The sequence below is a fragment of the Aquarana catesbeiana genome, linkage group LG11 (genome assembly GCF_042186555.1).
Source record: "Aquarana catesbeiana isolate 2022-GZ linkage group LG11, ASM4218655v1, whole genome shotgun sequence".
Taxonomy (NCBI): Eukaryota; Metazoa; Chordata; class Amphibia; order Anura; family Ranidae; genus Aquarana; species Aquarana catesbeiana.
In genome coordinates this window covers 15,802,145-15,874,233 of record NC_133334.1, presented here as the reverse complement: position 1 = coordinate 15,874,233, position 72,089 = coordinate 15,802,145, and the positions used below count along the sequence as shown (strand labels likewise).

Sequence of the window (72,089 nt, the reverse complement as noted above, 5' to 3'; positions counted from 1 at the left end):
TGTTATCCTGTTTTTGCGGACTGACGTACAGGTACATCATTTTGCATAGGAGAGCCATTCTGCCGACGTATATCGGCGCGAGCCGGTCAACTAGTGGTTAATAGCCGGGTGCCGGCAATTGTAACCGCGAGTCATTTTAAATGGAATTTGACTCAGTTTTTTTCCTATATTTAAAATATTTTTTTTTATTGCTGCACTTTAAGCATAATTAAAATCACTGCTCCTGAAAAAATGATTGCTTTTAAAAAAATAACAAACATTGATACATGTCCCCCAGGGCAGTAAACAGACCCCCATACCCCTTTTATGGCCAATTACTTGCATATAAGCCTTCAAAATGGGCACTTTTGAATTATCCTGTTCGGCTCCCATAGACTTGAATGGGGTTCGCCGTTCAGGTTAGAACATTTCCCCTGTTGGGTAGTACTGCTGCAAACTGAACAGGGGGGTGTTTGGCCCATCCCTACTCCCCAGTCAATAAACTTAGTAAAACTGATCTGTGAAGTCTGACTGGGTTGAACTCTGTTGTAGTATAATAGCAATAATATGCATGGCCTAATTGCCCTAAAACTAACCTGAACCAAAAAGTGAGAAAAAGTCAGCTTGAATCTGAAGCTTCCCACAGAGGTATGTGTGATGGATTTAATTTTGTATCATGACTGTAAACCTGAGAATAGGGAAGAGCTTCAGGTCGGGTTAGATAAGAGTTGTAACCCAACTTAGCTTGTTTGCTGAGATATTTGAGTTATTGAAAGATTCACCTTATTATCTATATGGTAGAAAACTTGTGAATCAAAAAACTGGAAAACTCTTTTGGGCTTAAAGTGACTGTGAACGGTCCCTGCAATAGAAGAGCAATTGATTGCTGAAATATATGTAATTTCTGCAACAGGGCAGAGATAGGAGACATGGGTCTTCAGAAAGATCAATAGATTTCTTATTCTACAGCAGAGTACTTTCATTTGTTTTTGTTTGTTTTTTTTTGCCTCTTCTAACCTGATAGGGTCACTTTTAGAGATTGTTTTATAGACAAATGTATAGACTTTTCTACCAACTTAGAGAGAATTTTCTTGCATCAGTAAAAGCAACACAGTCACTTGTTTTGAATAAAGGGAGCAAATGATATGGAAAATGCAGCAATACATAATCCGTCATCCAGTAATCTGGCATCATAAATTGTGTTTGTTAGACGTGATTGCAATTGTTCAGTTCATCATTATTTCATTACCTTACAGATATGTGTATCAAAATGCTTTTTTTGTTCAAGTTACATACTTTATACAGAACATTTTAGTAAGATTCGGCTTCTCAGGGATCTTGTATCCGGCCATAACACAGTTGACGGTGAAGACTCCTCCGATGATGATGTCTCCATCCTGAACATATTCATAATCCTCGTACGCTGGTACAATCTGCAGCTGACAAGCTGGTGATGGACTGTGGATATTGATCAGACATAATGTTAAACACATAAATAAAACAAGCCACATTGTTTTACAAAATTAAATGTTTCCTTAATTATGAACAAATGCAGAGGAAAAAATCTGTACACTGGATGGTGTGAGCTGCCGTGTCTGTCGGTGCAGCAGGTCGGAGCCCTCTGTGCTCGGTTTATAAAGACGTGTAGTGGAGAGATTTAGAACCTCGAGTTTATTTAGTTGTGTAAAAGAGGAAAATAGGTCTTTGTATTTTAGTTAAAGCTTTGGTCTGCTTAAAATGTTCATGAAAAAAAATTCTAAAAGCAATAGTTAAATAGAAAATAGAAAATAAAGCATTTCTAATAAAATATGTAATGTGATTAAAAGCATTTTTCTTTTCATGATTCCGTGTCTGTTCTGTTTTCTTGCCCACCTGATGCTCTTAAACGTTCCATACATGATGATAACATAAAGAAATGACTATAAACAGTTCCAAAACTATTGACAAGTCATTCTTAAGGCCAACTATGCCCAATGTATAGCAGATTGTTAAGACCAGAGTCTCACCCAAGTGACTGGGATATGTTGAAATTGCAACCACCTTTCCGGCAGGATCATCTAAGCCTCAGAATCCCGGAAGGGCTTTCCAGAAAATTCAGATATAGAGGGGTTTGGTAACTCAGGCCCTATCCATGGCTCATTATTACTCAGTATTATTACTCAATCCAACATCAGAAAGGGAACTTCTTGACTCCAGAGGCCTCTTGATTCCCAGTAGCTCCAGGCACTGCCGACACTCCACCAGGCCAATGGGATCCTGCAGCCTTAAGCAGCCAGTCTGCTTCAAGTAATGGTAAACCCAAGAGAACTACTCCATCACAGTGCCATCCCTTGTACAGGCCAACGATTCCTTCCCCACAGAGCCCATTAGCAGTCCCACTCACTCTTCACCCCAGCACATTACAGACACAGAACATTCAGCTGGTTTAGGGAGCATTTTAACAACTTTAATGCAACACAACTGTCATCAAACAAACTTGTTCTCATAAAGATGCCTTTACCTGGACACCTTGCAGGCTTCCTAATCAACGTCTACCTGTGACTCTCTCCCTCAATGGGTACATATCTGCCTTCTGACAGCTCGCAGAACACTAATGCGAGCTTGGATCCACCCTTCCCTGTCTCAAATTGCTCTTGTGAAAGAAGCACTCCAAACCCTATTTCACATTGAGAAATTGGACACGATCACCCAGCATTCTAAATCGCTAAAATGCTTTATTGCCAGTTGTCATTGCTTCATGGAACATTCTTTCTCTCCAGAAGAGATCTCTTTTCAAACTCCCTTCCACTATATGGACTGGTACCTGCATGCAGACCTTGCCAATACACTGGGCAAACTTAGGATCCAGGACACCTCCAGCTTTTTCACCCACCCATATTCCCTCCCCTAGGCATTCCACCTACTATATGATCAAGTAGTACCTTAATGTTCTTTATTTCTTCATAACTTGATTAATCTTTCTAACCGTTTCCGGTCGGAATTTTCACTGGCTTCCACTGGTCACCTCTGATAGAATTATTGGTTAGTTACTCTTGTTAGACCAGGTACTATGTTACTAGCAGGGATGAGCCGAACACCCCCCTGTTCGGTTCGCACCAGAACATGCGAACAGGAAAAAAGTTCGCTCGAACACGCGAACACCGTTAAAGTCTATGGGACACGAACATGAATAATCAAAAGTGCTAATTTTAAAGGCTTATATGCAAGTTATTGTCATAAAAAGTGTTTGGGGACCTGGGTCCTGCCCCAGGGGACATGGATCAATGCAAAAAAAAGTTTTAAAAACGGACGTTTTTTCAGGAGCAGTGATTTTAATAATGCTTAAAGTCAAACAATAAAAGTGTAATATCCCTTTAAATTTCGTACCTGGGGGGTGTCTATAGTATGCCTGTAAAGGGGGGCATGTTTCCTGTGTTTAGAACAGTCTGACAGCAAAATGACATTTGGAAGGAAAAAACACATTTAAAACTACCCGCGGCTATTGCATTGCCGACAATACACATAGAAGTTCATTAATAAAAACGGCATGGGAATTCCCCCCAGGGAAACCCGAACCAAAATTAAAAAAAAAAAAAAATGACGTGGGGGGGTCCCCCTAAATTCCATACCAGGCCCTTCAGGTCTGGTATGGATATTAAGGGGAACCCCGGCCAAAATTTAAAAAAAAAATGACGTGGGGTTCCCCCTAAATTCCATACCAGACCCTTCAGGTCTGGTATGGATTTTAAGGGGAACCCCGCGCCAAAAAAAAAAAAAAACGGCGTGGGGTTCCCCCAAAAATCCATACCAGACCCTTATCCGAGCACGCAACCTGGCAGGCCGCAGGAAAAGAGGGGGGGACGAGAGTGCGCCCCCCCCCTCCTGAACCGTACCAGGCCACATGCCCTCAACATTGGGAGGGTGCTTTGGGGTTGCCCCCCAAAACACCTTGTCCCCATGTTGATGAGGACAAGGGCCTCATCCCCACAACCGTGGCCGGTGGTTGTGGGGGTCTGCGGGCGGGGGGCTTATCGGAATCTGGAAGCCCCCTTTAACAAGGGGACCCCCAGATCCCGGCCCCCCCCCCTGTGTGAAATGGTAAGGGGGTACTTACCCCTACCATTTCACTAAAAAACTGTCAAAATAGTTAAAAATGACAAGAGACAGTTTTTGACAATTCCTTTATTTAAATGCTTCTTCTTTCTTCTATCTTCCTTCATCTTCTTCTTCTTCTGGTTCTTCTGACTCTTCTGGTTCTTCCTCCGGCGTTCTCGTCCAGCATCTTCTCCGCGGCGTCTTCTATCTTCTTCTCCTCGGGCCGCTCCGCACCCATGGCATGAGGGGAGGCTCCCGCTCTTCTCTTCATCTTCTTCTTCATCCTCTTCTCTTCTTCACCTTCTTCATCTTCTTCATCTTCATCTTCTCTTCTTTTCTTCTCCGGGCCGCTCCGCATCCATGCATGAAGGGAGGCTCCCGCTGTGTGACGGCGTCTCCTCGTCTGACGGTTCTTAAATAACGGGGGGCGGGGCCACCCGGTGACCCCGCCCCCTCTGACGCACGGTGACTTGACGGGACTTCCCTGTGACGTCACGGGGAATGCCACAGGGAAGTCCCGTCATGTCCCGTGCGTCAGAGGGGGGCGGGGTCACCGGGTGGCCCCGCCCCCCGTTATTTAAGAACCGTCAGACGAGGAGACGCCGTCACACAGCGGGAGCCTCCCTCCATGCATGGATGCGGAGCAGCCCGCAGAAGAAAAGAAGAGAAGATGAAGATGAAGAAGATGAAGAAGAGAAGAGGATGAAGAAGAAGATGAAGAGAAGAGCGGGAGCCTCCCCTCATGCCATGGGTGCGGAGCGGCCCGAGGAGAAGAAGATAAAAGACGCCGCGGAGAAGATGCTGGACGAGAACGCCGGAGGAAGAACCAGAAGAGCCAGAAGAACCAGAAGAAGAAGAAGATGAAGGAAGATAGAAGAAGCATTTAAATAAAGGAATTGTCAAAAACTGTCTCTTGTCATTTTTAACTATTTTGACAGTTTTTTAGTGAAATGGTAGGGGTAAGTACCCCCTTACCATTTCACACGGGGGGGGGGCCGGGATCTGGGGGTCCCCTTGTTAAAGGGGGCTTCCAGATTCCGATAAGCCCCCCGCCCGCAGACCCCCACAACCACCGGCCACGGTTGTGGGGATGAGGCCCTTGTCCTCATCAACATGGGGACAAGGTGTTTTGGGGGGCTACCCCAAAGCACCCTCCCAATGTTGAGGGCATGTGGCCTGGTACGGTTCAGGAGGGGGGGGGCCGCACTCTCGTCCCCCCCTCTTTTCCTGCGGCCTGCCAGGTTGCGTGCTCGGATAAGGGTCTGGTATGGATTTTTGGGGGAACCCCACGCCGTTTTTTTTTTTTTTTTTGGCGCGGGGTTCCCCTTAAAATCCATACCAGACCTGAAGGGTCTGGTATAGAATTTAGGGGGAACCCCACGTCATTTTTTTTTTTTAATTTTGGCCGGGGTTCCCCTTAATATCCATACCAGACCTGAAGGGCCTGGTATGGAATTTAGGGGGACCCCCCACGTCATTTTTTTTTTTTTTAATTTTGGTTCGGGGTTTCCCTGGGGGGAATTCCCATGCCGTTTTTATCAATGAACTTCTATGTGTATTGTCGGCAATGCAATAGCCGCGGGTAGTTTTAAATGTGTTTTTTCCTTCCAAATGTCATTTTGCTGTCAGACTGTTCTAAACACAGGAAACATGCGCCCCTTTACAGGCATACTATAGACACCCCCCAGGTACGAAATTTAAAGGGATATTACACTTTTATTGTTTGACTTTAAGCATTATTAAAATCACTGCTCCTGAAAAAACGTCCGTTTTTAAAACTTTTTTTTGCATTGATACATGTCCCCTGGGGCAGGACCCGGGTCCCCAAACACTTTTTATGACAATAACTTGCATATAAGCCTTTAAAATTAGCACTTTTGATTTCTCCCATAGACTTTTAAAGGGTGTTCCGCGGCATTCGAATTTGCCGCGAACACCCCAAATTGTTCGGTGTTCGGCGAACTTGCGAACAGCTAATGTTCGAGTCGAACATGAGTTCGACTCGAACTCGAAGCTCATCCCTAGTTACTAGTTATCATATGAATGTTTGTAGGCTTCAAGCCACGCGGTTCTATCTTGCTTACTATGTCGTACTATGTCTTTTACTTTTTTGCCCTTGCTGGCATACTACTCCTGATTCAAAAATTGTATACTTTTGTGTGAAAATGTAATATATATATATATATATATATATATATATATATATATATATATATATATATATATATATATATATATATATAAAAGATGCCTTTCCAACATGGTGGCTTTAGGCGAGTCTAAATCGAATAAATATCTTCATAACTTTTACTGCTCGGATGTTCATAGTGCTCCAGTAAAGTAGTGAAAGGTAACCTTTGTAACCTCTGTCCTGTATGTCCCCAAAAAACTCTCCATCACTAAAGGCAAGGCCCTTCTCATCATGCATAGTCCATGCAGGGGTCAGTATTTTTAGTACTCAGAGCACTAATACAGTCATGTGACTCCTCTGTGTACCTTGCACAGTCTTGTCCAGCATTATTCGTTCTGTCATGAGCGTTTCATTACAAATTAAAGTTTTGGACAGTCAATGCCAAATAGTGATGGGCTGAACACCGTCCAGGTCGATCCGCACCAGAAATCCTGAACGGAGAAAAAGTTCAGACCCGAGCCACAAACTCTAGTAAAGTCTATGGGACATGAACCTGAACAATCAAATGTCCCCATTTTGAAGGCTTATATGCAAGTTTTTGACCATAGAAAGGACATGGGAGCCTGGGTACTGCCATGGGGGACATGTATCAACGCAAACATTTTTTTTTTTTTTTAAAGATTGTTTTTAAAGGAACCGTGATTTTAATGATGCTTAAAGTGAAACAATAAAAATGGAAAATTCTTTTAACCACTTCAATACCAGCCACTTTCGCCCCTTCCTGCCCAGGACAATTTTCAGCTTTCAGCGCTGTTGCACTTTGAATGACAATTGCGCGGTCATACAACACTGTACCCAAACTAAATTTATAGCATTTTCTTCCCTCAAATACAGCTTTCTTTTGGTGGTATTTGATCATCACTGGGGCTTTTATTTTTTGCTAGACAAACTAAAAAAAAACTAAATTTTTGAGAAGAAAAAGTTTTTTCTTCGTTTCGGTTATAAAATTTTGTTTTCTCCTTCACTGATGGGCACTGATGAGGTGGCACTGATGGGCACTGATGAGTTGGCCCTGATAAGATGGCACTGATGGGCACTAATGAGGAGGCACTGATATGTAGAATTGATGGGCATTGATAGGCCCCACTGATATGCAGCACTGATGGGCACTGATAGGCGGCACTGATGAGCACTGATAGATGGCACTGATGGGCACTGATAGGTGGCACTGATGGGCACTGACACGCGGCACTGATGGGCATTGATAAGCAGCTGTGATGAACACTGGCAGGCAGCTGTGATGGGCACTGACAGGAGGCACTGATTAGCACTGATAGGTGGTACTGATTGGCACTGACAGGTGGCACTGACAGATGGCACTGATGGGCAGCACTGGTGATGAGGTACTGATGAGGTTCTGACAGGTGTTACTGTAGGACACTGATTGGCAATGTGATGGGCACTGACTGGCATTGTAGTGGGCACTAATTGGCACTGATTGACACTTTATTGGGCACTGACAGGGGGTCCTGAGGGGGCACTGACTGGCAGCTGATGGGCACCTTTTTGACAGCTGTGGTGGCATATCTGATGGGGCTGTGCTGATAATAAATCTGCTGATTATCAGCACAGACCCCCCCCCCCCGACAGGGAGAGCCGCCGATCGGCGCGAACCGAGGAATGCCGTTTACCGGCACTTCCTGGTTCACGCGATGATGAGCTGTGATTGGTCACAGCTTATCACGTGGTAAGAAGCCTCTGTCAGAGGCTTCTTACCATGATGGGAGATGCGGCGTGTCAGACTGACATGCTGCACTCGTGATCACTGCACAATCCGTGGGCGTGCACCGGCATGTTATCCTGCTGGATGTCATATGACACCCAGTCAGGACAACAGAACCACTTCCCGGCCGTCAATCTGCTATAGGCCGGGCGGAAAGTGGTTAAATATAGTACATTGTGGGTCTCCTTAGTCTGACTGTAAAGTGACGCATCTGTAACATGTATAGAACCTGCTGCAGCAAAACTGACAAACAATATCTCACAAAAGTGAGTACACCCCTCACATTTTTGTAAATATTTTATTATATCTTTTCATGTGACAACTTTGAAAAGATACTCCGTGCTGCAGCTCAATTTCAGGGTCTTGGCAATCTTCTTATAGCCTAGGCCATCTTTATGTAGAGCAACAATTCTTTTTTTCAGATCCTCAGAGAGTTCTTTGCCATGAGGTGCCATGTTGAACTTCCAGTGACCAGTATGAAAGAGTAAGAGCGATAACACCAAATTTAACACACCTGCTCCCCATTCACACCTGAGACCTTGTAATACCAAAGAGTCACATGACATCGGGGAGGAAAAATGGCTAATTGGGCCCAATTTGGACATTTTCACTTAGGGGTGTACACACTTTTTTGCCAGCAGTTTAGACATTGATGGCTGTGTGTTGAGTTATTTTGAGGGTACAGAAAATTGACACTGTTATACAAGCTGTACACTCACTACTTTACATTGTAGCAAAGTGTCATTTCTTCAGTGACATTTACAAAAATGTGAGGGGTGTACTCACTTGTGATATACTGTATATAACGAAAAAAATAGACATTTAAATAGATTTTACCAGTTGCAATAAAAAACCCCCCATTGCTGACAATAGAAGAATGTAAAAAAAAACGGTGTGGGGTCTCCCCCAAAATCCATACGGCCCTTAGGTCTGGTATGAATTTTGAAGGGGACCCCCACACCTTTTTTTTTAAAAAGATGGTTTAGGGTCTCCCCCAAAATCCATACCAGGCCCTTATCCGAGCATGCAGCCCTGGCCTCCTGAACCATACCAGACCACATACCCTCAACATGGGGGGAGGGCACCTTGTCCCCATGTTGATGAGGACAAGGGCTTCTTCCCGACAACCCTGGGTGGTGGTTGTGGGGGTCTGTGGGCTTATCAGAATCTGGAACAAGGGGGCACCCAGATCACAGCCCCCTCCCATGTGAATGAGTATGGGGTACATTGTACCCCTACTCATTTATCAAAAAAAGCATTAAAAATAAATAAAGATAAAGACAGGAGGCAGTTTTTGATAATTCCTTTATTTAAAAAAAAAAAATGCCTCCCGATGTAGATCCATCAACAATCATGACACCCGCTGCACCTCAGGACCCAGAGAAAAAAAAGCTCCGCCCGTGACAAAGGCTAACTGCCGAATGCCTGCACCGCCCTGTGACAGTGCTTAAATAGATAAGGGATGGGGGCCACCTGGTGACATCGCCCCACTAGTGATGTCACCGACTGGTGCATGCTGGGCCAGTGACTGCTATACCATCTTGGAGACACACACTGTTATCATCATGGTTCCAGCTTTGTAGGTCAGTATGGTACATGTTGTATGTGTGATTGAATATAAAACAAGTAGATTAGCATCTCCCTATATTATCTATATTGTATGCTTTATGCACTGACGGGATATCTACCACCGGTTCACTTGTCTATATATATATATATAAATATATATATATATATATATATATATATATATATATATATATATATATATATATATATATATATATATATATATATATATATATATATATACAGTACATGCAGTGCCTTGAAAAAGTATTCATACCCCTTGCCATTTTCCACATTCTGTCATGTTGCAACCAAAAACGTAAATGTATTTTATTGGGATTTTATGTGATAGACCAACACAAAGTGCACACATTTGTCAAGTGGAAGGAAAATGATAAATGGTTTTCAACATTTTTTATAAATAAATATCTGAAAAGTGTGCCATGTATTTTTATTCAGCCCCATTTAACTCTGATACCCCTAACTAAAATCTAGTGGTACCAATTGCCTTCAGAAGTTACCTAATTTGTAAACAGAGTCCTCCTGTGTGTAATTTAATCTCAGTATAAATACAGCTGTTCTGTGAAGCCCTACAAAGTTTGTTAGAGAACCTTAGTGAAAAAACAGCATCATGAAGGCCAAGGAACACACCAGACAGGTCAGGGATAAAGTTGTGGAGAAGTTTAAAGCAGGGTTAGGTTAGAAAAAAATATTCCAAACTTTGAATCCATCATCCTAAAATGGAAAGAGTATGGCACAACTGCAAACCTACCAAGACATGGCCGTCCACCTAAACTGACCAGTCAGGCAAGGAGAGCATTCATCAGAGAAGAGCCAAGAGGCCCATGGTAACTCTGGAGGAGCTGCAGAGATCCACGGTTCAGGTGGGAGAATCTGTCCACAGGACAACTATTAATCGTGCACTCCACAAATATGCCCTTTATGGAAGAGTGACAAGAAGAAAGCCATTGTTGAAAGAAAGCCATAAGAAGTCCAGTTTGCAGTTTAGGAGAAGCCATGTGGGGGACACAGCAAACATGTGGAAGAAGTTGCTCTGGGCAGATGAGACAAAATTTCAACTTTTTGGCCTAAAAGCAAAACGCTATCTGTAGAAGAAAACTAACATTGCACATCACCCTGAACACACCATCCCCACTGTGAAACATGGTGGTGGCTGCATCATGTTGTGGGGATGCTTTTCTTCAGCAGGGACAGGGAAGCTGGTCAGAGTTGATGGGAAGATGGATGGAGCCAAATACAGGGCAATCTTAGAAGAAAACCTGTTAGAGTCTGCAAAAGACTTGAGACTGGGCCGGAGGTTCACCTTCCAGCAGGACAACGACCCTAAACGTACAGCCGGAGCTACAATGGAATGGTTTGGAATGGTTTAGATCAAAGCATATTCATGTGTTAGAATGAATATAATAAAATGTGGTAGAACAATTATTGGTATCCCAACAGTATAGACGCAAGGTCCTGGACATGGCCCATAACAATGTTTTAGGGGGACACCTGGGAGTTGAAAAGATGGAGGCACGGATCACCGACCAGTTTTACTGGCCAGGTCTGAAATCAGAGGTAAGGAGATACTGTACCTCTTGTCCCACCTGTCATTTGACTGCTCCGGTGACCCACTTCCGGAGCCCTTTGGTCCCTCTAACGATAATTGAAGTCCCATTCCAGAAGATAGCCATGGATATAGTGGGTCCCTTGGTAAAGTCGGCTCAAGGTCATTCCTACATACTGGTAATTCTCGACTATGCCACCCAATATCCTGTGGCGCAACCCCTGTGGAATACCTCCTCTAAGGATATTGCCCAGGAATTATTTCCGAGGGAAACTGACACAGTATTGTTTATAGAAGCAGACCCCACCTGCAGTAGACCCTTGGTGTTTCTCGGCTTATTAGGACAGCTGGCGAAAAAAGTGGCCGTGGTTGCCACAGAGACCCTGAGATCTTCTTCTAGCCCTTTCCCCAGCGGATAAATGGGTAGCACCAATTTGCATGGGCTCATCCTCCAGGAGAGGTTTAGAGGGCTCAGAAAGGATTGATGAAGAAGAAGAAGTAGGCGGCGTACTGGGGGGCAAAGAAACAAACCTTTTTGTATGCCTTTCTCGTAAACGCCTTTCTATATGGATGGCTACTTGCATGGCTTCATTCAATGACTTTAGTTCAGGGTAGCGTACTAAGGAATCTTTGATGGAGTTAAGATTAACCTCAACTAGTTTCTTAGAGCTGGGTCATTCCACCCTGAGTCTGGTGCCAAGCGGTGGAAATCAAAACAGTATTGTTCAGCGATGCATTTTTTCTGACATAATGAACTAATGTTAGTTTCAGCTGAGTGGGCACGATCAGGATCAACATACAGTAAGCCTAAGGCCTTGAAAAAAGCTTCATCTGACCCTCTGGCTGGGTCATCTGTGGGGAAACTAAAAGCCCAAGACTGGGGATCCCCCTGCAACCATGTAATAATCAGGGTAATCTGCTGTGCTTCAGAACCAGAAGAATGTGGCTTAAGCTTAAAGTGTAGCATACAACTATTTTCTAAACTTGGAAAACACATGGAGGTCACCAGAAAAACGATCAGACAGATAAACTTTGGTTTCTGGCCCCTGCGTTACTGCTAGAGGTGCATTTACACGCACAGATAGTTCATGGACTTGGCGTGTCAGTTTGCAAATTTCCTCAACAAATAAGCGAGCCTGAGTAGTGTCCATCTTCACAGAATTTTTTATTTTTTTGTTAAAGGCTTGTGATAATGTCACGTCTACCCTAATGCAGGTGGTCAGACACTATAGCTGGCTACTGTGTGCTTCACCTATAGCAGCCCCCCTTTCCCATAAGGCAAGCAGACCTACCAGTGCACGGTTGCCCCAGGACTTATACACAATGTTATAGTGCCTGGCTACCATGCCAGGGCAGGCACGAACTGAGCAAAGCAAATAGGTACTTGCAGTTGGCCGATAGGCAGAGTGGTTCTATGACAGTCCAGGTAAAAAGGCAGGCTGAGTTCAGGGAATAGTCCAATATTCCAGTCCAAGGTCATACACAAGGAAATACAATCTAGCAGAGCAGGGCAGACAGACGGGCGGCTTGATCAGCAATAACACACGTATCACTAGGGTTGCCACCTGTCCAGGATTCACCCAGGCAGTTCGGGTTTGGAATCATGCGTCCAGCTTTCAGGCTGTCTGAAACCTGGACACATGATTCAGACTGGACTATGGCTTCCCAGCAGGGTTGCTGGCTGGCCGAGAGTGTCTGTTACACGCTCTTTCATGCTGCCTAAAGCCAGCACTAACAACCCCCCCTAAAACACACACAGATAGGAGAGGAGAGAGGGCTTGATCTGCACCTCTTCCTCCCGCCCCTTCCCCTCTGTGTCTTCCCACACTCCACTCCCCGGCGCTGTGCCTCAGAAAAGGAAAGTCAGGGCTGGAAATTCCAGCAGCCTCAGATACATCTGGATGAAAGGTGCTGACTGCCAAGGGGTGAGTGAGCTCACCATACATCCATGTCTGTGACTGAAGTCTCCCCCCTTCTCTTTCCTGCCTCTGAGTGAGTACACTAAGGTAAATCAGAGTTCTCAGAGCACCCCTTACATCAGAGTTCCCTTTTACACCAGAGGCCACAGTGTTCCCCCTTACATCAGAGTCTAACCCGGGATGCTGGAATGAGGAGCAGGAGCACTAGATGCTCCTGACACTATCATTAACCACTTGTCGACCACTGCACACCGAGATACGTCGGCACAGTGGCAGCGCTGGGCAAATGGGTGTACCTGTAATTAATTGGCGAGGCTAGCGGGCGCGCGCGTAGAGCGTGACCCCACCCGCGGGACCCACGGACTCGATGCCTGCTGGTGTCCCGTCGATCGTGTCACGGAGCCTCAGAATGGAGAAGTGCCTATGTAAACAAGGAATTTCCCCATTCTGCCTAGTGACATGACAGAGATCACTGCTCCCTGTCATCTGGAGCAGTGATTGCTGTCATGTGAGTGGTAGCCCAACCCCCCACAGTTAGAATCACAATCACTCCCTAGGACACACTTAACCCCTTGATCGCCCCTTAGTGTTTAACCCCTTCCCTGCCAGTGTCATTTACACAGTAATCAGTGCATTTTTATAGCACTGATCGCTGTATAAATGACAATGGTCCCAAAATAGTGTCAAAAAAGTGTCCGATGCGTCCGCAGTAATGTCGCAGTCACGATAAAAATCGCAGATCGCCGCCATTACTTATAAAAAAAATTAATAATAAAAATGCCATAAAACTATCCCCTATTTTGTAGACGCTATAACTTTTGCGCAAACCAATCAATATTCGCTTATTGTGATTTTTTTTTACCAAAAATTTGTAGAAGAATAAGTATCGGCCTAAACTGAGGAAAAAATTATTTTTTTTAATATATTTTTAGGGGATATTTACTATAGTAAAAAGTAAAAAATATTGCTTTTTTTTCAAAATTGTTGCTCTTTTTTTGTTTATAGCACAAAAAATACCACCAAAAGAAAGCTCTATTTGTGGGAAAAAAAGGACGTCAATTTTGTTTTGGTGTACCATCGCACGACCGCACAATTGTCAGTTAAAGCGACGCAAAAAGTGCTCTCGTTAGGAAGGGGGTAAAATCTTCAGTGGCTAATGAAGGTCCAACATTTAGCAACTCACATGGTTGATGATTAAAAGAGGCATATCTAAGTATGCAGGCATCCGGGGTAAAGATGTCCACATAGACCATCCTCCTCACCGCCGTGAGTCTGCAATCCGACCAGGAAGACTACCCTGCAGTAGAGCGATTGAACGGCTCATGGACCGCAGTGTGGAAGGGACGGCATTGATGGCGGTGAGGAGAATGGTCTATGTGGACAGCTTTACTCCGGATGCCTGAATACTTAGATGTTCCTGTTTTAATCATCAACCATGTGAGTTGCTAAATGTTGTACCTTCATTAAATGTAACCATATTGCTACACTTAGAGGCGCCTCTCTTCTCTTTTATATTCAGTTGTGACATGACGCTACTTGTATTTCAAGTCAAAATGTATTTAAAAATTTAGCTTGTCTTGCAAAACGCTCTCAAACCAAATTACTCTCAAACCAAGGTTTTACTGTATGTGCAAACCTTACAATATATATATTGCTGTGCTCAACAAAACAAAAATGCAAAAAACATGTAGCTCCACCCCCAAAGCATTTCACCACACCCGTCATGGCTTACTCACGGGGAAATGGGATGTCTATGCCTGTATTTATTACCACCACATGTTGACCAGGTAACCACCATGTTGACCATCTTTAGCATGGACCCTTGGCTCCTCCCACCATCTTGGAATTGGGAATGAAGGCCTAATAATCACTACTTTTCTGTTTAATAACTCTGCTATCGTGCATAGTAGTAGAATAAGAGTATCTCCCGCCTAGGCTGCTATAAGGATGGGGTTGCCTCCCTTCAGACACTCTGCCTATAATTGAAACCTAGGGCTTAGCATTACAGAGGGAAAGAGGAGTGAGGAGGATTGTACTGTGTACATACATATCACTTCTATCAGCATGCTTCGTATAATTCAATACAACCGATTGGCTACTTGTATTGCTTCCCCCTCTCCCGGTTGGACATCTGCAGTCAAGGGACCAAAAGAGGTCAAAACTACATCACATTCAGATACTTGCACTTCTAGTATTTGAAAAATACATTTAATGATGTATTAATGATTACAGAGATGCAATCGGTTGTCTGGAGTTCACACTTTAGGTCATATGGTACAAGTACAAATGTCTGGTTTTATGGCTCTGTGTTTGTTTCTTTGTTTTTGTGGTTTTTAAGGATTTGGAAGCATGCATATCTTGATGATTGGATTCTTTATTAAGTATTTAAATTTAGTTGACATACTGTATATTTGATTTTTTGCTTTTGAAAGATGTTCTCTTACACTATAAGTAGGATTTTAAAATGTTATATTACTTTTTTCAACTTTGCCAAATCAAAAAGTGATGTATCATTTGCATAACTTTCCACATTTTGTGATGTCTTAAAATAAAAGAGTTTTTATATATTTCTTTGACTGTGCAGATAGACTTTTGTATTCAGTTCCGGCCTACAGAGAATTATAAAGCATTTTGTAAGAAATATACAATATAAGAGACCATTATTTGAAATCAGTATGGCGAATATCTCCACAGCCACCGTGTATTTCCCTTTGGTGCTCAGATAGGCCGGGATCATGGCAATCCAGACACTGCAGAACACCAGCATGCTGAAGGTGATGTATTTGGCTTCATTAAAACTGTCCGGTAAAGTCCTGACAAAAAAAGCTATAATAAAACTGACAGCAGCCAGGATCCCCATATAACCCAGGACAGAGTAGAACCCGATAACTGACCCTTCATTACACTGAATGATGATCTTCTCCTGGTAGGAGTGTGTGTCCAATTCCTGGAAGGGAGGAGAGATGGAAAACCAACTAATACAGATTATAACCTGAATAGAAGAACAAGCTAAGACTATACAGGTGGGCAGTTTTACTCCAATCCATTTCCTCCACACGCTGTTGGGTTTGGTTGCTTTGAAGGCAATGCAAACCATGATAGTCTTGGCCAATACAGAAGATACGGCTATTGTAAAGAGAATTCCAAAAGAAATTTGGCGTAACAAGCAGGTTACATCCACAGGACAACCCAGGAAGAGGAACACACAGAGGAAACCCAACATGATGGAGACCAGGAGGACAAAGCTGAGGCTCTTGTTATTGGCTTTCACAACTGGTGTGTCCTGGTGTAAAATAAAAATGACGAGTACTAGAAGAGTCTTCCCAAAACACAACAGTGAGAAGGTTATAAAAACTAGTGAGAGCGTGTCATCAGTGAAGGAAAGAAATTCTACTTCCTTGGGAATACAGTGAGTTCTGTTCTCATTTGGCCATTCATGATCGGGACATTTCATGCAGTTTTCACTATCTGGAAAACAAAATAAAATCAATGAATACTGTGATCACTTACAGGATATCTTGTCTGGTTTATATATATTAATATAATCAAATATTAATATGCGTCAACATATCAAATCAACTATGTCGTTTATTTCTAGGTTACAATTCGGCCTTTTTAATGTTCTTTAGAGACAATACATACAAAAGAGCATAACCACAGTAATATTTCATAGGCATTACCTGTAATATTTGATATTTCTCCATATGAACACAGGACACAACTATGACAACAAGGGTGTATGGAAGAGCTGGGAACTTCCCGGTATCCTGGGAGACAACTTATTGAGCACTGAGATTTTGGAACCTAACAGAAAGCAACATGTTGTATGTTATACAGTATATATTTTATATTGGTTTTAGAAAACCAAGTTTTCAAATGTATAATTGACATTTTACAAGTGATGTAATCTCATCTCTATCCTAATTTCTCAGATAAAATCTCTTCTCCTATGGAGAGCAATTATTGTGCTGAGATTCTTCAACTTGTAAACCATCTGCTGACCGTGGACTTCAACAACGCTTTTTATTTTAATTTTAATTACACAAACTCTAAAACATTTTTTTCTGATTAGTAATGAAATGAATGTGTGTGATTTTTTTTTTTTTAAATATCATGTAATGCTTACACCTAACTAGATTTTAAAAGCCAACTTATTATCTTACATACTTGACTTCAGCTAATCATTTTTTGATATGTTACATATGTCATGCATGAATGAACTTGATTCATGAAATTATTCATTCAATAAAGAGATGACAACATAATATTATTTGTGTTTTTATAAGGTGAGACTGTCTTAAGTTTTATTTCTTAAGGCAGAACTTCTGGACGTCCATCAGAAAGTACTTGCGATGTTATTAATGGAACCCAAACACAAGCTGTGGCAAGGTGCAGTGCAAATGTACTTAATGCCACCACACATCTCTTCTGGCATAGCTTTGTGCACCATAAACAACTACACATTGGCATTATCCATCAGACCCCATATAACTTACGTCTCCTTACATGACAAATTAGATCTAAAATCAATTCTGGCTTCCTTACAAACCGGATGATCTCAGAGTAAACGGCTCCCTAGAAAGTGGGAATGAAATTGCCTTTCAGTCAGTCAGGATGGAAGGAGGCTTTAGACATGACCGTCATCTTTTTTTTTTTTGTAATTTTTTTATTTTTCAAAAAGAGATGTTACAGTTCAGTGGACAAAAAAGCACAACACAGCGTAAATGGATATAATAAAAACAAGAATAGAAATAAGTCATTTACAGAGTTAGGTGCCATAACAATAGTGTAATGCAACATTTCCCTTGGTTATACGATCTGCATAACATACATGTGAAAGAAATGGGTCATGTGAAAGGGCTGTCTGTATGCCCAACAGGAGAAGTTTCCTGAGAATGACCCTATTTACTCATTTAGACCGTATAACTATCACGACCAGACAGTGAATGAAACATTCTCAGCTGGTTAGGGGACCAGCGGAGTCCAGCTGTGGGATACAACCAAGGTGTGACACAAACCATGATATTCATCATATCTGACTAAACCTTCCCAGAACTGGAGAATTATAGAAGACAGAGACAAAGAAAGGGATGAGGGAAAAAAGAGGGGAAGGAGATCCAGCTAAAGGAAAGAATTGAAAAAAGAAGGGGGGGTGAGTAGAAGGGTAGAGACCAGTAAGTTAAAAAAGAAGGATGTATGAGAAGGGTAAAAAGGAGGAAGAAACGGTGGCGAAGCCCCCCGACCAGGCGGCGACCCCAATCCGGGAGTCATTCAGTCTGTGCCACCTCACGGAGGTATGTCTCGGAATAGATGAAGTGCTGCCAAGGACGCCATGTTTCCCGAAAGGCCTCCTCCCTACCGTACAGAGTGGCAGTGAGATCTTCCATGTCACGCAACTCATTGACCTTGACATACCACTGGGATTTCGTTGGTGGGGTCTCCGATCTCCAAGACAAGGGTATGCATGCCTTGGCTGCATTCAGTAGCTGGATAGTCATCTAGAGAGGTGCAGCAAGCATGCCCCAGGATACCCCTCAAAACTAACATTGGTCAGATGCCTGATCATGCGTGCCACCTCCTGCCAGTAGGGTTTAATTTTGGGGCAGTCCCAGAAAATGTGGAACATTGTTCCCTCTCCCACCCCACACCGCCAGCAGAGACTCGGGACCTGTGGAAAAAAACGGTGCAGAGTGGATGGAACTCTGTACCACCGAGTCACAATTTTATAACAGGTCTCTTGAACCCTGGTGGCCAAGGAAGATTTCTGGGCGAAATGTAAAATCTTTTCCCTCTGTGATTCATTGAAGCGAACTCCCAAGTCTTCCTCCCATTTAGAGAGGAAAGGGGGAATAAACCCCTCATCCGGGGAGATCAAGGAGGAATAGATTAAGGACAGGGAGTGGCGGGTAGGTTCTCTGCGGTGACATATTTGTTCCAACTCTGTAAGCGGACGCGAACTGCCCAGAGTCCGTGTACATCGGCGTAGGTAGTTACGCAGTTGGAGTCCACTCAAGAAATCCAGTGGTGGGCTGGAGTCTTCCAACCCAGCAGCTGCAGTGAGTTGGCCATTCAGTCCAAGAAAGTCGTGAAGGTGAGGCCACCTCCCCCCCGCCGACAGGGACTTATATATTGGACCCTGACAGCCGGGCAGGAAGTCTGGATTACCCAAAATTGGCACCGTGGGGGAGGGCAGCGGGGATAGCGAGGATTGTCGGAAGGTATCTCTAGGGACCTGAATTGTGCTTCCCAGGGTAGGGTGGTCAACAAGGGCTTTTGGTAGTGGAGTGGTGATCCAAGGCCAGCTCTTGGCTGTGCCGTCGGAGTCCTCCAACTCCATTGTTACCCACTGTTTTGCCTCCGCATGACAATGCCAATCGATCACCCTATTAAGGTGTGCTGCTCTGTAGTAGCCTTTCATTTCAGGGAGGCCAACCCTCCCCCCCCGTGCTTTGCCATATGGAGTATTTGCAGTTTAATGCGAGGCTTCCGGTGCGACCAGACAAATTGTCGAAATATTGAGTCATTTCGCTTGAAGAAAGAGTGTGGAAGGCGAATGGGGAGGGCTTGTAACAGATAGAGCACCCTCGGCAGTGCGGTCATCTTGATGGCGTTACATCGTCTGTACCAGGTTAAAGTAAGGGAGTGCCAATGATGTAAGTCCATTTTGAGACGATGAAGTAATGGAGCAAAATTCGCTTGACAGAGATTTGCAGGGTCAGGGGTAATTTCTACTCCTAAATAGGGGATAGTGTTAGTTGCCCAGTGAAATTGGTATTCTGAGCGCAGTTGACGTATTGTGTCCGAGCCCACCGTAATATTACGTAGGGAGGATTTGGTCATATTTATTTGAAAGAGGGATAGAGCCCCATATTCCTGAAGGGAGTGAAGTAACATAGGGAGCGAGGCAAGTGGGTCTGCCAAGAAGAAAATGAGGTCATTCGCAAAGGCAGCAACTTTATGAGCCCCAGAGGACTTGCGGTAACCAATAACACCCGGGTTTACCCTTATCCTACATAGAAAGGGTTCTAGGGTGAGTATAAAGATCAGCGGGGACAGAGGACAGCCCTGTCGGGTACCATTTCAAATGTTAAAGTAGCTCGACCTTGTCTCATTAATCTTCACCGCGGCTGTGGGATGGGAATAGAGAGACAGTATCCAGCTGAGCATCGAAGCGCGGAGACCAATATGCTCTAAGGTGGCCCATATAAATGACCAATCTACCCGGTCGAAAGCCTTTTCCGAGTCTGTTGACAGCAGGAGAAGGGGTCGCCGTGAGGTCCTAGCAGCATGTATAAGGTTAACCACCCTAATGGTGTTGTCACGGGGTTCTCGCTGAGGTACAAAGCCCGCTTGGTCTTTATGGATTAGGCTCGGTATATGTGGAAGCAACCTGTTCCCCAATATCTTGGCAAATAATTTCAGGTCAACGTTTAGGAGAGCTATCAGCCGATAGCTCCCACAACGCAGTAGATCCTTCCCCTGCTTTGGAATAAGGGATATGTAGGCTCTAAGGGTGTCTATGGGAAAGGAGTTGCCTTTTGTGATCGAGTTAAGTGCAGATACCAATGGTTTGGAGAGCATCTCAAAAAAGGTCTTATAATATGCTGGTGTAAGACCATCAGGCTTCAGTGCCACACGAACCAATGGGCATGGCCTGCACGGAACCCCCCGCGTCCCATTCCCCAGTGCATCAAGACCGGGACACCATCTTTCCTGTAAAGAAGATACTCTCCATAAACGGGTGGAAGAGCAAAGGCAAAAAAATCTGCAAGTATACATAACCTAGAAATAACACAAAAAGAAAAAATGAAACCCACAAAAACACATAACACAAAGCAGCCTGTATTTGTATCCCTGCCGGTTAGGCCCTGTTGTATCAAAACCTATGCAGATCAGCACACGACTCCCACCGGCGCATGAGGGGACAATCGACGGAGGTAAGGTCCGGCATCACATCCCAGAAGGGCCTCGAAGACGGGACCAAACGGAGTGCAATTAGGCATGATCCCAATATTGACAATCAAGGGATGTTAAATATGCCCCAAGGTAAGGAGCATAGGGTAGTGCACCGGACCCCTCCCAAGCAATCATCCGCCCCACCACCCATCACGGAGAAAAGCCAGGCCAGGGGAGCAGTGCGCAGACACACACAAGTCAAATCCTGTTGCGGTCTGCCAACACAGTGTGTACAATACACCCCCACCCCTCCCAGCGAAACCCAAAAAGAAAAACAAAAAAGAAAAAAAAAATCACTCAGAGTGGAGACGTCTTCTTCTGTGGGAGACATATTTGGCCAGTCAGTAGTGGAAAAAGTGAGAGAGAGCCCACAAAAACATGTCTCCTAGGTATAGTCAAGTTCTTGGCAGTCGACGGAAATGTTCCTGGGTGGGTCGCCAAACAGAGGGGAGGTGATAGAAGCTGTAGACAGATAATGCTGCAAAGTCTTACCAGTTCCTGTAGATTGGAGATCGATTAGTCCTCAGAGGATGTCGGATGCAGTCTGACGGCTTCTCGGTTTGGCGGGCGAGAACGTGAGCGTCTGATCCGTTGTTGCCTGGGTGTAGCTGGACCTGGTGTCTCCTGGGAAAGCAAAAAATCAAACCAGTTGGGCACATTGATCGTGGGTCTGGCAATGAAGTGGAACAGGTTGGCGAGCTGATCAGGTGTGCGGAGGTGAAATTCAGATCCTTGCTTTTTAACATTCAGGTGAAAGGGATGGCCCCAGCGGTAGGTGGCATCAGCTTTCCATATCACTTCCAACAGGGGCCGCATCAGCCCTCGCATAACACGTGTTTGCCTGGATACATCAGGAAAGATGCGTATGGAAGCCCCGTCAAAGTCAATCGAGCCCCTCTCCCAGGCTAGGCGCAAGATGTCCTCTTTAATTTAAAAAAGTGCACCCTGCACAGTACATCCCAGGGGAGATCAAGGTCAGCCGATATCCGCTGGGCGGGAGGAGGGGCCCTGGGACCCGGTATGCGGTGCACCCTATCCAGTTCCAAATCTGCGGTAGGTGGTTTGCCCAGAACCTGGTTTAAAATAGCAACAACAGTGGAACGGAGATCTGGGCCCATGGTGGCCTCTGGAATACCTCTGAGGCGTAGGTTGTTCCGCCTGCTCCTGTTTTCGCCGTCATCGAGCCGTAAGTGGACATCCACAAGATGGCGACGGAAAGCCTTATGCTCTGTCTCTAGGGATGTAATGCGGGCTTCAGTGGCTGTATTGGAGGATTCAATAACAGTTACCCTCTCCTCCACTGTATCTACTTGCTGCTTCAAGTCATGTAATTCTCTAGTGAGAGCATTAACAATTGAAGTTGCCATGGCGTTTAAGTCCTGCTTGGTGGGTAGGCCCAAAACTATGTCCCTTAGGGATCCCTCCACAAGGCTAATCATACCCCCTGTGCCCTCTGATGGCAATGGAGTGTCCGCAAATGGGTTAGCAGGGGACTATATGGGGGAGTGTGCCCTGTGTGGGAGAGGAGGAAAATCCTCCTCCGCTGCGGAGACAGCTGCCTGCGTGCCCTTCTTACTTGATGCGGCGGTACTCGCCTGAGGAACTCGTGGTGGTGCCATCTTGCTCCGGCCGGCCGGTGAGGAGATTTGCTGCTGTCTCAAGAAATAGTGAGAGATTTCGGGTCCCCTCCATTCCTCGGTGGCCGGCGGGTGTTTGCGGTCCCCTGGCATGTGAAGCTGGGTTGGTTGTTCAGTTCTACGGGTGGTTCTCTGCCCGTTCCAGTGCAGAGCTCCTGGCGGTGCGTCCTCACACTTCAATAGCTAAGCCACGCCCCCCACATGACCATCATCTGTTATAGTTCACCCTCAAAATTTCCTCCTATTGCCTTCTCCAGCAATTCAATTTTCTCCAACTACCCCTCTTCCCAGAGTTCCTCCAAAATATCCAAAGCCAACATTTCATTATAGCCTATTTCACTTCCTGACAGTGTTTTTGCTTCCCTAGCGTTATTTTCACCCATCATGGCATAATACATTTTCACAGTAAGATTTCTAATGATTTTTTTTTTTCAGATCCACAAACACCTCATATAGATGTAATGGGGGGAGGGGTTCAAGATGGAGCATAGGTACAATATTACGTAAGAAAAATTGTTTCCCCTCCTGTAAACCCAACTAGATACACTAAAGATCTTAATAGTTGAGTGACTGATTGCTAGATTTTTCCTTTTTTGGGTTCTCTCTCCTCCTTATCTGGTCCCACTCCTTCTTTTTCTTTTCACCCCCCACACTTGGGGATTTCCCCATTACAAAAGGTGATTGAGGTTGACTGATACATATGTCTGGCCCCCAAATCATTTGTAAAGCCTCGTATACTGTACATGGTTAGAGCATCTGATTCTTGTCAAAAGCGTGTGTGCAGGATTTTGTCTAGCATACAAACTATCCGCGAATTGATGACGTACTACGAGAGTATAAAGAGAAAGTTTGTTTCTCGAGCGCCACCCTTTGGGCCCCTTCTGCTAATTTCGTGTTAGTAGAAGTTTGGTGAGCGTTGGTTCGCAATTTTCAGATCTTACAAAACAAATGCCTTTTAAAATATGTTTGGCATAACTGCATCAGTATCACCAGCAAAGCAGCTTCATTATTATACTATTAAAGAAGATAAATATGTGCGCTGCATTTTCGACATTTCATCAATTGCCACTTCACGAATGTTAATTCTAGATTATGAATTTTAGTTTACAATAGTGGTCATCAACCCTGTCCTCAGGGCCCACTAGCAGACCAGGTTTGCAAGATAACTGAAGTACATCACAGGTGTTATCATTTGCTGCTCAGTGATTGCAGTATTCTATTCTGCATCTCCCCAAGGTAATACATAAAACCTGGCCTGTTAGTGGGCCCTGAGGACAGGGTTGATGACCACTGGTTTACAAGACCGAACTCTTCTGGGTCGTTCCTAGATTCCGATCATGCGTGTTTGTACTTTCGACTTTTGTGTGACGATTTCTGTACTGACCATCCAAAAATCGGACGTTGAGCTGTCCTTCATCAAAAATTTACTAGTCTGCTCATCCAGCTTTTGTCTGACGAAAAAGTGAAATCGGCTGTCTAAAGCACCGTACTAACGATCTGAAAATCCACAGACAGCTCGTCGTACAAATTTTCCCATCTGAGTTTTGTATAGTGTGTACGGGCCTTAAATGTGGTAGCTTCTTGTTCCCTGGTAGCGACCCTATGGGATTCACATAGATTTTTCTCCTCTCCAAGTGGAAGTTGCCATTGTCATTCCTAGGGGTTGGTCCATGTAGCTCACCATGGAGAGGCCTACCTAGTGGATGTACCCAAAGGGCATGTGACGTTAGTAACCATTGCCTCTATCCCCTCTGGTACCTCATTCTTGCCACTTGCAACCTTTTCATGCTGCATCTTGTATCCACACGCTTATTTTTATTTATATGTTTACTTTTATGTTTATTTGAAAACTTACCCTTGCCTTCAGTGCTTATCAATGATTCCTTGAATATATTACCATCAACCCACAAAGAATCAAAGTCAAAGTTTGGGAGGGATATATTTCTATTGCAACATAATTTGATTTAATGAGTTTGGTGTTGATCCTAATATTATTTATCAGTTGATCGTATGGTTTCCAGAAAGTCCACAGGAAACAGAAAGGGACTTAAGTCTCGTACACACGGTTCGATTGTTGGCAGGGGATTGTCTGTTGACAGACTGTTGTCCTAAAATCTCACCGTTAGTACGCTCCTTTTGACAATTGTTGTTCCATTTACCGGCCAACAAATGTTGGATGATAGGCTAGTAAATTTTTGTCGGACAACAGCTTGATGTCTTATTTTCGTATGGTCAGTACACAAATCACACAAAAGTCAAAAAGTACAAACACGCATGCTCGGAATCAATGCTCACCAAACACGATACTAGCAGAAGGGGCCCAAAGGGTGGCGCTCAAGAGCTGAAATTCCTCGTAGTACGTCACTATGTTTGTGTTTGTGGCACGACAATTGTGTAACGTTAGTATGCAAGACAAGATTCTGGCACATGCCCTTTTGATAAAAATCAGACGCTCGGTTGGCCAACAATCGCATCATGTGTACGAGGCTTAAGATCCTATACACACTATTAGATTTTCTGCAGATTTTCATCTTCAAATTTACCAAAACCATGTAGCACAAGGGTCTGTCTAATTGCATACAAATTGAAACTCTTATGCCCTGTACACACGATAGGATTTTCCGATAACAAAACTGTGGATTTTTTTTCAAAGGATGTTGGCTCAAACTTGTCTTGCATACACACGGTCACACAAATGTCAGAAATTATGAACGTCAAGAACGCGGTGACGTACAACATGTACAATGAGCCGAGAAAAATGAAGTTCAATAGCCCAGGGCCGATCCTAGGGTCACAGGCGCCTGGGTGCAGAAATATTTCTGGCGCCCCCACATGGGCGTGGTCATTTTAGTAACTCCTCCGCTTTACAAATATTTCTATGGCAACGACTCAACCACAGAGATGCTCCACCACGAAGTCTTCATTACCCTGGGATCCTTACAGGTACAATAAACAAAATACAGGAAGAGAAGCAAGAGTACTTTATTGGGACCTGGAGGGGGGCCTCTCTGATGGAGACAGAGAGCGCTTCTGTTAGAGAGTCTGTTAGAAAGAGCCCCCAGAAATACTACAGACATGATACAGGAGATGTTTAGAGACTGCGGACATAGTACAGGAGATGGTCAGAGACTGCAGACATACTACAGGAGATGATCAGAGACTGCAGACATAGTACACTAGATGATCAGAGACTGCAGACATACTACAGGAGATGGTCAGAGACTGCAGACATAGTACAGGAGATGGTCAGAGACTGCAGACATAGTACACTAGATGATCAGAGACCGCATACATAGTACAGGAGATGGTCAGAGACTACAGACATGGTACAGGAGATGGTCAGAGTCTGCAGACATGGTACAGGAGATGGTCAGAGACTGCAGACATAGTACAGGAGATGGTCAGAGACTGCAGACATAGTACACTAGATGATCAGAGACTGCAGACATAGTACACTAGATGAACAGAGACTGCATACATAGTACAGGAGATGATCAGAGACCGCATACATAGTACAGGAGATGGTCAGAGATTGCATACATAGTACAGGAGATGATCAGAGACCGCATACATAGTACAGGAGATGGTCAGAGACTCCAGACATAGTACAGGAGATGGCCAGAGACTGCAGACATAGTACAGGAGAGGGTCAGAGACTGCAGACATAGTACAGGAGAGGGTCAGAGACTGCAGACATAGTATAGGAGATGGTCAGAGACTGCAGACATGATATAGGAGATGGCCAGAGACTGCAGACATAGTACAGGAGAGGGTCAGAGACTGCAGACATAGTACAGGAGAGGGTCAGAGACTGCAGACATAGTATAGGAGATGGTCAGAGACTGCAGACATGATACAGGAGATGGTCCGAGACTACAGACATAATACAGGAGATGGACAGAGACTGCAGACATAGTACAGGAGATGATCCGAGACTGCAGACATAGTACACTAGATGATCAGAGACTGCAGACATAGTACAGGAGATGGTCAGAGACTGCAGACATAGTACAGGAGATGACCAGAGACTGCAGACATAGTACAGGAGAGGGTCAGAGACTGCAACCATAGTACAGGAGATGGTCAGAGACTGCAGACATGATATAGGAGACGGTTAGAGACTGCAGACCATGTACAGGAGCTGGTCAGAGACTACAGACATAGTACAGGAGACGGTCAGAGACTGCAGACATGGTACAGGAGATGGTCAGAGACTGCAGACATAGTAGAGGAGATGGTCAGAGACTGCAGACATAGTACAGGAGATGGTCAGAGACTGCAGACACAGTACAGGAGATAGTCAGAGACTGCAGACATGGTACAGGGGCTGATCAGAGACTACAGACATAGTACAGGAGATGGTCAGAGACTGCAGACATAATACAGGAGATGGTCAGAGACTGCAGACATAGTACAGGAGAGGGTCAGAGACTGCAGACATAATACAGGAGACGGTTAGAGACTGCAGACATAATACAGGAGATGGTCAGAGACTGCAGACATACTACAGGAGATGATCAGAGACTGCAGACATAGTACAGGAGATGGTCAGAGACTGCAGACATAATACAGGAGACGGTTAGAGACTGCAGACATAATACAGGAGATGGTCAGAGTCTGCAGACATACTAGAGGAGATGATCCGAGACTGCAGACTAAGGATGAGCTCTGGCGTGTTCGCAAGCTGCACGTGCAGAGCCCGCCTGGAAGACGGCAGTGCGCTGCGCTAATCACAAGCAGTGAGACATTTCCAGATCTCTGCAGCCGCAGACTGGGAAATGTCTCACTGCTTGTGATTAGCGCTGTGCAGTGCCAAGTTCCTGGCGGGCTCGGCACGTGCAGCTTGCGAACACGCCGGAGCTCATCCTTACTGCAGACATAGTACAGGAGATGGTCTATTAGACCCCTTTCACACTGGAGATATTTTTCAGATGCTTTCGTGTTAAAAATAGCACCTGGAAAAAGCCTTATCTGCAAATCCCAGTGTGAGAGCCTGAATGCTTTCACACTGGAGCAGAGCACGTCCAAAAAATTCCTGCAAGTAGCTTCTTTGAGGCGCTTTAGGAGCAGTGTATACACCGCTCCTAAAGCACCCTTGTCCATTGAAATCAATGGGCAGTGCCTGCAAAGCGCCTCCGCAGTTGCGCCTTTGAACCCTTTAGTGGGGGTTAAATGTACCTCTAGAGCGACGTTAAAGGGCCACTAAAAGTAGCAGCGCATTACCGCCGATGCCCCTGCACTGTCAGTGTGAAAGGCCTCTTAGTACATCTCATTAAACAACACATCTGTAAATGAACTACTGAGGTGCAGGAAGGGACAGGGGCTGTGTATCCTATTGTAATTTATCATACCATAAAACATCTCTTAGCAGGGGCAGCCCAGAGCACATGTAAAGGTGTGCAAGGGATGCCATTCCTACACACAGCACACTGACTCACCTCGGTTCTCTCTCCGTGCAGCCCGAGATAGAGATGGGAGGGGGGGGCATTCTAACTGGCGTTGGTAGAGACAGTGCGGGATCCCAGTGTGAGGAATTCATTCCCGCACATCAGCAGCCACTGACTATAACACTGGTGTCAGGAAGAGGAGCCCCCCTCCCCCGAGCACTGCCAGGCTGGACGGGCTGCCCTATGCTCACACTGGAGTTCTGGACGGACACTCACAAGGAGAGAAGGAGGGAGGGGAGAAGTCTGGCTCTTCGGCGCCCCCACCTCTGCAGGCGCCTGGGTGCAAAGCACCCTTCGCACCCTGGGTAGGATCGGCCCTGCAATAGCCAGTGCGGCTCTTCTTGTTGATTCCAAGCATGAATGGACTTTTGTGCATCGGACTTATGTGCACATGCTCGGAATTTCCGACAACAAGTTTTGTTGTCGGAAAATTTGAGAACCTGCTCTCAAACATTTGTTGACGGAAATTCCGACAACAAATGTTCTATGGAGCTTTCACACGGTCGGACTTTCCGACAACAAGCTCACATCCAACATTTGTTGTCGGAAAATCCTATCGTGTGTGCGGGGCATTATGGTTTGACCTCATATTATATGGTTTTGGTAAATCTGACAAAAATTTGCAGAAAATTTAATCGTGTGCATGGGGTCTTAGAGAGAAATGCTGGAGAAAAGACATACATACATAGACTTACATAATTCTTGCTATACCTTGGGAAAAGAAGAGTCCTTGCTGGGAGGTAATAGTTCTGATAGTTGATAGTTATGATATGAATGACCCACATTTTTAAGATTTTTTTCTGTAGGACCTTAGAGAATCTCATATACCGGCTTATATTCGGGTCGGCTTATACTCGAGTATATAAGGTAGCTTTACCTGATTTTTCTTACTTTTCCATTTAATTAAAGTAGAATTAATTACAAGTTTCCAATAATCAAACCCATCACTAAGGAAATTCCCGACAGATCTTGTAAACAAACTCCCATTAACAAAAACATGGTTCTGAATGGTGAACTGTATAGAAAGGTCTTTATTTCCTTTATTACCGACATTATCATTTGATATCATTTTTGAGCACAAGTTCAACTGCAGAGTAAAAACATTCCATAATATATTATATATCACGGTTACTGAATTACTACATTTAAGTAGCTGCAAACCCAATTACTAAAATATGTTTACTATTCATTTCATTTTCAAAACTCATTTTCAATATATATATATATATATATATCTATATATATATATATATATCTATATATATATATATATATAGATATATATATATATATATATATCTATATATATATATGTAGGAAGGCCAGTATGGTGGCCTGAATTTATGGGAGGAGCCCGGGGGGTATTTAAGCAGCCCGCTCACCTGTGGTGCTTGTCGGTTTCCTGTGCGCGATATACGTCACTAGGCCGACTATTCGAATACCAGCGTCCGCAAGTTCTTGCCTCGCAAGTTCCCGTATTCGTTGTTTCCGTGCTCAAGACTTTCGAAGTCCGTGTTACCGTTTTTGTAGCTTCGTACCACGCGTCTGGCTTGGCTGTCGCAGGTAGGGTCCCGTCGGACTTTTGTTTTTTACGTTTCGATATCATGTCACTAAACCGTGATTTCAACTTACGAATCACTCGCATTTCACAACGTAACCGCAATGTATATCACTCGTACTATCGTTATGTTACCGTTCGCGTTACCCGAGAAACCACCGCGACGCAGACGTCGCTTCATTTCTAGCATGTCGGAATTATGAAATATGCGTCTGTAGACAGCCATAGCGAGTCGCAATTCGCAAATCTATCGAATCAAGTCAGTTCGATACCAATCATTTCTCATTTCTGAAACATTTCTAAAAAACTCATTTCTAACATTTCAAATCATTTCAATCATTTCTCATTTCAGTCACCTATCGCGCTCCGATTCGAATCCAGTCGCACCTAAAAGATGCACCGATTCGCTCCGGTGTGCCCCAGTAGACACGGCCTCATTTCAGTACATGCTCCAGAGTCACGTTATTATCAGTCATTCGTACCTCCGTCATGGTTATCATTTCATTACCACGTATCACGTTCCGACATGAATTCAGTCGCATGGAAATGCACCGATTCACCTCGGCGTGCCCCAGGATTGGCCACATTTCAGTACATGCTCCGGAGTCCGATTCGTAGTCAGTCGCTACAACAGCACGACCGATTCGCGCCTCCGTCATGGCAAACGATATGTTACACCTGCACTTACCGCGCTCCGCTTCGAATCCAGTCGCATCCTCCATGCACCGATTCGTTACGGCGTGCCCCAGGGCTCGGCCTCATTTCTGAAACATGCTCCAGAGTCCGGATCATAGCTAGTCGCAGATATCGGGCGACTGATCCGCATCTCTGTCATGCCATTACTACCATTTCACTCCCACAGCGCATCACCGTTTCGAAACCAGTCGCATCTGAGATGCACCGATTCGTCACGGAATGCCTCACTTGTTTCGGCCGTATCCATACCTATACCAGAGCTCGGTTCGTTGCCAGTCGCAAAATACGGCACAACCAATTCGAGCCTCGGTCAAGGTAAACATTTCTCTCATTTCATTTCATACTGCGCTCCGATTCGAATCCAGATGCATCGAACAGGCACCGATTCGTCCCGGTGTGCACCAATGTTTTTCAGTTGCCTCATTTCAGTACATGCTCCAGAGCCCGGTTCACGGTCGGATCAGTCACGACACGACCGGGCCGGGCCTCTGTCATGGAGTTCACTCATTTCATAATCAAGGCAAACATTTCAAATCATTTCATTGTCTCAAAGATTGCAAGCACCATGCAAATCGTTGCTTCAAGTTAGTTAAGCAATCCCTTCACGAATTATCACCTTTCATTTTCCTCTAGGTCAGTCAAAGTTCAGTAGGTCCACCCTGCACCAGGTTGGACGATATCCCCCCAGGTAAAAAAAAAAAAAAAAAAATGGGAGAATAAGTCGGGTAAGTATGACTCAGGGGATCAAAGAAAAACTTGAAATTCATGTCACCCCCAATAGGTTACAGTCAACTGGAAAATAAGAGCTCAAGACAGGAGATTCTCACCAGATCAACTATGTCTCAGGCCGGCAGCGAAGACTTCACGGCCCCCCTGTCACCTTCCCCAGTCTCAGAGAGCGGCAGCGTGCAGTCCCTCAGGGGATGGACTATCCCCAAACTGACGGCAGAGCTCAGATGCAGAGGTGTCCCCTTCCCCGCCACAGCGAGGAAAGGTGAGCTCTTCAAACTCCTCTTCCCCCCACCAGCAGCAGGGCCCAGTACCCAACAGGCATCCCTCCAGTCAATATCATCAGCTATCTCACAATTACACACGATGGTGTCATCCTTGTCTACCTCGGTTACAGACGTCCAAACCAGGGTGGCACTCCTGGAGGCTCGACCGGCCACGGCTGTCCCCGACCTAATCGCAACTCAAACCTTGACACCCCTTCCTGCAGGTACCTCAGGCTGGAGCCCCATTGTCTACCCCTCCCATTTGGTCCCAACCAGTATCAGAAAGGACATTTTGGACGGCAGGGACATCAACCTGGCCTCTCTCCTTATTTCTGTGCACGATCTGGCAGAAAATAAGGCCTACTCCTGGGGTGACATATCGGTGGTCCTTAAAGCCAAAGACCCCAGATTGAACCGCAAGTTATCGGTCCCAGAATTTACCCTGGCCTTTGGCATGCTCAGAGACGTCCTATGCTCAGCCACCCCCAGCAGATGGGAAGAGCTGGACTTATATCTCCATACGGTAGTAGACTTGGGCTACAAGTATGGAGGATTTGCATTTTATGACTACCACCGTTCTTTTTCCGCTAAGGCCGCCGCCAGACTCACACAGTTCCAGACTACGACAAATTGGAGTCTCATGGACACAGAGCTCTTCTGTCGCCACTTTGCCGGCTTACGCTCACCTCTGTGTGCGATTTGTCAGTCCTCCACCCACACTGCCACCTGGTGCGCCAATGCGGCGATCAGACGGCCCTTCGAGTTTCCCTCTACCTCAGGTACAATTCAGGGTCAGTCGCCCCCTGAACAAACGCCTCAGGTGGACAAATTCGGACGCCCAGTCCGAACCATGGGAGGGGCAGCCATCTGTAATAACTACAACTACGGGTCCTGCAACTTCAGCCAGTGCCGCCTACTCCACATCTGCACCTTATGCCAAAGAGCACACCCAAAAAACTTGTGCGAAGTCAAACAACACAAGAGGGCATGACTAAGCCGGATCAACTTCTTATGGTTAGGACTGTACCTCACCTCACATCCCATCCCTTCCCTGGCCACCTACCTTATCCAGGGCTTCACAGCAGGCTTTCACACCGGCCTCATTTCACTTCCCCACAGTACTCACGAATGTGCCAATCTCCGTTCAGCAGCCATTGACGAACAAGCCATAGATCAGCTCTTACAAACAGAGGTAGATCGAGAGTTCGTTATAGGCCCTTTCACTCGCCCCCCTTTCAGCACATGGAGAGTCAGCCCTATTGGGCTTGTCAAGGGCAAGTTCACAAATAAATTGCGTTTGGTGTACGACCTGTCTGCGCCTCATTCTTCCCACATCCCCAGTCTCAATTCCCTGATACCCTCCGAAGAATTTTCCCTAAAATATTCCTCTGTCGACATGGCAATACAAGCAATCGTCAAAGCAGGTACAGGTGCCTGGCTCTCCAAAGCCGACATCTCGGATGCCTTCAAGCTCCTGCCCATCCACCCATCCCTTTGGTGCTGGCATGGCATCAAGTGGAAGGAGGCATATTATTTTGCCACTAAATTAACCTTCGGTTCGAAGAGTAGTCCTTGGCTCTTCGACACGTTCGCTCAGTCCCTTGTTTGGATACTCTTACACAAGGGTCAATGCCAAGCAGTCATCCATTACCTGGATGACTTTCTACTAATAGAACCTCCCAGCAAGCCCCCAGGAGACCTCGACAAACTCAGAGTGATATTTGGAAACCTCAATGTTCCCATCGCCGAGCACAAAGTCGACGGCCCAGCACACATCATCACCTTTCTCGGGGTCAGCTTGGATACCTGCGCTATGCAAGCCAGTCTCCCCCTCGACAAACTAACCCGCATTAGGGCGGTCCTTCACGAGTTTACACACACCAAGGGCTGTACCAAAAAGCAGTTGCAGTCTCTCCTGGGAATGCTTAATTTCGCCATGCGAATTATTCCACAAGGCCGCACCTTTGTATCACGCCTGCTTAGATTCCTGCCAGAAACTCAGGACCCCGATCAGATCTTAAATCTAGATTCCGCGGCTATAGCGGACCTATCTATGTGGGAGGAATTCTTGTCCGCCTGGAATGGCATATCCCTATTTATACCCATGGTTTCGCCCCGGTCACCCCAGGTGGTGACGGACGCTGCAGCCTCCACAGGTTTTGCGGCAATTTTTGGCCACCATTGGTTTTCAGGACCCTGGCCTCAACAGATTCTGTTGATACCCGGCTTTACTCAAACATCTTCCCTTTTTGAACTTTATCCCATAGTGGCAGCTGCACAGCTCTGGGGCCACCACTGGACAGGACAAACCGTAGCCTTCACCACCGACAACCAGGCCACAGCAGACATCATCAACAAAGGCAGGTCCAAGTCCCTAACAGTCATGTCCTTCCTGCACAGATTGGTACAACTGTCTTTACAGCATCAGTTTAACATACACTGTGCATTTATTCCCGGCAGATACAATTTAGCTGCTGACGCACTGTCACGTTTTAATTATACCTCCTTTTTTGAACAGGTTCCCGAAGCCGAACCAATGTCGGCCCCTATCCCTGTCTGGTCACAACTGACCCTGGACTAGTTCAACATTTACACGGAGCAACGCAACTCATCAATCATTCACTCTCGCACAACACACTCAAAGCCTACCAGACAGCTTGGAAGGCGTTCAATAAGTTCCTCACATCCTGCCGTAAAGGACCAACAGATGTCAAACAGGTACTGGCCTTCACTGCGCACTGTCACACGCAGCTGGCCTTATCCTACAATACCATTCGGCTATATCTAGCCGGCATCCAACATTTCTTGACGCTTGAAGACCCCACGAAATCTTCACTGTTCTCATCACACGCTATACGAGCCATCCTAAGGGGCATTTAGAAACAACAACCAGTCATCAGCACCAAGCGCTTACCCATTACGGGGCCCATCTTTAGGGACATGTCAACTATTCTGGCTACTTCGCCATTCGGTCTGCTCCCCAGCACGGTCTTACAAGCAGCCATATATTTAGCTTACTATGGGTTCTTGCGACCTGGTGAATTCCCCTCTAACAAACCCACAGACCAAGTACTATGCAGACGGCACTTGCTTCCATACCAAGACCATTTCATCCTGCACCTCGAGGTCTCTAAAACCCAGCAAATGGGCTCAGGAGTGAACATTCACCTCTACAAAACCAACAACAGCTGGTGTCCAGTCGCGGTACTCAACCGACTCCGGTCACTCCTGCCTGAGCAACCAGACACCAGTCCCCTTCTACCATTCCCAGTTAAACCCTTAAGCGCCTCTCAGTTTGTGAAACACATAAGGATACTTCTCCGTAATCTTCACCTTGACCCTAGTCAGTATTCCGGACACTCCTTTCGCATCGGAGCAGCCTCCGCAGCATCCCGCCACGGGGTTCCAGACCACATCATCAAAAGACTAGGCAGATGGAAATCAGCCTGCTTCGCCCGGTATATCCCCAATCCGCAAATAGAGATGGCACAGGCATTCTCCAAATTGGCTCAATAAGTAACTGAAAACCAATAAATATTATAACCCTACCTGAATGTTTTTGCCCCCTTATTTTGGCATACCGGCCATTAGACCAAGGCACACTTTCAGGTCCATTTCATATGGTAAGTCCACACTTTTAGGTCTATTTCCAATGGTAAGTCTCATCTTTACTATAAGTGTTATCTATGTCCATATCGGACATAGGGCTCCAACCATAAGTAGGAAGGCCAGTATGGTGGCCTGAATTTATGGGAGGAGCCCGGGGGGTATTTAAGCAGCCCGCTCACCTGTGGTGCTTGTCGGTTTCCTGTGCGCGATACCCACCCTCCCCAGCATTTCTCAACTATTCATTTCATTCATTTCTCTTTACAGAAAAATCATTTCTTAAACCAGGGTATGCCCCCTTATTTTGGCATACCGGCCATTAGACCAAGGCACACTTTCAGGTCCATTTCATATGGTAAGTCCACACTTTTAGGTCTATTTCCAATGGTCCATTTCATATGGTAAGTCCACACTTTTAGGTCTATTTCCAATGGTAAGTCTCATCTTTACTATAAGTGTTATCTATGTCCATATCGGACATAGGGCTCCAACCATAAATATATATATATATATATATATATATATATATATATATATATATATATATTTTTTTTTTTTTTTTTTTTTTTTTTTTTATTTGTAGCTTCCATGTAAATAATTCCTGGTGATCCTGCCATGAAAGTCTCTGCTCAGGCCCTTCCTGTTGTATGGTGGACTCCTGTCACCCAATTGCGCTGCTATGTTACCACCTTGTCACATGAGATTCCACCATTGACTACAAGTGACCAATTCAATACATTATAAGCAAGCATGGTCCATTGTTGTCACCATCAGGAAACCCACCCTAGAAAATGCCATACATCCATCATGGAGTGAATGCAGAGAGGAAGTGGTTGCAAATAGGTTGCAGCAGGTTTCAGCACTAGGGGGTTGATTTACTAAAGGCAAAAAGACTGTGCACTTTGGAAAGTGCAGTTGCACATGGCAAGAGCAGTTGCTCTGCTGACTTTCATCAACCAATCATGTGCAAACAAAAATGCTGTTTTTTTTTATTTTCCTTGCATGTGATTGGGTATTCTTTGCAAAGTGAAGCTTTACCTCATTTACTAAGCTCTGGAGCAACTGCACTTGCAGAGTGCGATTGCACTTTTCAAGGTGCACAGTCTATTGGCCTTTAGTAAATCAACCCCAAGAATTTGAAAACAAGTGAAATACTGTCATACCCTCAAGTCAGGTAGACACAGTACCAGACACTATTCACCTCCTTTCTTTTTTCTTAAACAGATAGAATTTTCTTATGGTGGCATTTAACACCTTGCTTTCCGGGCACTTTCACCCCCTTCCTGCCCAGGCCAATTTTCAGCTCTCTGCGTTGTCGCACTTTGAATGACAATTGAATGACAATTGTAAGTCCCTGAGTCTTGCTGTTCAGATTAGTTAAAATATTGTTGCTCTCCTTATTCATAGGTGGTCACTACGGTTTTGATGAGTGGCTATAAAGTCCGGAAACGTGTAGAGCTTTCAACTACCGTTATGTGTACTCAATCATTAACCATGTATAGTCGTTCCATCTTGATTTATCTTTTTGTTTTTGTTATTTTTTCCAAGTGACACTTTTATTTTGGCCCTGCCTCTTATACCGGCTGCTCAGTTCACCTTTTTCAGCGCTTGGGGGGCCCGGTGTGACGCTCTATGGCTGGCCTGGAGGAGTTGTGACACCTCCTGACTCCCTTGAGTTGTTGGTGCATGACGTTGGGGGCAGTTCTGTGGTGGTGCTCACCGCATGAGCCTCTCCTTATGCAGGGTCTCTCACCCTGGTCACATTTTATCACATTTTTTCATTGCATCCACATGTTTTTTTGTCTCCCATGCCCTCCTTTACCTTACAGCAGGTATTTATTCCTTCTCACCCCCCTCTACACTCACTTCCTCCCCACTGTTCTCCCTTCCCTTTCTCTGCTATTTCTTTCACTGCTACGGCCTCTCTCTTAGGTTCTTTTCTTTCATTCCATTCTTCTTTCAATACTTCCTTTTTCTTTCCCCTCTTTTTCTCCCTTCTCTACTATTTTCTACCTTACCTTCTGCCTATTTCTTCTTCGTTCTCCCACACCCTCCATACACTTCATCTTTTCTCACTCACTCAGAAATGTATTGTTCATTTTTTGTTTTTTAGTGCTCCTCCAAAATGAGGCCACTTTCCTGTCATCACCTACTAGTGTGCTTTCTTTCCTACACCCTGACCCACCCGGGGTTTGCCTGTGTTGGGTGTTCGTCACCCGGATGTGCTGCCTCAGCTCCAGGATGTGGCACTTCTGGCTGGCTGGACTTCCATGGCTGTACCAACATTGTGCAGATATTTTTGTAAGTCCGTGGGTCAAATGTACTTATGTGGGGCTTCATGTTTTGCATTTGCCCACTTGCTGTTCATATTAGTTAAAATATTGTTGCTCTCCTTATTCATAGGTGGTCACTACAGTTTTGCTCCTGATGAGTGGCTATAAGGTCCCGAAACATGTAGAGCTTTCAACTACCGTTATGTGTACTCAATCATTAACCATGCATGGACGTTCCATCTTGATTTATCTTTGTGTTTTTGTTATTTTTTCCAAGTGACACTTCAATATGTCACACAATTATATAATTATCATTTATATTTTTTATATGTCAAATTCTTCATATGTTTGCCTAAAAAGTCCTTGTTGGAATGTATTTTTAAATGGAATACAAAATACTAATTTTATAGCTATGTGCAATAATATGTAAATATATGAATGAATTCATTAAAAACTGCTATTTTGTCCAATTTATATCCCTGCTCCCGTGTTGCCTCATTCAAAGTCCCGCCTCTTGCTCTCTTTTTCTTTATATCATTTTTTGCCACATTTTTGTATCTCATTTTCTGACTACCTATCACCAGAGTTGGGTCAAATGGTTCGGGCTGAGCAAAAATTCGGGCCCAACATCGCCTGTTCATCCGTTCGGCGAACACCCAAATTTGTGGGTTGCTCAGCAGGATGTTCACCCGCTGAGTGCCCCACAATGCACTACATGCATCACAGTGCATTCTAGGGCCCTAATTGGATGAAGCCTTGCACCTGACTGTTGTTCAAGTGTATGGCTTTCGCAATTATGGCCAAGAGCACTGTCAGAACCATGATTGAAGAAAGTGATCATGACTTTCTCCAATCATGGCTCAGTGCTTATAGTCCCACCCCACACTATAAAAGGTTACTTCCCATAGCGGAGAGGAGATAGAGCAGGGCTCAGTTTGCTGCTAGCGAGTTAGTGTGTTCACTTATTGAGTGTAGAGTGTTAGTATAGTGTGTGAGTATAGTGTGTCACTCAGTATAGTGTGTGAGTATAGTGTGTCACTCAGTGTGGTGTGTCAGTATAGTGTAGTGTCAGTGTAGTGTGTTAGTGTAGTGCAGTGTTTAACACAGCATTGCATAACATTTAGTGCTGTATACAGTGCTGTATACCTTTTTTTTTTTGCATTTTTTTGTCTTTTTTTTTGTCCCCTGCCTGCCCCCTTAGTTTTAAATTGTCAGCTGCAGTTTTTCTGACTGTAACGCTGGTGTTCCCCCCATCATGTCTGAGAGCCCAGCAAGCAGGGGCAGACGTTCCCATGCAACTATGAGAGGGCCAGCAGCGTCTGTGACCACAGGCAAAGGTGGATGTGGTCCGTCCTCAGGCAGGACACTTTTGTCCCTGTTTAGTGATGTTGGCCGTGCTATCCAGCCACAGCGTGCAGAGGAAGTGTTGGACTGGCTTACTAAACCATCCTCATCCTCTTCATTCTCCTCATCCTCTTTGACCCAAGCTGACACTTGTGCAAAGTCCACCACAGCTGCCAGAGCGGCTTATTCTGTCTCTTTTTCAACAGCTGCTCCTGCCATAGTCCCAGCATCATGCATGGAGGAGTCAGCTGAATTATTTGACCACAGCATCAGCCAATTGCTTCTTGACGATGCACAGAAATGACTTCATTCTTATGTTGGTTCTGAGGTAGAGAAAGGTAGGGACATACAGAAAAGGGGAGAACACTGATAAACAACAAATTGGCAGTCATGTTCCCCCAGCTGCAGAGTATTGCCAAGTTGGCTCCAGTGATGATGAGGATGGAGGGGATGATGATGATGAGGTCACTGATAGAGATGTTCCAAACACCCCTCTGTTCGGAAGTTCTGGTGCGAACCATGCGGCCCTGAGCTGCAAACTCTATTAAAGTCTATGGGAGCCGAACATGAAAAATGAAAAGTCCTCATTTTAAAGGCTTACATGCAAGTAAGTAATTTTAAAAAGGGTATGGGGGTCCTGGTACTGCCCTAGGAGACATTTTCTTTTAAAAAATAGTTTTTATAGGAACAGTGATTTTATTGATGTTTAAAGTAAAACAATAAAAATGAAAAATTCCTCGTCAGTGGTTGTGGGGGTCTGTCGGCAGGGAGCTTTAACAAGGGGGCCCCCAGATCCCAGCTCCCCCTTATGTAAATGAGTATGGAGTACATAGTGCCCCTACCCATTCACCAAAAAAGTGTGAAAAAGTAATAAAAACACAGAAACAGTTTTTTACAATTCCTTTATTTAAAAACAAAATAAAACAGTGTCTCTCAATGCACCGGTTGGTGAAGTAAAAAAGGGGGCAGTGCCATCAGGTGATGCCACGAGGTTGCCCCGCTCCTTACCTATATATGAACTGTCAAAAGGCTGGGGAGGAATTCAGTGGTCAGCCATCAACAAGTGCAGAGCATTTTTTTTTCTTTTTAGGGTCCATTGGTGTGGCGGGTGTGGTGATTGACGATGGTGTTATATTGGGGCACACTGTTTATTTATTTTTTAATAAAGAAATTGACAAAAACTCTCTCTGTGTTTTTATTTATTGTTGGCACTTTTTTGGTGAATGGGTAGGGGTACAATGTACCCCAATGCACTCCATACTCATTTCCATGGGGGACAGGATCTGGGGACCCCCTTGCTATCAAATTCTGATATGTTCCCTGCCCACAGACACCCATAACCACAGCCCAGGGTTGTGGGGATGAGGCCCTTGTCCCCATCAACATGGGGACATGGTGCTTTGGGTTGGGGGGCAGAGCCCCCCATGCCCCACAGCACCCCCCATGTTGAGGGAATTTGGCCTGGTATGGTTCAGGGGGGGGGGGACTTACTGAACCAAAGGGCCAAGAATGGATTGGGGAAGGAACCCCGTGCATTTTTTTTTACTTTTTTATTGCTGGCAATGTTTTTTTTTTTCAGCTGTCAGCGGGGAAGCCCATTGACAGCTGATGATTAATTGGTTGTTAACCACTTGCTGACCATGCTATAGCTGAATGATGGCTGCAGCACGGCTGTTAGTTCTGGGAGGGCATCTATTGACTTCCTCCCATGCTCATGCTTCTCGCATGCCCCCTGGGGCTCGCAGCCGGGAGTGTCCATGATGGCTGGGTGCTCAGGACCCAGCGCACGTAGGATTAGGGAAAAGGGCCAATGACAGGCCTTTTACCATGTGATCACTCAGTTCAATGATGGAGCAATCACTTTATCAAACTGGCGCCATGTCCAGTTCATCTCTGTGCTCTCCTCACAGCGTGTGAGGAGACTGCAGCAGCCTGAGTAGGTTGGATTGGGGTGCCCACGGTGCTCATCCGTGCCTCATCAGTGCTCATCCATGCCTTATCCGTGCCCATCAGTGCTCATCATTGCTCATCCATGCCTCATCTGTGCCCATCAATGCTCATCCATGCCTCATCCTTGCCCATCTGTGCCCATCAGTGCTAATGTCAGGTTAATGATGCAATGCAGTGCCTCAGCTGGTCTGTCTAGGGGACAGGAGCCACATTGGAGCAGAGATTCTTTCAGCTCTACAGGGGCAGGCCCAGAGGTGGTTCATACCATGGAAGCTTGAGCCAGGAATGGTGGTGTGCGATAATGCCACTAACCTTCTGTTCACACTTCGACAGGGAAAATTGACACATGTGCCATGCCTGGCACATGTCCTCAATTTGGTGGTGTAGCATTTCTTAAACAGGTACCCAGGTTTGCAAGATCTTCTAAGGCAGGCCAGAAAAGTCTGTAGCCAGTCATACACAGCCAGACCAGTTCGGTTGGCTGAAATTCTGCGAGAATTCCACCTGCCTGTAAACCACCTAATTTGTGACATGCCAGGTGGAACTCAAATTTGGCAATGCTGCAGTTGCTGCACATGGAGCAGAGGGCCGTCAACGAGTACCTGTGTGAGTATGGCACAAAGAAAGGCTCAGGAGAGCTTTTTCTCCACGCCAATAGATGCTGATAAAGGATACATGCACTGTACTGTCACCATTTGAGGAGGCCACAAGGATGGTGAGCATGCATCAGTTGTGTTCCTGCTGGAGCATATTCCATAAGGCATTATGGACAGGGCGCTCAAGGCAGAGCAGTGGGAGGAAAAGGAGAACTTCTTTTCATCTCAAGGCCCACTTTATGCAGGCACTATTCTTGTGATGCCACAAAATAAGCAAGAGGAGAGGGAAGAGGAGGATTCCGGCAGTTTTGGAGGCATAGAGGTATAGAAGGAGAGGCAGACATACGTCAAACCTTAAAGGAAGGTTTTCCATCCCCAGAAACCTTGAGAGTAGTACGTGGCTGGAAGGAGGTAGTTCCAGATACTGTTAACCACAGTGACCCCAAGGACTCTGTGTCTCATACCTCCACAAACTTGCAGTGCATGGGCTCCCTTATTCTTCAAAGCCTGCAAAAGGACCTGAGAATTTGTGGCATCAAGGAGAAGGACCATTATTGGTTGGCAACCCTCCTTGACCACCGTTACAAGGGGAATGTCTCGGAACTCATTCTGCCTCAAAGAGGGAGCAGAGGATGAAATATCTTGAGGACACCTTAAAGACGAGTTTATGTAACGCCTTTTTAGAATCTGGTAGTTTACTGTCAGCTTCCATATTCCATAATCAGCATCTGCATCATATGGGGGAAGATTATTCAGGGGTGGAAATAAACATGGAGAGCTTTCCAGTACATGATCCACTGGGTGTCTGGGTCATGAGAACAGACGGCTGGCCAGAACTTGCCCAATATGCAATTGAGCCTGTGGGCTGCCCCACATCCAACATGCTTTCCGAACGGGCATTCAGTGCTGCTGGTGGTTTTGTGACAGATAAAAGAGCACTTCTGTCCACAGACTCCGTTGACCGGCTGATAATTGTCAAAATTAATCAGTCCTGGATTAGCAGCAGCTAAGTAGTAATTCTTTATATTGGTTTCATGGGCACAATTTTTTTTTTTGGCATCTATCGACAGGAGTAGACCTGGGGGCCCACTTTCTTTTATCCTCTGAAGTAGAAGTAACGTTCTCACCCGATTATCTCTTCCCTCCCTTCTAGGGGTGAATCCCACCTGATCCGGATGTACCAAAAGTCCTTTCATCCTACCTGCCCATACCTTAGCGTACAATTTTATATCTGCATTGAGGAGTGAAATTGGCCTGTAGCTGGAACACATCGTCCCATCTTTCCCTTCCTTCAGGATTACTGTGATCATGGCTGACAGGTCCTCTCTACTTATTTCATAGTCCACCCCCAGGCCATTCATATATTGACATAGCCTTGGGGTTAAGATCTCTGTATTTTTTATAGTAATATGTAGTAAACCCATCCGGGCCAGGGCTTTTCCCCTGGGCCAAATTCCTTCTCTGGTATAAGAGTCTCTAATGTCTCCCTTACGTTCTCTGGGATCTTATGTAATCTAGCTTTTTTTTAAAAAGTCATTTTTTTTACCTCCCTTTTCATCTGATTGACATCCACCCTGACCCACTGAATACAGATCCTGATAGTAATTTTTGAATGTTTCAGCTATGTCTTTAGTCGAGTGTACTTTGGTTTGAATTTTTTCAATATAATTTGTAGCTTTTTTCTTTTGCAGCATTCTGGCAAGGTTTGCTAGCTTTATTCCCCCACTGGTATCTTTCTTTAGCTATTCTATTGAAAGTTTTTCGGGTTTCTTATTCCATAAGCTCCTTCGATTCATCGCTTTTCGTTACTAAATTTTGGAATACCCCTGAGTGTTTGCCCAGATGTTTTTTGTGTACTTGTTCGGCTCTGCATATTTCTTCCGTTCATTTTTTAATTTTCCCTGTTCTCTCTTTTTTTTCTTCTTGATCCTACTTCTATCAAAATACCCCTTATGTAGGCTTTGTGAGCCTCCCACATGGTAGTCCACAATACCTCCCCTTTATCATTTATTGCAAAAAATTGCTCAATTTCCTTCTTCACTATTGCTGAGTTTGTCTCGTCCTGAATTAGGTCCTCATTTAGTCGCCAGGTTGTCTTTGGTTTCCAGGGACGTTCATCTTCATACCCACTGGGGAGTGATCTGATAGTGTAGATATCTCTACCCTGGAATCTATCACCCAGTCGATGATTCTATGGTCGACCTATATATAGTCAATCCTCAAGTAGGACCCGTGTACAGGGGAGTAAAATGTAAAATCTTGTGTTTTAGGGTGAAGGATCCTCCAAATGTCCACCATTTGGCACCTGTACAATTTTTGTTTTATCTTCCTTAATTGTGCGTTATTCGTCCCCTGCACACGGGACGTACTGTCCAATCCTGGGTCCAAGCAGAAATTCATATCTCCCATCAGGATCACGTACCTCTTTTTGAAATCCATCAGCTTCCCCAAGGTAACATTCAAGCATTTAATTGGATTCCTATTCAGAGCATAAATCTTTGCCAGTGTGCATTCCAATTCTCCTACATTACCTTTTAGGAAGAGAAATCTTCCTTCTGGGTCCGTCAACCTTTCCTCAAGGATAAACCTGGTTCCTTTCGCGAACCCTATTGCAACCCCCCTTGCTCTCTTAGTGATTGTATCTCCATACTACCATGTCGGGAAATCAGAGGAGTGCAGTTTCACATTAGACTCATGGGATAGATGGGTCTCCTGCAAAAAGATCACCTCTGCCCCATACCTTTTTAACCCTTTAAAATCTTATATCTCTTAGTGGGAGTATTTAATCCCCTGACATTATAAGTTATGAAATTTATTGTTGTCATTTCTTTTTCACTGTTTTCTTGTGCTGACCACACTTTTCTTGTCCTAGTGGAGGATCCAATGTACTTTTATATGCAATACCAGAGGTGCCCTCCCTCCTCCTCCCATCCCCCAACACCACTCCCCCCTCCCCCACACTCCTCCCTCACCCCCTCTCCCCCCTCGTCTTGGCCCTATTCCGGCCACTAGATCATTGAGAGCCCAAAAAACCAAGGCCCTCTCCAGATCTCTTTGTCCTGAGGTGAGGCTCCAAGTGTGCCCCCCCACCCCTCCCCACAAGATGAATACTGCGGGTGAGGTGAACCGGCCAATCACCGGAAGCCCACTCCTGATCGACCCACATCATCCTTCCATGATCACCCCCCCAACCCCCCCCGGACCACCCAACATCTAAATTTTAAATTATACCTATGACCTATGATTGTTATCTTCTTCCTGTAAGAATTCCTATTCTTCCTCAAACCAACCCGGCAGGTCTGACACCTGTAAATCAAGTTTATTACAAAATTCCTCTAGCTCTTCGGGGAACCGTAATTTGGCAGATCCCCCCCCCACCCCCGAAACCCACCAGACAGGCTGGGAACCCCCAGCTATATCTAATGTTTTGATTTCTCATCATCTCCAGTAGGTGCTTAAGTAGTCGCCTTCTTGCAAGATTTTCTGGGGCCAGATCAGAGCACACCTGTAACTCAGCTCCCTCATAGGACAGTTTTCCTCTTAATTGCATCCAGATTTCCATTTTATCTTCATAGAATCTAAATCTTACTAATATGTGGCCTTTCTGTTTCTGAATTGTAGAAATTTCCGACCCGGTGCACTCTCTCTATTCATGTTTGATTCTATTGAATTTTCCAACCTCAGGAACATCTCCATCATTTCTCCTTTTGTGGGGGGATGAGCCTCGACTGTTTTCCCCTCTACTCTGCTCATTTCTAGCTCGCTCTCTGTAGTAAAGTCCTCCCTGGAGTGGTCTGATGTCTCTCCAATTTTTTTTTCAGTACCTTTTTTTTCCATTTTAGTTGATCCCTGTTTCTCCGAATCCGTGCTCCTGGGACTGGCTCCCTGTGACATAAACTGTTTGATCGAACTGGCCACAGTTTTATCTTTCGGGGACTTGGGGGCTCCCCCCTTGTTGATTTGATTGAAACTTTACTCATGTTACCTTTCCTTTATATCCCTCTTATCTGTTTCCCCAGCCTTAATGCCCTCTACTCCCTCCAAATCAATTTAATGAAATGGAGGAAGAGAAAAAAAAAAAGGGGGGGGATCACTCTGCTAAAATAGCTGAGATCGGCTGTCACGGGGCCCCCTGCTTTTCTATACAAGTAAAGGGTATAAAGACGGTATGATTTTACAATTCTGACTGCAGAACATGCTATTGCCAAGGAGATTTTTAGTTTATATCTTGTGCTCCCGCACAAACAATACAGTACAACATGGTGAACTGCTCTTTGATGTGCTTACTAGGAATAATTTAACCAGATATGCGCCATTCAAGTATAGTACACCTGGTCACCATTTCTTATCATATGCCTGTTCAGCTGGTTCTTTGGGCAAATGCAGTACTCCTCTTGGCTTTGTATAATTCCGACACTGCTATTTATTCCTCTATTAAAAGTGAAAGAACAACAAAAGAACAGACCACCTCATAAGTTCTCTGTATTGTGCAATAGGCAAAGTCCTACCTCTCGATAATCCTTTTTGGGATATGGCACTTTACACATGGTTACCTCTTCAATTCACCAATTGTTATTTCATCTATGATACAATCCCATTTAGTAACTGGCAGATTATTCTCATATACTGTAACAGTGATACAAATCCAGTGCTATCCTATACCATCCCTTACGGGGTATCTCTCTTTTCTGCCCTTCCGTGCTCTTTATCATCGGCTCCTGTTACTCAACAGATCCGGGTTCCCTCCCGGTCTTCACCTTGTCAGCCACATGAAACCTCTTGGTCTGCGAGGGTTCTGCAGGGGCCACAATGAATAGGTCTTAGGGCGCTCACACACAGGGAAATCGGGGGTGGAGGCTTGGTGAGGGAAGGCAGGGGGAGTCAGCCCCCCGCTGTTCTCGTACGCCGTCCCACTCTGTCACTGTCACAGTCCAGCTGATCCCATATGTCTCTATGAGCGGGCATCGCAGCGGTGGCGCGTGGGTTCTGGATCGGCCAGCGTAGGTATCCTCTGCGGGGACGAAGCGTCTCTCATATCGTCTCCTCCCCCGGGTACCGCTGCAGCTCTCCTCAGGTCGGCGCCCGCTTCCCGGCCAGCTGACACACTCAGGCCCCTCCCTCCATGACGGACGTTACATCCTCACATCCTCACGTCTCCCATCTCCGACCTCATGGGCACAAATAACACCCAAGGACCAATTTTTCTGTGTTTGACAGGTGCATAAAATTTTAATTTTCTACAGCAAGTCCAAATCTTGCTTTTATTAAGAGTACCTCTAAAAGGTTACGGGGTGAAGGCACCACCATCGCCCAAAGACCAATTTTTCTGCAGCTGCGTGACAGGGGTGCCAAATTTCATTTTTTTTACAGCAAGGCCATTTCTTGCTTTCATCAAGAGTACCTCTATGAGGGTTTATGGTGTGAAGGCATTACTAACACCCAATTTTTCCGTACCTTTTACTTCTATCCAAAGTCTGCAAAAGAGACACCAGACTTTATCTAATAAAAATTTGTAATCTTGTCCTGAGTGTACTATAATTTGGCTTCTTCACATAAGGCTTGCTCATTGTAGTGCAAAACTTTGTTATTTCCATCTAAAGTCTGCCAAAGAGACACCAAAATGTATCCAAAAAATCTCCATTTTTTTTGCGAATGCACTAAATTGTGGCCTCATCATATAGATTGGCTCCCCAAGCCGTTGTTTACTAAATAAAGAAAGCTTGCAGGGAAAATCAATTTAAATGTATTTTTTTTTCTTTATAAATGTCAGATTTGCTGCAGAAGGTTCTTTACAAGGTACAAATGGGCCACTTTACATTCAGACTAAGGGGACCCCGTAGGCCTTATATTTTAAGGAATTTTTATTTTTTCACTTTAAGCATCATTAAAATCACTTCTCCCTTAAAAACAATCTTTTTTCAAAATTTTTTTTTGCATTGATACATGTCCCCCAAGGCAGTAGATGGGCCCCCATACCCTTTTTATGGCCAATGACTTGCATATAAGACTTCAAAATTAGGAATTTAAATGTTTTCAGGGTCCCATAGATTTCAATAGGGTTAGTGGCTTGTGACCGAACTTTTGCGATGTTCGAGAGTTCTGGCACAAACCAAACCTTTTTGTAGCACCATTAATTTTTCCTGACACCTAAATATATATCTAGACAAGACAACAGGAAGAGAGTATGTGAACGCTAAATTTATTTTTGGTATGTTTCATATGATGCCTCACTATATATAGTGTTATTAACTGCCTCACCAGGCAGCCCAGCTCTCGTTCTGGGCGGGCATCATATGACGTCCTCCCAGAACGACCGCTCTCACGCGCCCCTGGGGAGCACATCGTGGCGATCGGTGGTGCGGTGTGTCAGTCAGACACACCGCTACACTGATCTCGGTAAAGAGCCTCTGACGGAGGCTCTTTACCACATGATCAGCCGTGTCCTATCACAGCTGATCACAATGTAAACAGGAAGAGCCGTTGATCGGCTTTTCCTCACTCGCGTCTGACAGATGCGAGTTGAGGAGAGCTGAGTGGCTGCTCTCCAGACGGGGGGGGTCTGTGCTGATTGTTTATCAGTGCAGCCCCCCTCAGGTGCCCACCCAGGACCACCAGGATGCCGCTAGGACCAGCAGGGATTGGCACCACCCTGGACCACCAGGTATGCCACACTAGACCACCAGGGAAATGCCAATCAGTGCCCATCCCAAATGCCTGCCAGTGCCAGTGCCATCAGTGATGCCTATCAATGCCATCTATCAGTGCCGCATATCAGTGCCCAGCAGTGCCGCCTATCAGTGCCCAGCAGTGCTGGCTATCAGTGCCCAGCAGTGCCGCCTAGCAGTGCCACCACTGAGTACCCATCAGTGCAGCTTTTCAGTGCCAATCAGTGTCACCTATCAGTGCCCATCAGTGCCCACCAGTGCCACCCATGAGTGCCCATTAGTGCTGCCTATCAATGCCCATCAGTGCTGCATATCAGTGCCACCTACCAGTGCCGCAGTACCTATCAATGCCATCTATCAGTGCCGCATATCAGTGCCCAGCAGTGCCGCCTATCAGTGCCCAGCAGTACCGCCTGTCAGTGCCCATCATCAGTGCCCATCAGTGCCCATCAGTGCCACCTCATTGGTGCCGCCTTATCAGTGCCTGTCAGTGCCGCATTGTCAGTGCCCATCAGTTAAGGAGAAAACATACTTATTTACAAAATTTTATAACAGAAACAAAAGAAAACATTTTTTTTTTTAATTTTAGGACTTTTTTTATTTGATAGAAAAAAATAAAAACCCCAGAGGTGATCAAATACCAACAAAAGAAAGCTCTATTTGTGGAAACAAAATGATAAAAATTCTGTTTGGGTACAGTGTTGTATGACTGCGCAATTGTCATTTAAACAGGGACAGCGCTGAAAGCTGAAAATTGGCTTGGGCAGGAAGGGGTGTAAGTGCCCTTTATTGAGGTGGTTAAACATATTCTTTTTTTGTAAATGTGTTGCAAAGTTTCTTAGCCAGATAGCAGCACTTCCTGTTCCAGGTTGACAACACTAAGCTGATGCTTCACAAATTGCAGCAGTGTTGTCAACCTGTTGTACTTACTTCTTTAGTTGACCATTAGGATGGCTATCTGCTATACCTAATATTACAAACAGTAAGCTGCAAGTTGGTCACCTCTCACAAATCATGACTTGTTGACACATTTCCACCGAAGGATTCTAATAAAAGTCTATTTTTTGGCCACATTTGTGCTCACCTTGTGTCTATATTTTCCTTCATCTGTCTGATCTTTAAGAGAAGAAGAATTCTGAGATGAGTGCAGAACTTGTAGAGCATTAACCACATGTTCCACCGCGCGATACACAGGAGATGTAGTTCTGTCAGATGAATAATCTTCGGAGTCTGGTAAATGTTCCTGACCTGTACAATTGTGAAGAGAAATATAATACAATTTTTCATACAAAGTATCTTTTTTTGTGTTCCCTGACAAGCAGAAAAGTGTTGTCATCCACAGATTTTCAAGTAACTTGTCTTTTGGGCGGATCATTGGATGGAAACCATCAACAAAATTCTTAAAATTCTTATCAGCTTCAGACCAAATGTTCAAGGATAAGCTACAATTCAAAATCTCCGGATACTTTTCTAAAAGAGGAATATTTGAGGCCCAATTAGGAGGGAGGATGAATGTTACATCCCCGTATAATCTTCTCAGTGAGGAATGAAACATGGCATCATGATATGTTCCACAGAGTATGATCACTTTTACCGATGATTTCTCAATGGTGCTATATGCACTTTCCAAAGCACGACTTTCAGGCATTAATACATTGATACCAGTTGTTATTATAAAAGCCACACAATACCTACGATTTGACAAAATTCTTAATAACCTAGATGATTCTTTTTCTCCACTTTCATCTGCAGATGTTATTATTCCAACCCAAGTCCATCCAAAATGTCTCAGTAATTCTGATATATAATGATAAATCCTAAAGTCATCTTGGACTGTACGGTAAAAAATGGGAACGCTAGCTCTGTCGTTCAAAGTATGATCCACTGCCCCATAACTGACCTAAAACACAGGATGATGTGTTTCAACATTTTGGCTATAAACTTACAAGAAATGGCTAAGCTTCAAAGGATTTAGGAAGACACACTTTTTCTAAAATGAGATTTACTGCACATTCTCTAAACATTTACATACAAATCCTTAGCTGCGTCCATGAAATACATCCATATAAAGAATAACCTGCACATTCAGTGGGCCAAGCAACATATACCCTCATTCACCAAAATCTGCACTCCAGCGGGAAAAAGTGACATTCACCTCATAGCCACCTAAAAACTTTTTTCTTGCAGATCCATAAAGCCATAAAGATTGCCTCCCTTTGAGGGCCACTAGTGAAAACTTTGCATGACTGCTGCCTCTCAATCCCTTCTGTCACTGACAGATGGAATGCAACTAATGATCAGTATCCAAATATGACATAGTGATCACATGCAGGCTATGGTCCTCATTGACAAAAAAAAAAGCTTTCAGCCTACAGCTAGCCATTGTCACTTTTACAGGAAATGTTTTTTTTTTTTTTTTTTTGTTTTTTTAGGGTAAAGGTTCCGTTACCTGTAGGAGGTGTTTACAGCTATAATCCAACATTATGCTAGAGCCAACAGTTGAAGGACGTGGCAAAACACAGTGTGGAACACCATAGAAAAACACAAGGACACATTAGGAGCCTTTTAGTTTTTTTCTCTAAGTTATCTTTACTAATGCCAGATCCTCTGCTGGGATCAAAATGAAAGAAGCTAAATTATGTTTACTATTTATAATTACTGATTACTAGTCACTGCTTATGTGTCTGTGCTCTCTGATGGAGCAATGAATGTAGTGGAGAGTACAGGTATATATACAGTTGTGCTCAAAAGTTTGCATACCCTGGCAGAAATTGTGAAATTTTGACATTATTATTGAAAATATGACTGATCATGCCAAACAACTGTCTTTTATTTTACTGCTTGCCAACCAGCCGCCGCAGCTGTACTGCGGCAACATGGCTTGGCTGGGCGAATCACCGTCATGTTACGTCGGTAACATATTCGGCCACTAGGGGGGCGGGTGCGCACCCCCTGCTCGCCCACGGAGCCGATGAGAGTGCCTGGCGGTCGCGATCACCACCGGGCCCCCACGATCATTAGGGGCACACCGAGAACCGGGATCTGTGTGTGTAAACTTCAAACAGGAAAAATTACTGCACTATCCCAAAATCCAATCTATGAAGATATGTGGTATATATTGTGAAAAAAAAAGGGTAGTATGTGTAGCTGCAGCCATAAATGTGAGACACATCCACTTACTAAACACTATATACAAAAAAATAGCTGCGCTGCCACTTAAAAGTGAATACAAAAAAAGAGAACATTAATATCTACAGGTTGTGCACCCATATACCATAAATAAACAGTGAAAAAAATATCAATTAAAATTAAATAATCATCATGAGTCAAATATAAAAATAAAACACTGAACATGAGCAGTCCAATTCAAAAATTAATGGAGCAAGAGAAGTTCATAGAATAAAAAGTTCACTAGTGAAAAAGTCTTTCAGAGGAGGAATATGACAGTCATCCAGGCGGTGTGGGGCATGCAATTTTTTCACCCTGAGGAGCGTGATGACAGGAAAGTTCCTCCACCTTTAGACAAACTGCCCCTTACCGGATCAAGTGATCTCTTGTTAGGGAGATCGTATGAGCGTGTGGCTGTCTCCCCCAGCCTGGGGTCTCTGCTGGGAGCGGATCCCAAAACAACAATAACAACAATAGGGGGATCAGGTTTGTCCATGAGAGCAGCCAGGAGAGGATTAACTTCCTTGACCTTACCATTTCCAAGGAGGGAAATACATTTAAAACCATCTTGTTTTTTTAAAAAACTGATTGTAATGCTTTCATCCCTATAGGGAGCTGCCATCATGACCCCTGGCTCAAGTCAATCCCAAAAAGCCAGTTTATAAGAATGAGGCGTAATTGCACAGATGTCAGTGATTACAGGACACAGGCAGACATCATTCCAAGAAGGTTGGAAAAAAAGGGGTATGATAGGGATTTCTTGATGAAAACAATGGAACAAGTGGAAACTATTGATAGAGCTACTTTGTTGAATGAGGTCCCTAGGGAAGACAATAGGAGACCCACTTTACCGTTTATCACCACCTTTTCCACACAACATCCCCAAATTAAAAGTATTCTACGGAAGCATTGGCACTTTCTGGAGAACGATAGAGTCATCAGAACAATCCTACCTGAGAAACCACAGATTGTGTTTAGGGGGGTTCCATCTTTGCGGGACAGGATTGCCCCTAATGTGGTGGATCCACCTATTCAAAAGGTGTCGTTTTTTCAGAACCTTTCGGGCTACCATCAGTGTCGTAGGTGTCAGATTTGCTCACTCAATAAAAGCAAACAGAGGAAAACCGAGTCCTTCATTTCTCGCAGTACATCTAGGGTACATAAAATAGAGCCTTTCATTACGTGTAGTTCAAAGGAGGTTGTATATCTATTGCAATGCCCGTGTGGGCTGCAATATATAGGCAGGACTAAACAGCCCATGCAAGTAAGCCTGGGGAACACATCACAAACATCAAAAATGGGTTTCAGTTTCACTCGGTGTCTAAGCACTATGCGTTACATCATAATTGTAACCCTGCAAATACTCTATTTTTGGGGATAGACAGATATAGTGCTCATTGGAGGGGTGGCTCCTTAGTCAGGGAATTATCTAAACTTGAAATGGCTTGGATCCATCGAGTCCGGTGTTATACCCCTCACAGCCTTAATATTGACACAGATGTAAATGCCTTTATTGATAATGGTTAGAAATTTTTATCTTGGCCCCATTCTGAGTTCATGGTTGACCTTCTTTGGGAGTTTAATTTAACATTGGGTACCTCGTGTATAGGCAAATGTTGGGGGTACTCTTATGATTATAGGGCTGCATAGTCCCTTTATATTACATTGGTTTATTATACATGCCAATGGGCTAGTTGGGTCCCCAACCCCTTGGCCATTTGGTTGTTTTTATAATCCTTTTGAGATAGCAATATAAACCTCTTGTCTTAATAACACCATTGTATGGGAATACATGGGGAGACCTCCTGTTCCTAGCGCCTATGATTGGAGATAGTATTAATTAATTGATCATACACCCATACGAGAATCAATATTACTTGGGGGAAATATAAATAGTTTTTTCCATTTACAGAAAGCTATATACAGAACTTTTGGAGTTCTTGGTGACCCCAGTTTGCTTCTGCAACCTGGGGGGATGATTAACTAATTATATTACTAGTCCCAATATCTAACAACCAATTCGATCTATCGAGCAATTTGGGATCTGTCATGCATGCATTTAACACTGTTCGTGAGCATGCATGGTGCGATCCCCATGCATACTATGTTGTGTTCCCTTTTTTGTTATATGCATGTCGATAGCATCGAGCATCGGGTGGTATGTAGCCATGGTGGGTCTGTGGTTGTTATAATACCTGGACTGTCACTTGAAAATTTGGGCTATAAGGATGTAACCTCTGACGTTCAACCTCCATTGCCATCATATGGGGGGATTGAAAAGATTGCTTTTTAGTTAACCTTTTTTATAAAAAAATATTTTTTTTACTAAAACTTTTAAATGGTCAATATGCGGTTATAGGTATATCCTCATTGAGTTACCTTAGTAACAGACAAGTTTCACTTGAAGAAGGGCGTTTTGCCCATTTTTAAGATGGCAACATCAACACTGGACACCTTGATCTCAGAAGGGGGCGTTCTGTTGAATTGGTAGGATACATATAGGTGGTGAGTCAGCACACCGCCCGTGCCCCTGGAAGATGGCAGGTTTGTCGAAACGGCGTAGGGAGGAGCGGCGTGCTGATGTCACCACTATCCTCGCTGATCCCGGAAGCAACGGACAGCAGTCTGGAGCCGGCTGGCTTTTGGTTTTAATGTGAATTTGACACTACTACTCTGCTTTTCTTATATATTTTTCCATGGGGAACGAGCGTTTTTCCATCATTTAGAGGACCTCTTGGGAGGTGACACTTTTGGGATCCACTCCCAGCAGAGACCCCAGGCTGGGGGAGACAGCCACACGCTCATACGATCTCCCTAACAAGAGATCACTTGATCCGGTAAGGGGCAGTTTGTCTAAAGGCGGAGGAACTTTCCTGTCATCACGCTCCTCAGGGTGAAAAAATCGAATGTCCCACACCGCCTGGATGACTGTCATATTCCTCCTCTGAAAAACTTTTTCACTAGTGAACTTTTTATTCTATGAACTTCTCTTGCTCCATTAATTTTTGAATTGGACTGCTCATGTTCAGTGTTTTATTTTTATATTTGACTCATGATGATTATTTAATTTTAATTGATATTTTTTTCACTGTTTATTTATGGTATATGGGTGCACAACCTATAGATATCAATGTTCTCTCTTTTTGTGTGTGTAAACACACAGTTTCCGATTCTCTGAGGGGAGAACAGACAGAGTATGAACAGCGATCTGTCATCTCCCCTGCACAGTCCCTGCCCCCCTTCAGTTAGAACACACAATAGGGAACACATAAATCCCTTGATCGCCCCCTAGTGGTTAACCCCTTCACTGCCAGTGACATTTTTATAGTAATCAATGCATTTTTATAGCTTTGATCGCTGTAAAAATGCCAATGGTCCCAAAAATGTGTCAAAATTGTTCGACGTGTCCACCATTATGTCACAGTCTCAATAAAAATCACAGATCACCGGCATTACTAGTAAAAAAAAAATTAGTAATAAAAATGCCATAAAACTGTCCCTTATTTTGTAGACGCTATAACTTTTGCGCGAATCAATCAGTATACACTTATTGTGATTTTTTTTACCAAAAATATGTAGAAGAATACATATCGGCCTAAACTAAAGGAAAAAATAGGTTTTTTATATATTTTTGGGGGATATTAATTATAGCAAAAAGTAAAAAATATTGCAGTTTCTTCAAAATTGTCGCTCTTTTTTTGTTTATAGCGCAAACAATAAAAACCGCAGAGGTAATCTAATCCCACCAAAAGAAAGCTCTATTTGTGGGAAAAAAAGGACATAAATTTTGTTTGGGTTCAACTTCGCACGACCACGCAATTGTCAGTAAAAGCGATGCAGTGCCTTATCGCAAAAAGTCCTCTGGTCAGGAAGGGGGTCAAATCTTCCGGGGCTGTGCTCAAAAGTTTGCATACAATGGCAGAAATTGTGACATTTTGGCATTAATATTGAATAATGTATATCTACAGTATCTCACAAAAGTGAGTACACACCTCACATTTTTGTAAATATTTTATTCTATCTTTTCATGTGACAACACTGAAGAAATTATACTTTGCTACAATGTAAAGTAGTGAGTGTATAGCTTGTATAACAGTGTAAATTTGCTGTCCCCTCAAAATAACTCAACATACAGCCATTAATGTCTAAACCGCTGGCAACAAAAGTGAGTACACCCCCAAGTGAAAATGTCCAAATTGGGTCCAATTAGCCATTTTTCCTCCCCGCTGTAATGTGACTCGTTAGTGTTAGAAGGTCTCAGGTGTGAATGGGGAGCAAGTGTGTTAAATTTGGTGTTACCGCTCTCACTCTCTCATACTGGTCACTGGAAGTTCAACATGGCACCTGAACTCTCTGAGGATTAGAAAAAAAGAATTGTTGCTCTAAATAAAGATGGCCTAGGCTATAAGAAGATTGCCGAGACCCTGAAACTGAGCTGCAGCAGGATGGCCAAGACCATACAGCGGTATAACAGGACAGGTTCCACTCAGAACAGGCCTCACCATGGTCGACCAAGAAGGTTAAGTGCACATGCTCAGCGTCATATCCAGAGGTTGTCTTTGGGAAATAGACGTATGAGTACTGCCAGCATTGCTGCAGAGGTTGTAGGGGTGGGGGGTCAGCCTGTCAGTGCTCAGACCATACGCCGCACACTGCATCAAATTGGTCTGCATGGCTGTCTTCCCAGAAGGAAGCCTCTTCTAAAGATGATGCACAAGAAAGCCCTTCAAACAGTTTGCTGTAGACAAGCAGACTAAGGACATGGATTACTGGAACCATGTCCTGTGGTCTGATGAGACCAAGATAAACTTCTTTGGTTCAGATGGTGTCTGATACGTGTGGCAGCAACCAGGTGACGAGTACAAAGACAGGTGTGTCTTTCCTACAGTCAAGCATGGTGGTGGGAGTGTCATGGTCTGGGGCTGCATGAGTGCTGCTGGCACTGGGGAGCTACAGTTTATTGCGGGAACCATGAATGTCAACATGTACTGTGACATACTGAAGCAGAGCATGATCCCCTCCCTTCGGAGACTGGGCCACAGGGCAGTATTCCAACATGATAACAAACCCAAACACACTCAAAGACAACCACTGCCTTGCTAAAGAAGCTGAGGGTAAAGGTGATGGACTGGCCAAGCATGTCTCCAGACCTAAACCCTATTGAGCATCTGTGGGGCATCCTCAAACGGAAGGTGGAGAAGTGCAAGGTCTCTAACATCCACCAGCTCCATGATGTCGTCATGGAGGAGTGGAAGAGGACTCCAGTGGCAACCTGTGAAGCTCTGGTGATCTCCATGCCCAAGAGGGTTAAGACAGTGCTGGAAAATAATAGTGGCCACACAAAATATTCATACTTTGGACCCAATGTGGACATTTTCACTTAGGGAACAGCAAATTTACACTGTTATACAAGCTGTACACTCACTACATTGTAGCATAGTGTCATTTCTTCAGTGTTGTCACGTGAGAAGATAGAATCAAATATTTACAAAAAAGAGGGGTGTACTCACTTTTGCGAGATACTATATATATATATATATATATATATATATATATATATATATATATATATATATATATATATATATATATATATGTATGTTTTTAATTGTACCTGTATGCTTATGCATATGATAGATATGCTGCACTTCTGTAATGTTAAAAAGTTTTATAGAAATGTTTATGCAAAAATAAATAAATAACAGATGAGACTGACAAAACAGTCCTGATATAACGGACTTCGGACATAATTCATGTTATTATACTCACTTGCATGTGGTTATATACAAATAACAGCTGATATATAGGCAAGGTTGTGGTTAAACTCTGGTCTCCAATAAAACCAGCTAATTTCTGGTGGTCTCGGTAGGAATAATTTGGGATAGTCTCTCCCGGTCCGGATAAAATCTGTAAAACACTTTTTATGGCTTTTCTGGGATGAGAACACGAGTCATAAAGATGATATCCTAGGGTCACATTAGGCAGGATTGTTGGATTTTTATTCATTTGGTCAATGGCAAAAAGGAACGTTTGAATATTCTTGTAGTAATGTTGCATAGGTCTGTTAATATAATGGATTCATAATATGGGTACAAGAGGTCACCAGTTTCCTAACACTTTTTGGTTTAATACCAAAATGAAAATGAAAAAAGCTTATACCAACCCATTAAAGTTGAACTTAGACAGATACAGAAATCAGTATTGTTTTTCTCATAAACTGGCTTATCAATAGGGATGAGCTTCAGGTTCAAGTCAGTCATGAGTTCAACCTTAAACCAAGCTGTTTGCCATTTGCTGAATGGACAAACTAAATGGCTTGTATTGGTAAGTTCACCCACCACCTGAATTATTGGCTACTGCAGAAGGAAGTAATTTAATGGTGGTATCAGTACAGTCACTAACTGATGACAGTTTCCGGCTGCCCACCAACTTTGTTTTAAATTGTGACCAATCCAGCAGCTTTCCTGGGTGATTTCATTGATCAGATATGGTCATAGCCTAGTCCTTTCCTTATGGATTTTGAAGGAGGCATCACTCAAAAAACAAAAAAATATGGGATGCAGTCCTCCTGGAATCAACTCCAGACCATTATGTGTAGCCTGACTGGAAGGGCATGGCAAAGGGGCAGCTAACAAGCGACCCCCATCCTGAACCATAACAGACCATTCCACCCTCAACACCAGGAGGGAAGCTTGTCTGGGAGTAAAATGTATCTCAGTTTGTTCTGCAGGAGGATTACTGAACTGTGCTGAAGTTCTGAACATTAAACTAAAACCGAGAATTCCAGTTATGGCGCCGCATGGAGAGGAGCTAGGTTGCATTGGCTCCTGATGCGCTCCTTGTTTCCCTGCTTTTCAAGCCTACCACCACCTGAGGTATACCCCCTGCTGCCACAACACTGCCCAGGGGAACACCATGCATTGCTTTGCAGAGCGATCGCTCCTCCACACAGTCCTGGCTTCCCATACAGCCACAGGGGACACAGCTCCCAATGCAGCCAATATGGCGCCCACTGTTTACACTGACTCTGGCGCCTCAGTGGCATGTCAGCAGCCTCAGACACATGGCTTGCCAGCACTGATGAATCCTGCTTCTCCAGCTGGCATTGCCCAAGCAGTGGTAGCACTCCTCACCCTCATGATCACTGAGGCTGTGGACCAAGCGGTTCTTAAAGGCCTAGAGCACGACATCAGGATCTACAAATCCAAGCCTTGCGAATCACATAGACTGAGCAGCTGATCTCCCCTATTGAAGATGAAGCTGCAGAAGTATCTGCAGTGGTGACTAGACTCTCTAACATTCAACGGGAGCTTCAAGATAAGGTTAATGACCTGGAAAATCGATCAAGATACAACAATTTGTGCATCATAGGGCTACCAGAATCCTACACATTCCACTACTACCCCAGAGCAGTTAGGTCTCCGCTCAAAATGCCTGGTGAAGCGTGTTCATCACATTGGGCAACCCTCAGAGTCCCATTTCAAGCCTTGAATGCTAATTGTCCTCTACCTCAATTATGCCGACAAACATGCCATTCTTCAAAAATTCCTGTGGATACGTAATCCATTGATCACCCGCTACTACTTTTTAATGACTACTCCATTGAGGTACTGCTCCAACGGAAAGCTTTCTCATCCATCTGCTCCTCCCTCTACAACAACTATATCAAATTTGCTTTGGCATGCCTGGCTGTTCTCCATATTCAACCCTTCACTGTAGACTGCATCTCCTTCATATCTCCCTTGAAGGTGGAGCACTACCTTAACACTACTCAGCTCACAGCTATGGATCAAGAAGAATATTCCCGCTCTCATCAACACTCCTCCCCTAGAACATTTGCTTTATCCTCATGGAATCCACAGAGCCCTCTGAAGCCTTCTCACAAGCGTGTTCACTTTAGCCTTCCAGATGGAATCTCTGTAAACTGCTGAACTGCTCTACCTAAGCTTACACTTGGTTTACTCTAATTGTTTGTTAACGCCCTCTGGTTGGTTTTTAGTTTGTTTTCTTATCTGCTAGATACTACAAAATGGTTTCTCTCTTGGAACATATGGGCTCTCCCCATTATGGAAAGTAGGGATCTGACCCATTTTATTTCTCTTGCATAAGCTCCCTTATAATCGCTTTCACCAATTGCCATTTCATCTGCTGCACTGCCACCTTAAATGACTGGGGTCCCACCTCTCCCTCCTTCCCCTCGCTCTCCCCCTCCTCCTCTCCCCTTCCTTCTATCCTTCCATCCTACTATCTTTTCCCTACGCTCTCTTCCCCCCTTGTAGCTGTTCAATGCTCTTTGTCCTAGAGGAAGCACCCACTGCGGGAGCGTTCTGGGAGTTATCTCCGTGTGGAAAGAAGCAAAGTCCATGATGTTTTGTTGGAGGCCTATCCTCCTTGTTGCTTCTGTTTTGCCTAATTTGTTATTTGCTTTTTTTCTTTATTTTCGTAAGATTCTACCAGTACAACAATGATACCGGACTCGACAGGGCGATGCCTGATGCGGTATTGCCCTTTTTTGGGCTGCTTTACTTCACTTCATTGCAAAAGCCATGGCTTCTTTGGATGCTGGGGATCATCTTAAGGTAATTTCATGGAATGTTAAGGGCTGCATTCCCCTAATAAACGCATGCAAATTTTGTGACACCTGAAACACCTGTGGACAGATATTGTCTCCTTCAGGAGACTCATCTAGTAGCCGGCGGCCCCTTAACGCCTTTGTAAACTTCTTGGGGGTGATTATAATTCAGTTATGCACCCCTCCAAGGCTCGTACTCTGGGCCTCAATTGACGGACTCCTCAGACCACAGCCTCCACTATGCTTGCCCACTCAATCTCTACGCTCCATCTCTTAGATGTATGGTGCACTTCTCATCCTACCAACCATAAATTGACCTTTTCTGTTCCTCTGCCCTAATTCCTCTGGTGATCTCCTCTGACATAGGTGACATGGTCATCTCGGACCACAGTTCTATCATCTTGCAGCTGTCGGGGCTCAAATCCCCTGGTCCCGTGGGCAAGTGGCAATTCCTCTCCTACCTTGCAAACAACGATGACTTCAAACACACCTGATGGCTGCGTGGGTGGAATTTTCTGAAACCAATGGAGCCTGTCTGACTACCCCTTATCTATTTTGGGAAACTGGCAAGGTTTTTTCTCAGAGAGTGCATTATCTCCTATACCTTCCTATTCAAAAGACAATCTCATCTTAAATACCAACAGGCCAGCAAATCTCTTTGTCTAGCTCATCTTTTCCTGACCCAGAGCCATACCCCTGCTAACTGTTGAGCCTAGCAAGCAGCCAAGTGCACTTTTGATTTGATTAATGGGCTGCACAGCAGGAAGCAACAAAACAGTCCTACTCGGCTTTCCAATTTCACAGACATGGCAACAAAACGGGTAAGCTCTTGGCAAAATTGTGTTCTGATTGCAATTGCTCAACTCACATAGGGGCTTTACAATTCCCCTCAGGATTCATTATCAAAGTGCCTTCTAAAATTAGTGCTCTTCTCACCGCATATTGCACATCCCTTTACTCGGAAGATCCTATTGACTCAGACGCTGTGAGAATGTCATCATTCCTCAGACCTGCCTGCTGGGGTAGCTGAGCGCTCAAAGTCTTTTGAGGATATGCCCCTGCTGGAGTGCATTCTGTGGGATTTCATATGCCTATAGCTGGACAATGTGAAAAAGCACAAAAGTTTATAGTTTCCTTTGTGAAAGCATGAGAGAAGATAATTTACAAGTGGGAGATTGTGTCTGAGAGAGACAGAGTATTGTCACCCCATGACACCAAATTGTAGATTTACTGAAACCGGTGCACTCAGAATCTAGTGCAGCTGTGCATGGCAGCCAATTAGCTTCTAATTGGAGCTTATTCAATTAAGCTTTGGCAATAAAACCTGAAAGCTGTTTGGCTTCTATGCAGAGCTGCAACAGATTTTGCACTCTCCAGTTTTAGTAAATAAATCCCAAAGTGCCCAAACAAGGACCTTGATAATAGTATCATCAGCTGTAATTTTAATGTCATTAAAATAAAAATATGTTTTCTAAGTGATATTATTATGTTTTGGTTCGTGCCAGAACTCTCGACCATCGCAAATCTTTGGACCCGAACCATGAACCCCATTGAAGTCTATGGGACCCCAACTTGAATAATCAAAAGTTCCCATTTTTAAGGCTTATATGCAAGTTGTTGGCCATAAAAAGGGTATGGGGGCCTGGGTACTGCCCTGGGGGTCATGTACCAATGCAAAAAAACTTAAAGAAAATTCTGTTTTTAAAGGAGCAGTGATTTTCATGATGCTTAAAGTGAAACAATAGATTTGAAGAATTGCTTTAAATATAGTGCCTGGGGGGTCCTTTTAATCTGCCTGTAAAGTGGCTCATCTGTAGTTTGTATAGAACCTGCTGCAGCAAATCTGACATTTATAAAGAAAAAAAATGACATTTAAATGGATTTTCCCTGCAAACTTTCTTTTCCCGCCGACCGTACGCAGATATGCGTACTCGGCTTTCCGGGGTTATACCGGGATGATGCCCGCAGCTGCAGGCATCATCCCGGTACCGTTGTTTACAGCGGGCGATCGGCTACCCGTGTATAACAACCGATGTGGCTAAAAGCCGCTCGGTTGTTATACCGGAGGAGCGGGAGGGGACATCCCCCCCTCCCGCCGCCTCCTGCCACCTCCCGCCGCTGTTACCGGGCCTCCCGTGCGATCGGGAGGCCCGGTGTCCAATCGGGCACCTTCAGCGGCTGGGGGCGGGCTGGAACGAAGCTGTGAGTGGCTTCGTTCCAGCCTTCTTGTTGTAAACGCGGAAGCGACGTCATGACGTCACTTCCCGTTTACTCGGCTGCCAATGGCGCCGAATTTAAAAAGTACACAGTATTCAGAATTGCCGTTTTCGGCGATCTGAATACTTTAAAGTGTAAAGGAGGGATGGGGGGTCTTTTAGACCCCCCATCCCTCCATAAAGAGTACCTGTCACCACCTATTACTGTCACAAGGGATGTTTACATTCCTTGTGACAGCAATAAAAGTAAAACAAAAAAATTTTTTTTTTAAAACACAATTTATAAAGTAAAAAAAAAAAAAAAATAAATAAATAAAAACCAAACTTTTTTTTAAAGTGCCCCTGCAACTCAAACCTCTGTAACTCAAACCTGGTAACCGTAAAAAAATATTAAAGCGTCGCCTATGGAAATTCATAGGTACCATAGTTTGTCGCCATTCCAAGAGTGCGTGCAATTATAAAGGGTGACATGTTTGGTATCTATTTATTTGGCGTAACATTATCTTTCACATTATACAAAAAAATTGGGGTAACTTACTGTTTGGATTTTTTAAAATTCATGAAAGTGTCCCTTTTCCAAAAATTTGCGTTTAAAACACCGCTGCACAAATACCGTATGATAAAAAATATTGCAACAATCGCCATTTTATTCTCTAGATTCTCTGCTAAAAAAATATATATAATGTTTGGGAACTCTAAGTAATTTTCTAGCAAAAAATACGGATTTTAACTTGTAAACACCAAATTTCAAAAATAGGCTTAGTCATGAAAGGGTTAATTTATCAACAACGGCTTGGTGATCCAGTCTGTATGATGAGGCCACAATTTAGTGCACTCTTTGGTAGATTGTGGATGGAAATAACAAAATTTTGCACCACAGTGAGCAAGCCTTATGCAAAGAAGCCAAATTATAGTACACTTAGGTCAAGATTAACAATTGTTTTTTTTTAGATAAAGTCTGTTGTCTCTTTTGCAGACTTTTGATAGAAGTAACACGTGCAGAAAAATTGGGCTCTGGGTGTTGGTAGTGCCTTCACCCCATAACTTTCTAGAGGTACTGTTCATGAAAGCAAGAATTGGCCTTGCTATAAAAAATAGAAATTTGACACCCCGGTCAAACAGTTGTAGAAAAATTAGGCTTTGTTTCTGTTGCCAATGGGCTGAGTGTTGGGGGGTTAAATGCCTTGTCATGCATGTGATACCCAAATAGCTGGTGTTTTTCCAATGCATGATCTGCTAGAGGCAAAGATTGTAAATTGCAACAGTGCGAGCGACTGTACGTGTGCTAAAAAAGGACCACACAGCTGAGCTTTGGGAAGTGGGCTGGGTGAAGATTGCTCTACAATCAGATGGAATAGGATGGCTGCTCCCTACTGTTCTATGATGGCTGCCTCTGGATGACATCCTCCATCATTGGTGTTGTGCCTCACCCTCACTTTCCTCCTCTGCTCTATCCATCACCCAAGTCACATCAGTGACCTCATCACCATCATCCCCTCCATCCTCATCACTGCAGCCAACTTGGCAATACGCTGGGGGAACATGACTGCAAATTTGTTGTTTATCAGTGTTCTCCCCTCTCTGTGGGCTCATGTTACTCCCTTCCCCAACCTCAGAACCAACATCAGAATCAAGTAATGTCTGTGCATCCTCAAGAAGCAAGTGGCTGATGCTGTGTTCAAATAATTCAGCTGACTCCTCTGTGCATCATGCTGAGCCTATGGCAGAAGTAGCTGTAGATAAGGAGGCAGAATAGGCCAGCTGCAGTGGACTGTGAACTAGTGTCAGCTTGGTTGATAGGGGATGAGGGTGGATTAGTTCAAAGAATGGAAAGTTTCCCCAGGGGTTTTTTTAAGCAGCAAAACATTTAGACATTTGTATAGGAATATTGGATAAATCAAGAATTAAAAATAGGTTCAAATATACAGTGGAACCTCAGATTGTGAGTAACGCGATTAATGAGCGTTTTGCAATACGAGCACTGAATTTTTAAAAATCGTAACTCGGTTTGCGAGTGTTGTCTCGCAAAACGAGCACGATTCAGGCAAAAGTGGTGTGCAGTACCGCTTTTGGCCTGAGGTGGGGGGCGCCGGAGCCGAGCAGAGCCGAAAGTCGCCAATCAGCGCCGCTCGGAAATGCACGGAAAGGCCCGAGGACAGTTCGGCTGACCTCGGCAAACCTCGGAAAGGCTCATGAATAGAGTCTTTCCGAGATTTGCCGAGGTCAGCCGAAGTGTGCTCGGGCCTTTTCGGCCATTTCCGAGGCTCTCCGGCGCCCCCCGCGTCTGGCCACATGCGGTATTGCATCCCATTGAAGTCAATGTGGAACTAATTATTTTTGTTTCCATTGACTTCAATGGGAAAACTCACTTTGATATGCGAGTTCTTTGGATTACGAGCATACTCCTGGAACGGATTATGCTCGTAATGCACTGTATAGTAGATTTATTATGAAATACAAACTCTGGTTCACGTTACAAACAACAACATAAAACATCACTCATAGCAAAGAGGCCCCCAGGAGAACATAATTTGCCAATTGCATTAACAACATTAATAGCCACATGACTATCCCATTGCATTTCGACCCATTCTGGTCTTCTTCAGGGGCATTTAGATTCTAGGGAAATATATTGAAAAATAAAATTTGATTTAAGACATTTGATAGTATACAAAACATCATTACAACATTTCAAATTGTGCGAAAAATGTATCTCCATATACATGGAGGTATATTTACCATTAAGTAGATGAAAGAGTCAGGATGTATCACACAAACCAGATTGTTAAAAAACATTCGCGTTCAGCAACCACACCGACTCCACACCTCCCCTCGGCGCCCTCCAGGTGGATCCCCAGTCCATAGGACTTGCAAGGGGCCACGCGCTTGGACCTGGAGGGGAGGACAGGGGGCAAGACACCTGCAATTGGGCATTGAGAAATCTTATTATTCAGGTATTCTGTGAGTATCTACTACAGCTTTGCGACTACAGACTGGCCCGTACTGAATCAAATATTTAATTCATATTCATTGGACATATTCGTTTTATTGCATGATTCAACCATTAATTGGATTAATTTATAGTTTAGTTAGTTCGGATTAATATAAGTAGAATAAATTAAATTAGAATAGGATGAAAAAAGGGGGGTATTGGTACACGATTTAATCAAGGTGTAAAAGTGAATGTGCTAAGTGTGCAGTAGTGTAAGTGATGATGAAAAAGAGTGTGGGGTATGATGCGAACGTGATACAAAGCACTGTAAATGTGATGTGGGAAAAAACAATGTAGTGTTAATAATAAACCTATGTTGAATAGTTGTGGAAATTAAAAAGAGCTTTGAAGTGTACATTAGGTGCCTGTGCTGGTGAAGAAGTCCATGTGTTGGTTAAGCTAAACAAAATGAAGAGTGTAAAGTGCTGGGTGCGAGTGTTGAAATGTTGTAAATAGAACCATAACTTTACAACAATAACGAAGTATAGTAACAGTGCTCAGTAATTGTTATACAAAGAGCCCCAGAGAGGAAAAATGTGGGTAGATGAAATGTTCAAGGAAGTACCGATATTGGCCAGTCTGGTGTGCTCAAAGCATCAAACACTTATCTAGTGCTTGCTTCTTCATATATGTAATGGTGGCATTCCCGAGATCACCTCAGGATCATCTGGGAACTGCCGGTTTATGTTGTGTCTCAATTGATTGCCCATGAATTGCAGGTGCTTAACTCCTCCTCGTCAAAAACTCCCCTGCTCATTCCCGTCGCTTGATAGAGCCATCTGCATGGCCCCTCAGAGCTCCAGAAGGGGTTTAGCCCCGGCATTCGCTGTCACCTCCGATGCAATTATGTGACATCACGATGTCATGAGCGCGTGCGGGATGACTCGCGTGCGCGTGACGTCACTGACAATCCAGTAGTGTTCAAGGGACGCCGCCAGCACAAAGGAGGCTCCCCACAATGGCCCTAGTGAAAGGGCTCATCTGTGGGGAACACAAATTGGGGAGAACCGCAAAAATGATTGCGTCTCCCCACCATGCCGGGAAGCCGGATGGAAAGGGGAACACCCACCCAGTGTCACGGGGCTGGACGCGATGGTCCATGGAGGATGAACGCTGAATACCAAACCATATTATTGGAAGAATATACAAAATTAAATAAAGAAATAATTTTAATGTTGGTTTAATCTGGTCATATGTATATGTATTAATTTATTTTAATTATTTATTATAAGAGCTGAAGGTATATTGGTTCAACCAATTGGATGAAAAATGGGGAGGGAAAAATCATTGTCTTCCTTCATTCCAGGAGTGGTATTCTCCTATGCCTAAATAGTTAATTCAATCTATCTAAGCTACATCTTCAAACAAGGAGGATGAATTCGTAAGCCAGTCCACCACCACCTCTGCATGCTCTGGCTGGATAGCATGGCCAATATCAGTAAAAAGAGACAAGTGTGCCCTGCCTGAGGACGGACCACGTCCACCTTTGCTGTGGATACAGATACTGATCGCCCCCTCATAGTGGCATGGGAACATCTGTCTCTCCTTGTTGGCCTCCCATGATGATGAGGGGTGGCTTATTACACAAATGTATTACATAATGATTTTAATGAAATTTGGTGTTTGGTGCACTATAAATTGAGGACTGCTGCTGACACAAATTAAAAAACTATATAAAAATATATATTTATTTATGGTATTTTTATTATTTTTTTTTTTTAATTATTAGTAATGGCAGTGATCTGCAAATTTTATCGGACAGATCGGACACTTTTGACACTATTTTGGGATCATTGACATTTATACAGTGATCAGAGCTAAAAATGGCCACTGATTACTGTGTAAATGTCACTGACAGGGTTAAACACTAGGGGGCAATCAAGGGGTTAAGTGTGTTTCTTCAGCGTGTTCTAACTGTATGGGGGATGGGCTACCACTGACAGGACAGAGATCACTGCTCCCAATCACTGGGAGCAGCAGATCCCTGTCATGTTACTAGGCAGAACAAGGAAATGCCTTGTTTACATAGGCAATTCCCCGTTCTGCCTCACCTTGCTGCAATCACAGGCCGCCGGCGGACATGGACTCCGTGAGACCATGGGCACACTCCCGTGGCGCGCCCGCTATCCTAATTTTGTTGACTGACGTACAGGTACATCCGTTTGCATAGGAAAGCCATTCTGCCGACCTATAATGGCGTGAGCCGGTCGGCAAGTGGTTAATAGCCGGGTGTCGGCAATTGTAACCGCGAGTCATTTTAAATGGGATTTGACTTATATTTAAAGGCATTTTTTATTTTTTTTGTTGCATTTTAAGCATAATTAAAATCACTGCTCCTGAAAAAACTATTGCTTTTAAAAATATATATATATCATGTCCCCCAGGTCAGTACACAGACCCCCATACCCCTTTTATGGGCAATTACTTGCATATAAGCCTTCAAGATGGGCACTTTTGTCACTATCCTGTTCGGCTCCCATAGACTTGAATGGGGTTCACCGTTCAGGTTAGAACATTTCCCCTGTTCGGTAGTACTGCTGTGAACTTCACAGGGGGGTGTTTGGCCCATCCCTACTCCCCAGTCAATAAACTTAGTAAAATTGATCTATGAAGTATGACTGGGTTGAACTCTGTTGTAGTATAATAGCAATAATATGCACGGCCTAATTGCCCTAAAACTAACCTGAGCCAAAAAGTGAGAAAAAGTCAGCTTGAATCTGAAGCTTCCCACAGAGGTATGTGTGATGGATTCATTTTGTATCATGACTGTAAACCTGAGAATAGGGAAGATCTTCAAGTTGGTTTAGATAAGAGTTGTAACCCAACTTAGCTTGTTTGCTGAGATATTTGAGTTATTGAAAGATTCACCTTAGTATCTATATGGTAGAAAACTTGTGAATCAAAAGACTGGAAAAATCTTTTGGACTTAAAGTGACTGTGAACGGTCCCTGAAATAGAAGAGCAATTAATTGCTGAAATATGTGACATTTCTGCAACAGGGCAGAGGTAGGAGACATGGGTCTTCAGAAAGATCAATAGATTTCTTCTTCTACAGCAGAGTACTTTCATTTGTTTTTGGGTTTTTTTTGCCTCTTTTAAGATTGTTTTATAGACAAATGTATAGACTTTTCTACCAACTTAGAGAGAATTTTCTTGCATTAGTAAAAGCAACACAGTCACTTATTTTGAATAAAGGGAGCAAATGATATGTAAAAAGCCGTCATCCATTAATCTGGCTTCATAAATTATGTTTGTTAGACGTGATTGCAATTGTTCAGTTCATCATTATTTCGTTACCTTACAGATATGAGTATCAAAATGCTTTTTTTGTTCAAGTTACATACTTTATACAGAATATTTTAGTAAGATTCGGCTTCTCAGGGATCTTGTATCCGGCCATGACACAGTTGACGGTGAAGACTCCTCCGATGATGATGTCTCCATCCTGAACATATTCATAATCCTCGTACGCTGGTACAATCTGCAGGTGACAAGCTGGTGATGGACTGAGGATATTGATCAGACATAATGTTAAACACATAAATAAAACAAGCCACATTGTTTTACAAAATTAAATGTTTCCTTAAATCTCAACTAATGCAGAGGAAAAAATCTGTACACCACACTACATGGTGTGAGCTGCCGTGTCTGTCGGTGCAGCACTTCGGAGCCCTCTGTGCTCGGTTTATAAAGACGTGTAGTGCAGAGATTTAGAACCTCAAGTTTATTTAGCTGTAGAAAAGAGGAAAATAGGTCTTTGTATTTTAGTTAAAGCTTTTGTCTGCTTAACATGTACATGAAAAGATTTTCTAAAAACAATAGTTAAATAGAAAATAAAGCATTTCTAATAAAATATGTAATGTGATTAAAAGCATTTTTCTCTCTTTATTTTCATGATTCAGTGTCTGCTCTGTTTTCTTGCCAACTTGCAACGCTGTATCCTGGCCTAGGCCGACAAGGCCCAAGCCTAGGGCAGCACTTTGCAGGGGGGCAGCACAGAAAGCGTCCCCGCCGGCTTGCGCTACGCTGTTAGTGTAGCACCAGTCTTATGGGGTGGACTGGGCAAATTAGTCTAGCTCCCCCATAAAGCAGCCTCACTGCTTCCTGTATGCGGGCGGTTGGCATTCCGCAACTGGGGGGGGGGGGGGCACCGCTTCTAATTTTGACTGTCCTCTCATCCTGGACCACAAACCTTCCTCACTGTGCTTTATGTTTTCTGCTGCACCATAGACATGGTTCAATCTTCTTAGTCCTCTCCATAAAATTATCAGAAATTTGTGCTTAAAGTAGAACTATAGGCAACACTTTTTTTTTTCATTTTGGATAGAGTAAGGGAGGGTTATAACCCCTGTCAGTTTATTTTTTACCATCCCTGTCCCATTGCAGGGATTTCCCTTCACTTCTTGCCCCACAGCCAAACAGGAAGTGAGAGGAAGTCTATGTAAATTAAGGGAATCCATTCCCCCCCCCCCCTCCCAGGCCCCCAAAACTAGTGTCCCTACTCAAAAATTTCAGGGTGGGTCTTAAACAGCAAGGGGTGTGGCCTTGACATGAAGGGGTGGGTCATATTTAAATTAGGGGGTGCACAAGTTTAGTCAGGCTTAGGGCAGCACAAAACCTGAATACACTACTGCACACCTGATGCTTTTAAACGTTCCATACATTATGATAACATAAAAAACTTCAATAATTTTGGAACTGTTTACAGTCATTTTTAAGGCCAACTATGCCCAATGTATAGCAGATTGTTAAGACCAGGCTCTCACCCTAGTGACTGGGATTTGTCAAAATTGCAACAACCTTTTAAGCAGGATCATCTAAGCCTCAGAATCCTGGAAGGGCTTTCCAGAAATTTCAGATATAGAGGTTTTTTTAAACTCAGGCTGTATCCATGGCTCATTATTACTCAGTCCAACATCAGAAAGGGAACTTCTTGACTCCAGAGGCCTCTTGATTCCCAGTAGCTCCAGGCACTACCAACACTCCACCAGGCCAATAGGATCCTGCAGCCCTAAGCAGCCAGTCTGCTTCAAGTAATGGTAAACCCAAGAGAACTACTCCATTACAGTGCCATCCCTTGTACAGGCCAACGATTCCTTCCCCACAGAGCCCATTTGCAGTTTCACTCACTCTTCACCCCAGCACATTACAGACACAGAACATTCAGCTGGTTTAGGGAGCATTTTAACAACTTTAATGCAACACAACTGTCATCAAACAATCTTGTTCTCATAAAGATGCCTTTCCCTGCGACACCTTGCAGGCTTCCTCATCAACGTCTACCTGTGACTCTCTCCCTCAATGGGTCCATATCTGCCTTCTGACAGCTCGCAGGGCACAAATATGAGCTTGGATTCACAATTCCCCGCCTCAAATTGCTTCGGTGAAAGAAGCACTCCAAACCCTTTTTCACATTGAGAAATTGGACACGATCATCCAACATTCCACATTGCTAAAATGCTTTATTGCCAGATGGCATTGCTTCATGGAACATTCTTTCTCTCCAGAAGAGATCTCTTTTTACATGACTCCCTTCTGCTCTATGGACTGGTACCTGCATGCAGACCTTGTCAATACACTGGGAAAACTTAGGATCCAGGACACCTCCAACTCTTTCACCCCCCATATTCCCTTCCCTAGGCATTCCACCCACTCTATGTGATCAAGTTGTACCTTATTTGATGTGAAATGTTTTTTATGTCTTCATAACTTTATTAATCCTTCTAACCGTTTCCGGTCGGAATGTTCACCAGCTTCCACTCCTTAATTCACCTCTTTGATAGAATTATTGGTTAGTTACTCTTGTTAGACCAGGTACAGGTATGTTACTAGTTATCATATGAATGTTTGTAGGCTCCAAGCCACGCGGTTCTATCTTGCTTACTATGTCGTACTATGTCTTTAACTTTTTTGCATACTACTCCTGATTCAAAAATTGTATACTTTTGTGCGAAAATTTAATAAATATATAAAACAATAAATAAATAAAAAAAGATGCCTTTCCAACATAGTGGCTTTAGGCGAGTCTAAATCGAATAAATATCTTCATATCTTTTACTGCTCAGATGTTCATAGTGCTCTAGCAAAGTCCTGAAAGGTAACCTTTGTAACCTCTGTCCTGTCTGTCCCCAAAAAACTCTCCATCACTAAAGGCAAGGCCCTATGTGTACTCCATGCAGGGGTCAGTATTCTGTAGAGTTTCCTTTATTACTCAGAGCACTAATACAGCCATGTGACTCCTCTGTGTACCTTGCACAGTTTTGTCCAGCATTATTCGTCCTGTCATGCGTGTTTCATTACAAATGAAATCTGCGATTTTGGACAGTCAATGCCAAATAGTGATGGGCTGAACACCGTCCAGTTCAGTTTGCACCAGAAATCCCGAATGGAGAAAAGTTCAGACCCGAGCCACAAACTAGTAAAGTGTATGGGACTCAAACCTGAAAAATCAAATGTCCCCATTTTGAAGGCTTATATGCAAGTTTTTGGCCATAGAAAGGGCATGGGAGCTTATGTACTGCCATGAGGGACATGTATCATCGCAAACATTTTTTTTTTTTTTAATATTGTTTTTAAAGGAGCCGTGATTTTAGTGATGCTTAAAGTAAAACAATAAAAATGGAAAATTCTTTTAACCAATTCAATACCAGGCACTTTCGCCCCTTGCTGCCCAGGACAATTTTCAGCTTTCAGCGCTGTTGAACTTTGAATGACAATTGCGCGGTCATACAACACTGTACCCAAACTAAATTTTTTGCATTTTCTTCCCACAAATAGAGATTTCTTTTGGTGGTATTTGATCACCACTGGTTTTTTTTATTTTTTGCTAAACAAACTAAAAAAAGCACAACATTTTTGAGAAGAAAAAAGTTTTTCTTTGTTTCAGTTATAAAATTTTTTTTCTCCTTCACTGATGGGTACTGATGAGGTGGCACTGATGGACACTGATGAGTTGGCCCTGATAAGGTGGCACTGATGGGCACTAATGAGGAGGCACTGATATGTAGAATTGATGGGCACTGATAGGCAGCACTGATATGCAGTACTGATGGGCACCAATAGGTGGCACTGATATGCAGCACTGATGGGCACTGATGAGCACTGATAGATGGCACTGATGGGCACTGATAGCTGGCACTGATGGGCACTTATAGGCGGTACTGATTGGCACTGAAAGGTGGCACTGATGGGCAGCACTGATGATAAGGTACTGATGAGGTTCTGACAGGTGTTACTGTAGGTCACTGATTGGCAATGTTATGGGCACTGACTGACACTGTGGTGGGCACTAATTGGCACTGATTGACACTTTATTGGGCACTGACAGGCGGTCTTAAAGGGGGCTCTGACTGGCAGCTGATGGGCACCTTTTTGACAGCTGTGGTGGCACATCTGA

General features: G+C 44.1%; 1 protein-coding gene across 1 annotated transcript; it reads right to left on the bottom strand.

Moving 5' to 3' along the window:
* Positions 1-15,574: 15,574 nt before the first annotated feature.
* LOC141112919 (vomeronasal type-2 receptor 26-like) lies at positions 15,575-69,876 on the bottom strand. Its single transcript, XM_073606025.1, has 6 exons — positions 69,824-69,876; positions 68,045-68,199; positions 48,830-48,993; positions 28,940-29,149; positions 16,703-16,826; positions 15,575-16,490 (listed from the first exon to the last, which is right to left on the bottom strand). The coding sequence occupies exons 1-6, from the start codon at positions 69,874-69,876 to the stop codon at positions 15,583-15,585; spliced, it is 1,614 nt and encodes a 537-aa protein (XP_073462126.1). The 3' UTR covers positions 15,575-15,582.
* Between the last annotated feature and the right edge of the window lie 2,213 nt (positions 69,877-72,089).

Coding starts and splice junctions, on each gene's coding strand:
- LOC141112919 (XM_073606025.1), bottom strand. CDS start 69,876: ATGCTCCCTAAACCAGCTGAATGTTCTGTGTCTGTAATGTGCTGGGGT. Junction 68,200..69,823: donor GTAATGTGCTGGGGTGAAGA/GTGAGTGAAACT, acceptor CAATATCCTCAG/TCCATCACCAGCTTGTCACC. Junction 16,491..16,702: donor AGAAATATCAAATATTACAG/GTAATGCCTATG, acceptor TTTGTTTTCCAG/ATAGTGAAAACTGCATGAAA.